Below are 72,089 nucleotides of genomic sequence, written 5' to 3' on the forward strand. Positions count from 1 at the left end.
AGCAACCCCAGATTTTGGGGATTGGTTGGTATATTACTTTTTAAAATTAAACAGATAAACCCGATTCTGTCCCCCTATTTCATCTGATTAATTCCATGTAGGTCTAGCTTGGGGTTGCAGGTGTATGTGCGTTGAATATTTAATCTTCCTAAAATCTCAAAATCAACAGTCTAGTGAAAAATGTAAATGCTCTGATTCCTGGACTTGGTCTCTTTGGCAAGAGAGAAAGAATTAAATTTGTACTTGCAAGATGATTACATATTGTAACGTAAGAGAGAGATCAAAGTTTGATTAAACTTCCAATAAAAAAATTCCTAGAGAACGGAGGAAAATACCATACAAGCTGTGAGCGTCACAATGCAATCTTTTCCGTAATTGTTAAGAATATATTCAAGAGGGTTTACTGTCAAGGAAGTCTATTTAGCATCAGAGCACTTCTAAGTTCGGAAATGTCACATTAAAGCTCAGAAATGTGCTACTTTTGCTCCTTATTACACATGGGAACCTCTTAAAGCACTTCACCATAGCAAAATGAATGAGAGGAAAACGGCTGCAAGAACTCTCAGTGATTTGCCATCCTCGTTTTCAGCCAGAACAATCCCAGACATATTTATTATATGTCCCTTACACCTAATTCTCCTCCTCTGTCCTTGATGCATCAGGACCAACCATTTTGTAACAAAACAAAGAGATGGCAGAGGAGACTCGGCATGTTCCATTTCCCGTTATCACGAGCACTACAAAGCAGTAGGACAGACTTAAATGCACCAAGACAGATTGGGCTCAGCTACGATAGGCTTTATTGTGAATGCAGCCATTGTGAACCCTAACTTTCCATGCTGTGTGAATCCAGGCAATTTCAGAACTTCCAGTCAACCATGGCTAAGGAGCTCATGATTCAACTCAGTATGTTAACCATGAGCCTAGTTGCTGAGAAGGGGGGAAAAAGGCTCATCTTAGGCTTTTAGATATTGATAGTTCTTGTATTGTAGAGCTATTCTGGCTCATCCTACATGGTAGAATTTCATGAAAGTCTATAAGGAGAGCCATGGAGGAGTGAGGAATATTGTTCGACAGAAAGCCCCATCTGGAAGTATGGTTCCTCTGGAATGCTCATTTGCACAGCAAACCAATTTTGATTTGGGTCACAGATGCAATAAAGAAGAATAAGAATGCTGAATCGAGCTATGCAGAACATCCTTCTTTCCAGTCTCTTGCTTGGCACATCATGAACTGCTGACTTCTCATATCTATGCATTTGACCTTGTTTGAAGACCCAGGTTGGCACCAGCTGCCAGAATTTTGAGGGATGTGCGCAGCATTTTTGAGCTATTCCCAGAAGTCAACATGGTCTAAGTAGAACAGTTATTAAGATGATTACAGCAGAGAGCAAAGCCATAAATAGGACTTGATAAGGCAAAATGGAATGACTCCAACATTATGGAACGGTGGAATGATAGGACATTCAGACAACTTAGCGTATCATAGGTCACTTGTTCTCCTATCTCAAGAGAACAGAATCCATTTCACTCCGGAAGGAGATAATTTCTTCCTCATGAATGTAGACAAGGACATCTCAACTCCTTTAAGTAAAATAATGAGAGAATGATGTGTATCAGGATAAAGAGTATCTTTTCAGTTTTGAATGGGGCAATTAAGTGAGGAGGATTAAGACCAAACCTATTGTAATACTCTTATTGCAGGGCTTTCACATGTGTTTCATACTATACTATCCATCACAACCTATCCCATTCCATCCCAACTTAACTAGACTTTGGTTAGATCAAAGATTGGAAAATAATAGGATTGTAACAGATATTGGCTAGAAATACTTGCTTACCTAGACTCTAGTTAGATCTCGGGCCAGAAACCTTCAGGCATGAGTTCCAATACCAGACAAATAATTATGGGTCAGCAGTTGGCTCCCTCCTCATGCACAACTCCATACAAAATACAATTCGCAAAACAGAATTCTACCTTTCTCATAAGTGATGGGAGAAACACCTGACTAATCTGCTCTCTCTTTTTGAACAGAAGACTCTTCTCGGTTATAACAAGTTGCAGAACTGTCCCTCGATTCTTCTAATGGTGACAGCCCAGGTTTTAAAAGATTAAATTGGGAAGCTAGAGAAATGTGGCAATGCCACCCAGAGTGAGTCTGGAATATTTGGCCCTTTGGGGGAGGACGAAGACTTTGATTTGAGGAAGGGCCAGAAGGAAAAATAAAACTTAACTCTGGCATTATGTGCATTATTTTTTAAATATTACACACGCAAATAGATAAAATTGGAATCACTTTCTCTTGAGATTTTGATGCTAATGGAATGGGCCACTGCACATATGAAGCCCTTCATGGCACGGGTCTTGGCTACGTGAAGGACTGCTTATCCCCCCACCCAATGAGGTCCAACCAGATGGGTGTGCTAAGGCTTCTATTGATTAAACCAGAAGTGTCAAACTGGCAGCCTGCGGGGCGGATGTGTCACATACAGGCCACACCCACCTCAGCTCTGCAAATGGGAAAAACATTGTGAAATGTCATGTGACAGCAACGTGATGCTATGAGTTTGACACTTGTGGATTAGATGATGTCTAATCCACAGAAAAAGTATCATCTTGGTGGTAGCCCCCTGCCCTCTGGAATGATATTTCTGAAAGATTTGTACTGCTACTGCTGTAATGACCTTTCAAAAACTACTAAAAACCTGCTTCTTCTCCCATGCCTTGGGATAGGATGATGTGAAGCCCCTTGGTTTTATTTTGTCTGGGGTTTTGTGTGTGTGTGTGTGTAAGTAATATTGAGCCAAACTACTAGATATATGGATGGATCGATGGATGAAAGAAAGAAAGAAAGAAAGAAAGAAAGAAAGAAAGAAAGAAAGAAAGAAAGAAAGAAAGAAAGAAAGAAAGAAAGAAAGAGGAGCCAGCTGTGAATAATATCTTGCCTAGCCCTACCCTAGTATAGAAGACTGACAGTTGTGGTAGTGCAGATGAATAACAGTCATAGATGTGACAATGGAGCAAACTACACCTGTGACTGTCACACATCTTTTACATAAGAGTCTTGTCCTCTAAGTAGACACACATACACACACAATCTGCAGTTTCTGCACTTTGTAGAATTTTGTAAAGGCTATGAATATTTCCACTGAGGCTTCTGGGGTGAGAGAACCAATTATGACATGACTTACTTAGCTTCAAAGATTGTGTGCCACCAAGCTTTTAAGCTGATGATTAATATGTGCTGGGTGATAGAATGAAACATATTTTGCTGCCATCTAAGTAAAATTTACTTGTATTCAGAATTAGACATGTAATTAATGCTAAGACATGGCACTGGCTTTCATATTGGTGTAAATTCTTGCTTGGGTCTTAAGCATTTAAAAATATTATTATGATTATTGCCAGCAGATTATGCATGATTTTCATATAGGTTAAACCTTTGAGGAGACTATTAAGTAAGAACCATAACAGCTGAATACAAATGACAAAGAATTGGAAAGATACCTTCTCCTCTAAATACTGCTATACCACTGCTATAAAAGTAAACTGCACTATAACTTCATGTTTCAAGGGCTAACGTTAACCCTAGCCCATTGTCCAAACCAGTATAACATTTTTCCTCCTTCCTTCCTTCCTTCCCTCCTTCCCTCCCTTCCTCCCACCCATCAGAGAACACGAGGTAGCAGAATTTGAGTGACACATTAAACAAACTTGCTGTCCTAAGTTTTAACTGATACTCCATCCATTATTCTGTGCATGAAGAACCTATTTTGACATTTACCATATGTCAAGCAAAATGTCTTGATGTGGCTTTGAACCTGATATATGATATTCAGTGTATTATCTGTGTATTATCAGTGTATTACATTTATTTAAAGAACCATTTTTGAACCCAGTTGATTAATTATGTGCCATCCAGTTATCATATCAAAAATATATGTGTCATCAACCACCTAGATGAATTTTCTCCAGGAGAATCTGTCCCCAACCTTTAGGCCTTCCTATGGTGCACTGAAACTGAGTCCATCCTCCATGATGCTGATCCTCTTCTTCTTTGTCCTTCCATCTTTCCCACCATTACAGATTACTTAGGAGAGCTCTATCTTCACATAATATTTTTGAAATATGATAATTGGAAGTGGTTTGTGCCATAAATGATAACTCTGGATTTAACCTCTTTGTTTTCTTGGCTCTACATGATATTCTAAGGAATTTTCTCCAACACCAATGTTCAAAGTGTTACTACACTTTCTACCCTAATTTTTAAAGTCTAACTTTGGTTTTCATGGAATGTGACAGGGAAAACCATTTCTTCTACAGTTCTAAATTTTGTTGGTATGGACACAGTTGACATCTAGAATCTTTTCCAAGACCTTCATTGCTACTCTACCAAGTGCTAGTCTGCAGCCTACTTCTCTTCAGTTGCTGTTAGATGTTCTCTCTGAATTGCGAGGGAATGTTGCCTTTTCCTGCATACCAACAACTCCAGGCTTCACTGTTTCTGTGCTCTCTGGGAAAGAGCCTCTCGCTCCTAAGACTGCTGAGATTCCATCACATTTAGACAACATTTGGATATTGAAGTTACAGTGCTCACTTTGTAAAGCCAATAAACTAAAGTTGGATAGGTTCATGGAAGCAACAGAGTGGTAAATGTCTGGAATACGCTACCTGACTCTGTGGTTTCTTCCCCAAACCTCAAAAACTTTAATCTTAGACTGTCTACTATTGACCTCGCCCCTTTCCTAAGTGGTCTGTAGGGGGCGTGCATAAGCACACCAACGTGCATACCATCCCTGTCCTATTGTTTTTTATTTTTCTTATATGTATCAATTTCATGTATCCATAACTATGTTTATACTTATACCTGTTATAATTGCTTGACAAAATAAATAAATAAAAATAAATAAATAAATAAGATTGTTGAAAAGACTTGTGTGGGACATTTTTTTTTCACTATAGAAAATTCTTGGTGAAGCCAAAAGAAGACCCCCCTCAAAAAAAGATTAATAGAGAAAACCAGTGGTGGGATTCAAATTTTTTTACTACCGGTTATATGGGTGTGGCTTGGTGGGTGTGGTGTGGCTTGGTGGGTGTGGTGTGGCTTGGTGGGCGTGGCAGGGGAAGGATACTGTAAAATCTCTATTCCTACCCCACTCCTGGGGGAAGGTTACTGCAAAATCTCCATTCCCTCCCCACCCCACTAACCTGCTTTCCAGCTCCATTCTCCTGTGTAGAGCAACAAAAGAAGACCCAGCCGATCAGCTGGGACTCAGGAGGCAGAGAATAGATGGGGGTGGCGCCAGTCAGAGGTAGTATTTGCCGGTTCTCTGAACTACTCAAAATTTCCACTACTGGTTCTCCAGAACTGGTCAGAACCTGCTGAATACCACCTCTAGAGAAAACCCAGCAGAGTTGTGGGTTTAACTGATGAATTAATGCAAACCTGTGTCACTTTAAGCCCTTTCTCAACTTTCTTAGATAGTATTACCGGATAGTTGTTATATTTGGAAACATCGAAGTAGATAGGCTCAGCGTGCATATATAAGGTAGTCTCCGTCTTACAACCACAATTGAACCCCAAATTTCCATTGCTAAGCAAGACAACTGCAAAGTGAGTTTTGCCCCATTCTGTGACTTTTCATGCCACAGTTATTCAGTGAATCACTGCAATTGTTAAATTAGTAGCACAGTTGTTAAGTGAAACTGACTTCCCCATTGGCTTTGCTTGTCAGAAGGTTGCAAAAGGTGATCACATGATCCCAGGATACTGCAACCGTCATAAAGACATGCTAGGTGCCAAGCATGTGAATTTGATCACATGACCATGGGGATGCTGTAATGACCACAAGTGTGAAAAACAGTCATAGGCAGAGGTGGTATTCAGCAGGTTCTGACCAGTAGTGGAAATTTTGAGTAGTTTGGAGAACCAACAAAAACCGCCTCTGACTGGAGATTTTACAGTATCCTTCCCCTGCAACGCCCACCAAGCCACACCCACAGAACCAGTAGTAAAAACAGTTGAATCCCACCACTAGTCATAGGTCACTTTTTTCAATGCTAGTGTAACTTCAAATGGTCTACAAAAATGAGTGGTTGTAAGTCTAGGACTTCCTGTATATTAACACTTGCTTATTTAGGACTGTCCTGAAGATCCAAGTTAGCAGAGATTTTTTTTAAAAAATTTTTTGTTACTTTTGAGTCAGGCTGTATCTGAAAAAGAATGCAAAACAATTAAGGAGAGTTGCTGGGAAAGTGAAGTTATTTAACTGTTCTGAAAAAGGATGCCTGCAATTGTTTCTTACTCTCTTTTAAGTGAATGAATAAGGGGGGAAAACCCTGGAAAGCTATGCGATGCTGCTTTTTTCAGTTAGATTGCTTATAAATATGAATAAATGAATATGAATAAATGAATAAAAGTATGAGTAAATCAAACAAACACATGTATGTACCTTATTGCAAAGCTGTTGATTTGCTATGGTGAATTCCAGCTACAGATGGCCCTCACAAAGCCACTAGTGTTTGATCACTAGTCTCTTGTTTGATTACCCAGACTCATTCAAACAAACTTTTGTTCAGCTTCCCCTTAATTTCTTTATAATTGTTTAGAGTGAAGATCAGTGAGAGTGCACCCTGAATTTGCACTCCAATTAACACCAAACTCAGACATAAATTAAAATTTAAGTGGCCAAATCTTCTGAGATTTCTAAGTGGTATTTGATGATCTCCAAAGATTTTATCCATGTTAATCCTTATTTCTTTTTAAAAAATGGTGTCCATATTGCCTGCTATCTGGGAAAGTGATCTCTTGGTGGTGTAAAGGGCCTTCCAGTGCAGGGGTGTCTAACTTTGGCAACTTCAGGAACTGTGGACTTCAACTCCCAGAATTCCTCAACCTGCATGGCTAGCTGGGGAATTCTGGGAGTTAAAGTCCACAGGTCTTAAAGTTGCGAAGGTTGGACACACTTACTCTATGACAGGGCTGTCAAACTCCTGGTGCGCGGGCTGGTTTATGCCCGGTTTAGCGAAGGGGGAGAAAAGTCCCGATACATCATGTGCCACCGCCGTGACAACATGAGTTTGACAGCTCTACTCCATGATATCCTGTTTGAGTCTGAAATAATACCTTACTACATTATGACTTTATTTAGTCATAAATCAATGAATACATTCATTTATTTATTACATTTATCATAGGCATCTCTTTTTAAACAGACCACTTGTCTTTCCAAAGAGTAATATAATGTATCTAGTTATTGGTACATAATACTTATTGCTACATAAGAAAATACTGAATCTTTGGCTTTAATGATGATTTGAGCCTCTTTCCTATTAATAGTTTTGTTGTAATTTGTTCCCTTTCCTCCTCTTCTGTGCTTCGATTTATTAGATTCTCAGTTCAGATTCATTTTCTGTTAAATGTTGAGGTTTGTTAGCATCTTGCTGCAAAACTGTCTGTAGAGGTTACTTTGCAGCTTGTGATCTGCTCCCAGTATAATTTTATATACCATACATATATTAATAAAATTGTTCACACACAGCCAAAAAAGCAAATGTCCCTTGTTGTGTTTTATTAAATAGTTGGCATGGAATTGGTATAATTTCCTCCATGACGCAGATGCTTGCAATTCTGTTTTCTGCAGACGGTTTACCAGGCCCTGCAGATACAGTAACTTGATCTTCCTATGCTGTACAGATCTGAAACAGAACGATCCATTGTTTTTCAGATCATTTCTTCACTTCTTGATCTGCAAAGGTTAATTCCAAGTGTTCCTCCCACTGGATTTAATTTTCAGGCCATTCCCTGAGCCAAGGCTTTACAGAACTTCGCTTTCAAGCAGTGCCTATTCAGTTGGAAGATGGAAAGGACTATAGGCTACAGGCACTGTTGATGCATTTGTAATAACATACACAGGGAAGATCTGACCCATTATTTATTATATTAAATGTTGTAAGCTGCAGAGGTGGGTATTCAGCAGGTTCTGACCAGTTCTGGAGAACTGGTAGTGGAAATTTTGAATAGTTTGGAGAACTGGCAAATACAACCTCTGACTGCCCCTGCCCCCATCTATTCTCTGCCTCCTGAGTCCCAGCTGATTGGCCGGGTCTTCTCTGGTTGCCTTGCACAGGAAAATGGAGCTGGAAAGCAGGTTAATGGGGTGGGGAAGGAAATAAGGATTTTGCAGTAACCTTCCCCCTGGAGTGGGGTGGGAATGGAGATTTTACAATATCCCTCCCCTCCCATGCCCACCAAGCCACACCCACAGAACCGGTAGTAAAATTTTTGAATCCCACCACTAGTAAGCTGCCTGGAGTCACCTATATATAATATGATCAGGCAACCAATTGATTCACAATGCTCACAGGAACAATTTCTCTAACTATACAAGAACATTACTTATATCAACCTGATATAAATTGATAACCTGATACACAAAATAAAAGATTATGGATTTAACTCTATTAGGTATAGATTGTATCGAAAATAATATGGCTTGATGCCTGGCCAGATATTTACTTCAACTTAACGATAATTGAACTACTTACTGGGAATCCTCTTCATAATTTCAAATGGGATCAGTACTTTTCCATAGGCTAGCATAGTAAGTCCTTCCTTCCTTCCTTCCTTCCTTCCTTCCTTCCTTCCTTCCTTCCTTCCTTCCTTCCTTCCTTTTTCCAGGCAAAGAATAAAAAATAGCAGAAAATATGCCTATCTGTATATGTGGAGATTGAACTGAGCTAACAAACTGACATAGCTGTTAGGATTCTTCCTTTAATACTCACTTTAGTATTAATGAAGACACAGAATAGTTACTACAAGCCTAACACGTTATCCCTAGCCAGTCCTAGTCAACATAATGCTACTCTAGTGCTAGTTGGCATGATCTTTGGCCAAATTCCAGTCCCAGCATCCATCCCACACACACACACACACACACACACACACACACACAGAGAGAGAGACACACACAGACATACAAACACAGACACACACAGACACACATCATCTTTCCTTTTATCTTCTTCAAGGCAAACCTGTTTCAAAATCTGAGGATGAAAATCAGGTGCTGGAGGGATGTACACTTTCCAGCATTTCACAAATTACAATGCTAATACTCCTGTACATTTGCAGATAACCCAAACTTAGAGATGCCTGAAATAGAAAGAACGGGAAGAGTTGGGAGATACATCAATCAAACTCAAAAGCCAAGTCAGTATATTTAAAATAGACACACACATCATTTATTGCAAGAATTTAGAGGACATTTGTCCCAGGTTTAGACTATCTAGACTCTGCAAAGGCGAGAAAATCATGTGGCATGCTTTTATAAAAAGGTATGGGAGGAGAGGAATATTTTTTTGCTTTCATCTGATAAAACATATGATTCATTTCTCAGAGAAATATATTTCTGCTTGGTTTTCTGGCCTGGCTATTGTCATCAGCATTTAAATTAGATCTATTAACTAGGATGTGTATGCTAAGGCAAAATATGTTTTCAAGTGTGATTGCATCTACTGTAATATAACATAGCTGAAGTAAAATTGAAACTTTGAAAGAAAGATAGAAATCAACTAGGTACAAGTTCCTAATATTCACTGCCTTTTCCACAGCATTATGTATCATTGAATATATATGCATTTCTACTTTTCCTGCAATTTTTCTTGGAGGCTTTTTTCTTATTAATATTATACTGTATTTTATTTGGTTGTTTTGAGCTTCCCAGAGCCATTCTGGAATTGGGCAATGCCTTGCCTGCAGTACAAGAGTGGTGGATACAGAAGAACAAGGTATCAAAAAATAGAAAAACAAAAACATATTCGATCCCAAAGTAGAAGATCAGACTGGAGGCCAAAATAAAGAACTTAATATCAGATGCAAGTAATTTCAAGAACATAAAAGCAAAAAGTGAAGAATGGAAGGATCAAGACAAGCCTAATTAAAAAAAAAAAAAGATTGGTTTAGCACCAGAAAAATTGAAGAAGCTTTGGAAAACAACAAATAACAGCAATAGTTGGAAAATTGCTGTGAAATTCATGCCGTGAGGTATGAATCATCCAATTTAAGCAAAATAGCAAATTCAATCAGACCAGAGGTGATTTTACTGAAGTATAAAATGTTCTGTATGGACATTTGCATTCTTGGAAACCTGTACTCCTGATTGGCCAAACGCACAGCAACTGGATTGGTCGAGTGCGCGGCACTGATTGGCCGTTACGAAGCAACCGCGATTGGCCGAGCCGATCGCAGGTGATTCGAACGGCTGTCATTGGCCGCGGTGCCCGGCACCAGTTCAATATAAGCCGCCGCACACTCAGCCGGCGGCAGATTCAACTTGAAATAAAAAGAGCTTAAACTAGTCACTGCCTCGCGTCTCTTTGTGGTCAATTGACCGATACAACATAAAAAGTAATAGAAATTCTGAAAATGGAAAACCAAACAAAAAGGAAACAATTCAGATTTGGAAAGATCTTTGGGAAATACAACTACAACAAAACCAATAAAAATGCTGAATGGATAAAGAATTTGAAGACAAATTTTTAAAAATCACATGGGAGAACTAATAATAACATCAGAAATGGTTAAAAATTGAATGAAAAGGATTACAAACTGGACATCTGGAAATGATCAGTTACATGGCTTTTGGCTCGAATGTCTGACTAGCTTACATCTAACTATAGCTAAACAATAAAGTATTAGGGAGACATTGACTGATTAATAAATGGATTTACTTATTTTTATTAGCTTCTGAAATTCTAATAAGGGTTTAGGAGAATCTGGTTTTAGTTCAGTCTGCTCTAAAAGACATCTATGGTGAGTTGAATCATCTCTCCAAGTAATTGATTTAGATCTCCCCTACATTTTCTTTAGACTCTTAAGGGAAAGTGTTGTAAAAATATTGTTATACACAGATGTGTAGAGTGATTTCTCCAATTTACTGATAATCTCTATCCACTCAAGGATATCCTCATAAAAATGGATGTTCAATACGATCTTGTTAAAGTTTATGTGGAAATAAGGCTTACCATCTATAAATGTATTAAGAATCTGGAGGGATAATAAGGATGGAAAGAGAATGATGTACTTCAGTGTGGTATATAAAATAACATGGATCACTTATGATTTCTCTATTTACATCCCTCCAATACTGAGATACAAAAGTGCATTAATGCAGTGGCAAAAAGCATGATTTTAGGTACAGCATTTCAACTGTATCTTAGTTAACAAGTTGCTGAAGAAGTTTATTTTTTGAGGAAGTTCTTGGTGCTCTCTAAGCTTGTTTTCTTGCAGAAGTTTCATTATCCTAACTAGGTAACGTCATCAGTGCTGGTAAGGACTACAAGCCTTTGCAGATTATTTAGTTTTTATTTTAGAAGATCCACAAAATTCAGGACCAAAACTTATAGAAAATTTAGAGGAATTTGGAGAAGTTGCGGGGCTAAAAATTAATAGGGAAAAAACAAAAATAATTGCAAAAAATATGACGAATAAACAAAAAAGAAGCACTGACTAAGATAATGGACATTCAGATAACAAATAAAGTAAAATACCTGGGAATTACAATTTCTGTGAGATGTATAACAATTAAAGATGACAACTACACTCCATTAATTAAACATATAACAGAAGATTTGGAAAAATGGGGTAAATTAAGATTATCCTTCATGGGCAGAATAGCAATCATAAAAATGAACATACTACCAAAATTATTGTTTCTCTTCCAAAACAGCCCCATAAAACTAGAAAAAAAACCCCATCAATGATTTGGATAAATTAAGACTGAAATTTATATGGCAAAAGAAAAAACCTAGAATTAAATTACATTTGCTGCAAGATGCCAAAGAAAGGGGTGGATTTGGCTTGCCTGATTGGGAAATTTATTATAGGGCTGCAACTCTCACATGGGTAAAAGATTGGATAAACCTTAAGAACAGAAGAACGGTAGCTTTAGAAAGTCACAACCTACAGGCAGGATGGCACGCTTTTTTATGGCAGGACAGACAAGAGGTCCACAGATACTTCCAAAGACACAAAATTAGGCAGACTTTGTTATTGGCATAGAATATAACTAGATGACAAATATATGTAGAAACACCAGTATGGTTATCAACACTCTGATGTATCCACACTTGCTTCATCAAGGGAAAATTATTACCTATGAGAATATCTTAAATGAGACAAAAGAATTTAAATCAAGGGAAGAACTGGAAGAACAAGGAGTGGCTATAGAATGGTGGACTTACATACAAGTCCGGTCAAGTTATAGGAAAGACATGGAAGATTGGGGACTTAGTAGACAAAAAACACGATTAGATGAAATATTAGTGGGAACAGATGACAAATTGATAAGGAAGATTTATAGAGTACTATTGGAATGTAAATTAGAGGAAGAAAAAGAAAGAAATGATGGCATGGATTGAAGATTTTGGGCATAGTATAAATTTGGACAAATGGCAAATTCTATGGGAACGAAATAAAAGAATAACATTGGCCACATCATATAAAGAACATTTGTATAAAATGTTTTATAGATGGCATATTCCTCCAACAAAATTGGCTAAAATGTACCCAAATTTATCCCCTATATGTTGGAAATGTGCTAAGGAAAATGGATCATATTATCACGTATGGGTGGACTTGTAGGAAAGCCCAAAATTTTTGGCATAAAATCCAGAGCTGGTTAGAAGAGATGTGTGAAACTAAAGTAGAATATGAACCAGAATTTTTCTTATTGGGAATCAATTTAGAGAGATATAACAAAAATATCATATCTCTAATAATACTTGTAATTATAGCTGCAAGATTAGTTTATGCTCAAAAATGGAAATGTAAGGAAATTCCAGATGAAATAGAGATAATTAGAAATAAATGGACATGTGCAGAAATGGACAAATTGATGCAAGAATTAAAAAATAAAGAGGAATCTGAATACTGTAAAATATGGGAAAATTTTTTACCACTGGTTGGAAAAAAGGAAGGATCAGGATTATTAAAAATGACTAATATTAATGTATATATTATATATTATGTATATAGTATGTAAATATGTATTCTTCATATGAATTAGCGATGTAAGACAACTAGGTATGTCAGGATGATTACACCATGTTCATTGTTTTTAAATGTTTTTTTTTCTTGTTTGTTTAATAACAATTTTTAAAAAAAGGAGTAGTGCTCCCTGTCTGTGTGGGTGGAAACTGTCTTAGAGATTCTTTGATTGGGCTGTTTACTGATGGCTCTTTGCCAGTTCCTTGATTGGGGTATTGTTTATTTGATTGTTGGTCTGAAGTTGACCTTGGAGTTAACCTATGCTGATCTGGTTGCTGATTACTGGTGGAGAGGTGCTGAGTCTCTTTGTTCTTTTGGGGGCTTTTTTGCATAGTCTATAGATGTTGTTAATGTCTATGTGTCTATTGATGGCTGATTTGTCAGAGTGCCAGGCTTCTAGAAGTTCCCTGGCATTTTTTGGACTTGGCCTTTCAATTTCCCAGTTGAAACTATGGTCAAATCTGTCTACATGTTGTGAAATTAAAGAATTTTCATCACGCCTGCTGACAGCCAGTTCATGTTCATGGATGCGTTCTGCCAGACTTCTGCCTGTTCGTCATACAGAGCGGTTGCTGCAATTCTTACACTGTATGTTGCAGATGACTCCCTTTTCCCCCCCTGGGGTTTCTGGCTCTTTTGGTTTGCTTAGGAGCTTCATTTACTTTTTAGATACTTTTGGGATAGTGTTAAGTTTGAGCAATGAGAGGCTGAACCAGAGCATGAGTGCAACAGTACTTTATTTTACAAATAAAGGGCTGACCGTGCTTGCCAAGCCTGGAACTGGCTCGCAGCAATCAGCAGCCAGTTGGACCTCGCAGCCTGCTTTTATAGCTGGCTGCTGGGGAGAACTGACCAATGGGAATGGGGGAATAACGCCCACACAAAGTGAGTGGACCTGAGTGAGAACTCCTTGAGTCCTCAGGACATAACACCCCTTCCCCCCCAGATGCGAACACGCATAGTCCTTGAGGTAGATGGGGGGTTTGTGTTGGCGCCCGGAGCGGCGCAACTCGGGAACATTGTCTGACTGTTCGGTATCAGTCTGTGACGGTTGAGCTGGCATAGTGTCGCCAACACTCTCTCTGGACTGGGCATCCTCGGAAACCACCGGGTTGGTTTCTGGAGTCAAACTCTCGTGGGTTGGATCCGGTTGATCAACTCTCTGGGCGCTGTTGTCCGAGTTTGGGCTGACCGGAACGACCGCTGGCGCAGACTGGTCACTGGGTGCGGTGTGGCTGTGTGGCGGATGGGACGGTTCCCCTTCGACTGGAGACTCTGGATTCTTGTTTGCGAGGTTGCTGAGGCGCCTTCTGAGTTGGTCTATGTGTCTCCTCCAGACGCGACCATCCTCCAGCCTGACTCTATATGATCTCGGCCCGGTGACGGCGATGACCTCGCCCGGAATCCAAAGTGGGTCCCCAGCGAAATTCCTTGCGAATATCGGCTCCTGTAACATAAAATGTCTAACCCCCGAAGTGGAAGCGAGGGGAGAGTCAGGGCAGTATTGTGGGTGCAGTCTATCTAATACAGTCCTCAGGCGCCGGCCCATCAGAAGTTCCGCTGGGGACTTATTGGTGACTGCACAGGGGTTGAGTGCTGGCTCATCAGGAACCGTGAGAGTTTGTGGTGCCAGTCATCTCTGCCAAACCTAGCGAGGGCCTCTTTGGTGGTCCTGACGGCCCTTTCAGCCAACCCATTACTCGCAGGGTGAAATGGGGCTGTGAAAATGTGGCGAATGCCTAGGTTGGCTGCAAAACGGCTGAATTCTACTGATGCGAACTGTGGGCCATTATCGGAGACCAAGGAGTCGGGTAGTCCATGGGTAACGAACAGGCGCGTTAACACGTTGGTGATTGCTAGTGTGGTGGTCGTGGATAGCTGCGCCACGTCTATCCACTTGGAATAAGCGTCCACGACCACTAGGAACATCTTTCCATGCACGGGCCGGCCAGATCGATATGGATTCTAGACCAAGGGCGCTGGCGCTCTCCCATCTGGTAGGGGTGGCGATGGGGGAGCAGGACGGATTCCTGGCAAATGCTGCAGGAACTTACCCAATTGACAATGTCCTCGTCTAGACCCGGCCACCACACGTAGCTGCGTGCCAACGCCTTCATTCTCACAATGCCGGGTGTCCCTCGTGCAACGCCTCCAGGACTCGGGCACGCAGCGAGGTCGGAATGATCACTCGAGTGCCCCACAGTAGACAACCCTGCAAACTGGACAGCTCCTGCATGCGAGTCTTAAAGGGTGCGAATTTGTTATCAACATTGCCTCCCGGCCACCCCCTCCTCACCCAGTCGAGCACCTGGGCGAGCGTTTGGTCTGCCTTGGTTTTGGCGGCGATGTCAAGGGCGGTGATGGGCAGGTCCAACTGGGTGATTTCAAAAATGGCATTGACAGGAGCTGGGTCTTCAGCCGGAGCGGGTAAGGGGCAGCGACTGAGTGCGTCAGCGTGGGATAGAGTTTTGCCCGGGCGGTGGATAAGTTTGTATGAGTAGGCCGCTAGGAAAAGCGTCCACCTTGTCATCCGAGGGGAGAGGACTTGAGGTGTCTGTTTGTCGCCGCCAGTAGGCCCAGGAGGGGCTTATGGTCGGTGACCAGTTCGAAGAAGTGGCCAAAAAGGAATTCGTGAAACTTTTTCACGGCTGCAACAGCTGCTAGGGCTTCCTTGTCTATTTGGCTGTAATTTCGCTCCGTGGCCGAGAGCGTCCTGGAGAAAAAGGCGATGGGGGCCTCGGCACCATTGGCGAGTCGGTGACTAAGGACCGCCCCAATTCCAAAGGGGATGCGTCTGCTGCCAGTACTAAAGGAAGGTTGGGGTCGAATTGGATGAGCACTGCCTCTGGCGTAAGTAGTGATTTGACGGCGTTAAACGCCTGGTCTTCTTTGTGCCCCCAGTGCCACGGTGACTTTTTGTCTAGTAATCTGTGTAGGGGTTCGGCTACTGAGGCTTTTTGGGGCAAAAAGGATGCATAAAAGTTTAGGAGTCCCAAGAAAGCTTGTAGCTCCGTTTGGAGGTCGGTGTGGGAGCTTCGTGGATCGCCCTGACCTTGGACTCCAGGGGTGAATGCCAGAGGCGTCAATTTTATAACCCAGAAAGTCCACCTGTCTAGTGGCAATGGCGCATTTTTCTTTTTTTAACTTGAGGCCATGCTGTCTGAACCTCTCTAACACTGCTCGCACTCTCTGGAAGAGTTGGGGTCTGTCCCTGGCCGAGACCAAGATGTCGTCGAAGTAGGGTACTACACCAGGGAGGCCCTGTAAAATCCGCTCCATGAGGGATTGAAAAATACCCGGGGCAACACTTACGCCAAATTGGAGACGCTTGCATCGGAAGGCACCCCTGTGAGTGACGATGGTCTGAAGTTCCGCTGTTTGGTTATCAACAGGGAACTGTTGATATGCTTGAGACATGTCCAATTTAGCAAAAATACTGCCCGGTTCGAATGTGTGCAATAAGTGCTGAATGACGGGCACGGGGTAGGCGCTAACTTGTAAATATTTATTGATTGTTGTCTTGTAGTCCGAGCAAATTCTCAGGCTACCATCTTTTTTGAGGGGTGTGACAATGGGCGTCTCCCACTTGGCGAAATCTGTTGGCTCAATGACTCCTTGTTTTAGTAGTTTATCCAATTCAGCGTCTAGTTTTGGTGAATAGCAAATGGAACTCTACGTGGTTTTAATCTGATTGGGACTGCCTGGGGGTCAACGGTGAACGAGATGGGGGTTCCATTATAACACCCCAGCTCCTCGCTGAACACATCTGCGTAGTCAGCGAATAAGGAGTCAGTGTCTGAGGTTGAGACAGCATAGACTCCTGTTAACCCTAGGCCGAGGTGGGGAAACCAATCGAGCCCCAATAAGGTGGGTAGATTGCCGTTAACTACCACTAGAGGTAGGTGGCCTTTAAAAGCTCTAAAACTGACAAAGAACTTGCCTCTGCCGATCACGGGAATGGCCTTCCCTGGTAGTCCTTCAGACCGAACTGGCATCTCTGAAGCCGGGTAGTAGATAGGCTGGGGTGGAGTCTCTTGAGGGTGTTCCACGAGATTATTGAGAGCGCTGACCCTGTGTCAACCTCCATGTGGCACGGTTTACCTTCTAGGGAAACGGAGAGAGAAATTTTACTAACAGAGTGGCAAGTACGCCTGGCAAGGCGGTGCGTGCGACAGTTTAATACTTGCCTCTGTGGTCCCGAGTGCGAGGACGGGGGTCTTTGTGCAGCGCTTTGGGGGCTTGGCAGACTCTCGCAATGTGCCCCCTCTTATGGCAGTTGTTGCAAACGGCTCCTTTAAACTTGCAGGTGGCCCTTTGATGTGATCCCCACAGGCTAGGCACAGGGTGATGTGCTTGGGTGGACCGGTGTATTCTTGTTTGGCCCCTACCTGCGACCGTCTGTCATTGGTGAGGCGATGGACCTCGTTCTCATCGTTGTGGCCTTCCTCCGCTTCCACCTCTTCGGAATGGACTGGGAACGCTGCTAGCTTGGCGCTTGGGCCCTGAATTTCGGTGGCTGAGTTTGTTGCTAGCTCGGCTGCTAGGGCCTCCTCTACCGCTTGCGCGAGGTTGAGGTCTTTTTTAGCTAGCAGTCGCCTCTGTAGGTTGAGATCCTTGACCCCACAAACCAATTGATCGAGGAGCATGTCCTCCAGGTATGTTCCAAACCCGCAGTGCAGGGCTGCTGTTCTGAGGGTGGCCATGTATTGGTTGATGGTCTCCTTACTTGATTGCTTCCTCATTCGGAACGTGAACCTCCTGGCGATTTGTGAAGGCCTGGGAGCGTAGTGGTTTGTGAGGATCTCAAGCAACTCGGACCACGGCACGTTTTTTAATTCTCTCGGCGCCACGAGTGCTGCAGCGGTATCGTAAACGGTGGCTCCGCAGTAAATTAGGAAATAGGATTTTTTCCGATGCTCTCCCGCATCCGACAGGCCGACCGCATCGATGTAATGATTGAAACGGTTCTTATACGATTCCCACTTCTCTTCGTCTGGTTTAAACGCCGGGAATACTGGATTGGACCCCATGGTGCTGGAACGGCTGGGCTACCTGCGGGAGAAATCTCTGGGACTACGAACGCTCGTGAGTTACTAGTGATATCAGCTCTGGAGAGGTTTTTGCTACCCTCTCTTTCTCTCTCTCTGGGTTACCACGTTGGCTGCTAGCCGTTGGAGGTGTCTTGATTCGCGCCAAAAAAGTGGGCGTTAGTGACTCTCTACAGCGCTGTGCTGTGATTCCTACTGGCTCGAAATTCAAATGACACCCGTTTGAATTTCGCGCCAAATGCAGAGCGGCTGCGGCTCGCAGCGCTTCACTTTCCCGTAGCGAGGCTAACAAGCGGCTACAGACGCTTCTAACTATTTGACTCAGACCGCTTTCTCTGGCTGCGGATCTGCGTTTGCTCTTTTGATCGCTCGTTTCGTTAGCTGACCGCTCTCTCTGGCTGCGGATCAGCGTTTCCCTTGTTGCCAGCCGATCGCTCTCTCTGGGCTGTAGATCGGTGGCTAGTGACTCAGCGGTTGCAAGGTGCTTCTGGTAGCCATCCCATCCTCGTCGCCAGTGTTAAGTTTGAGCAATGAGAGGCTGAACCAGAGCATGAGTGCAACAGTACTTTATTTTACAAATAAAGGGCTGACCGTGCTTGCCAAGCCTGGAACTGGCTCGCAGCAATCAGCAGCCAGTTGGACCCCGCAGCCTGCTTTTATAGCTGGCTGCTGGGGAGAACTGACCAATGGGAATGGGGGAATAACGCCCACACAAAGTGAGTGGACCTGAGTGAGAACTCCTTGAGTCCTCAGGACATAACAGATAGTATAAAGAAAATAGAAGAAAATCAGCCAACTAATTTCCATTCTTTTCCGCCCTTGCATTTTTATAAAGTTGAAATCAGTTTTACTTTAGATTAAATATAAAGGACAGACAATGTGGGGCTTCCATATATTTTGAATTACAGTTTCTACAAATCCATGCCATTGGCCATGTTGGCTTGGACTGTGAGAGTTAAATTGAAAAACATCTGGGAAACATCAGGTTGTTTATACTGCCATCTGCTATGCCAAAGGACTTCTTTTTCCATTTTACTCTTCAGTGCCTCATTTTATTCTATCGTTAGAATTCATATCCCAGTCTCATGAAAACAGATGTTCTCAGCATGATGAAAAGTAACAGAGAATACAGTAACATCTATCAATAGAAAAACCAAAAATAATAATTAAAAAATACTTAATATTATAGGGACACTTGGCAATGCTGATAGTATGAAGGTTGCCTGGACAAGCAAATGTGTTGTCAGTTAGAGGAAACATTCCATTTTTCACTTGGACAATTTAAAGTAGATAATAATTTTAAAAATGCCTAAAACTAAATATAAAGCATCAATATTTAAAATAGAGTATAAACTGAAAATTATTAGGTTGAATAAACCTGTAATACTGCCAAACAAGAATACTTCATGATTGTCAATGCAGAATATTTTTGTGTCTTAGACACCATACCTGGAAATAATATTTTGTAATTAAATAGAATAATCTGGATATGTGCTACACCAACCAATATTTTTTTTTCCAAAACAATTTGTGAATTTTCCCCCTCCCACCTATGATAATTCAGTTTTAAAATAATTTTTGTTTTACTTAGGGACAAACATGTGCCTTTTAAAAACAACTTTTCTTGAGAGAATTTCTTAAAGATTTGGGCCAAAAGTGTATTGCAGCTGCCAAAAAAGCTAACACAATCCTAGGCTGCATTAACAAACAGATAGAATCAAGAACTGTTAGTACTGGTTCTTAAGTGAGGATCTCACATAACCATGACTCCTTCCCTTCCCTTCCCTTCCCTTCTTTGGGGGATGGGGGTGGGGAATAGGCTTGTCTTGCTGAAACTTCAGGTATCCATTTTCCCCCTTAAGATTCTCCATGCTTGCTAATAAATTGGGCTCATTTGGAGTCTAGCTCTTCCAACTTTTAAAATATGAACATGGCATTCAAAGTTCAGTGCAACCTTTTTGCCAAGTGATATTATACTGTAGATAAACTAGCTGTTGTAAATGAAGGAACACCATCCAGTCCTCTCTCAGGAATTTAAACAAAGTTTTTCTAGGGCAAGAGCCAATTCACTGTCTGATTACGATTCCGGTTCATCTCTTTTTCTTTAATTTATCATTTATCAACTTACCGTTGATGCAAAATGCAAAAGATGATGAGCCATCAGTGAGAAAAGCATTGGAAATTTAATTGACAAAATTAGTCTGAAGGCAATAACCATTCAGAATAATTTCAATAAGCTGATTACAAACTAACATGAAGAATAAATTGTCATTCTACTTAAAAAGTGTCTGTGATATTATGTAAAATCTAACGTTTGGAGATAAGCTTTTCTATTTCTACAATGTGCTGTATTATTTCTCATTAATTGTATGATTCACCATCTAAAATAGGAATTACCTACAATTGTAGTGAAAGGTCATATGATCTAAATGGCAAAAAAAGTGATCATGAAAAGACACACATTAAAGGAGTTGCAGTGTCTGGAGCCATATTTAAGAGAAGTGGTCATAATTGCTATGCAGATAATGCTTGACTTATAAACACAATCGAGCCCAAAATTTCCTTTGCTAAGCAAGACAAATGTTAAGTGGATTAAGCTCTATTTTATGAAATTTCTTGCCACAGTTGTTAAGTGAATTACTGCAGGTGTTAAGTTAGTAACACAGTTGTTAAAGGGGCCTGGCTTCCTCATTGACTTTGTACATTAGAAGGTCACAAAAGGTGATCACATGACCCTGGGACTCTACAACCATCATAAATATGAACCAGTTACCACACCTCTGAATTCTGATCACATGACTGTAGGGAAGCTGCAATGGTTGTAAGTGTGAAAAATGGTCATCAGTCAATTTTTCTATGCCGTTGTAACTAGGAATGATCACTAAACAAATAGTTATAAATCAAGCATAACCAGTATTACTGATATAGGATTCTGTGGCCGCAGCTATTTTGATTTTGTTTTCCTTTTTTGTAAATCCCCCAATATCACTTTGTGGTTCAAAATAGAAAAACAAACAAACCCTACTTTAATGATTAATATGGCTCCATGATTTCAGCTACAAAAGCAAAAGGCCAGAATATAGATGATCTTCAAACTCCCTTCCAACCCTTACTTTCTATGGGTGTAGTAACACATTCTCTATTATTCTAATGATGTAATAATGTAAGACTAAAAAAGCAAGGCTCTTTACATAATTGTTGAAAAGGGTAATAATTTCTGGTGCTCTGAATGTTACATTTAGTTGGGTGAATGATATGCGGGTGTGACCTTGGGAGACTGGGCAAAGAGATGCTGAGAATAGAATTAGAATTAGAATTGAATTGGATAGAATAGAATAGAATAGAATAGAATAGAATAGAATAGAATAGAATAGAATAGAATAGAATATTCTTTATTGGCCAAGTGTGATTGGATACACAAGGAATTTGTCTTCATCGAATTATAGTCAAATAAGTCAAATTATAGTTAGATTCTTGTCAGATAAGAGACAGCATAGCCTGCAACTGGATAATGGAAGAGGCAAGAGGCTCAGAAGAGACCCTCCCTGGTATCTCAGGCTACAAAGGAGATGGGGGGGGGGGGACACAATTATATTTTTAGACTTGCAAGATTGTGTCAATGTAGCTTTACAATCAATAGTATTGGCTCATATGGCTGTGATTCCTGTCTAGTCTACCCCACGAGGTTGACAAGCAGGTGCTTAAAACCACAAACAACTCTTTTATCGAGCAATTGAAGCAATATGTTTCATGCCTTGCTACAACTTTCTTTGACACTCATTTTGATATCACTTAAATATGAAAATTGGCTATTTCTAAGAAACAAAAAGGCAGTAATGTGACATTTCTTGCACTTTCTAAATGGGCCGAGAGGGAACTTTCATAACAGAGGCTGAAGGATACATTTATTCTGCTTAGTCATGTGTTACTTGTCTTGAAAATTACCACAATAATACAAATGTACAGTTACTCACTAGATTGAGGAGTAAATGTTGTTCAGTGATGTGTATAAGAAAATTGATGGCCTTCAGAATAAGTCATGAAAGGGGTTATTTGGGAGGCTGTGGTGATGGAAGAATGAATGGTTTATAAGCTAAGCACAAGGTTGTCTGCAAAATGGTTTCATGTTGGCAAGTACTTTAAGATACTCACATTGACTTCAGCCACATTTTAGGTGAACAAAATGAACCAGTGACTAATGGAATTGAGAACATTTATCAGAAGTACTGGAAAACCAACATTGTTTTAGGGACTGAAATCTGATTCCTTGCAATTTAAATCCTCTTCCTTCCTTCCTTCCTTCCTTCCTTCCTTCCTTTTGACTTCTGAACAACTCTGACTTACAAAAGTTCATTTAGTGACTGTTCAAAGTTACAACAGCACTAAAAAAGGGACTTATGACAGATTTTCACAGTTACAACCTTTACAGCATCCCCATGATCATGTGATCAAAATTCAGATGATTGGTGACTGATTCATACTTATGACCATTGTAGTGTCCTGAGGTCACTTTTTGCAACCTTCTGACAAGTCTATCTAGCATTTAGGGAATCTAGCATTAGGGAAACTAGATTCACTTAACAATCAGGTTACTAACTTAGTGATTTACTTAACAACTGTAGTAGGAAATGTATAATGGGGCAAAACTCATTTAACACATTCTCACTTAATAACATAAATTTTGGGTTCAATTGTGATTGTAAGTTGAGGACTAGCTTTCTAAGTGATAATCTTCAGATACTCAAAGATAGTTGTCTCTCTATAGTTACAGATGCGTGAAAGCTACTGATTTCAACCTACATGTAATTAACTCAAATTAATTAAACTAATTATTCTAAGTAAAAATATATCAGATTGCACTCTATTTTTTTTTTCCTGGACAATTCTGTCTAAACCCAGATTAGAGAAAGAGACAGAGAGAGGGAAACAGAGAATTGTGATTTCACAGTTTGTAGAGGTTTACAGCATTAGTTTTGGAGATTTTGATGGCTGCAGCTTTTCCCAATAATGGTCAATGTTGTAAATATTTATGAGAATGCATTCTAACTTAAAGAATTAATTCCAGTTTTGGTTTTTACAGAATTGGAACATGAGCTAGAACTTCAATCATCTGTAAGTAGGATATTCTCATATTCTCTAATGGCATCCAAAAAGTTAAAATCTCTGAATCCTACATAAGAAAGAACAGATGTGAGAGCACAGCAAGTTTTGTCTGCATGTTTTTAGTGTAAAGAAACCCGGGGTGAAAGCATACATATTATAGGTTGTTTTTCTATTTGTTTATTTACAGTTCTGACTTTTATGGCTTCCCACTTGTATATGAATTTATACAACTAAAAAGGGGTTAAAACATTTAAAACTATTGATAGTAGTTTCCTCAGTAGCTTTTGCTTTACATTTTTAGTGCAACCACCATATCCTTATTTGTAGAAAGAGATAAATAAATGCACATCTACTAAGCCAAATTTAGTCAAAATGGAAAGCTTTGTTGGTGATGTCCTTCAGAAATTGGTCAAAATAGATTTCCTTGAGAGGATACTAAGAGACTTATGTGATCATCATCTGGGTTTATTTTGTTAGGTTCTTTTTTCTAGGTTCTATCATATCACATGACCTAAAATGGACACCTAACATCAAAAATGTCATAAAAAGCACAACAAAGAATATTCTTTCTGCGCCAACTCAGAAAGCTCAAACTGCCCAAGGAGCTGCTGATACAGTTCTACAGAGGAATTATTGAGTCTGTCATCTGCACCTCTATAACTGTCTGGTTTGGTTCTGCAACCCAACAAGACAGACACAGACTTCTGAGAGTAATTAGAACTGCAGAAAAAACAATTACTACCAACCTGCCTTCAATCGAGGACATGTATACTGCATGAGTCAAAAAGTGGGCTGTGAAAATATTTACAGATCCCTCACACCCTGGACATCAACTCCTTCCCTCAAAACAATGCTATGGAGCACTGCACACCAGAACAACTAGACACAAGGACAGTTTTTTCCCAAAAGCCATCACTCTGCTAAACAAATAATTCCCTCAACACTGTCCAACTATTTACAAAGTCTGCACTACTATTACTATTAATCTTCTCATCACTCCTTATCACCCATCCCCTCCCACTTGTGACTGTATGACTGTAACTTTGTTGCTTGTATCCTTACGGTTTATATGGACTGTTTCCTAGTATGATTTGATTGCTTATTGTATCCTATGACTATTATTAAGTGTTGTACCTTATGATTCTTGACTCTTGACAAATGTATCTTTTCTTTTATGTACACTGAGAGCATTTGCACCAAGACAAATTCCTTGTGTGTGCAATCACACTTGGCCAATAAAGAATTCTATTCAGTTTTATTTATTTTGTTATGGTATAATAGTTCTGTATCATTTACTTTCTACCCTGGATATTTTTCTATTGTATTGTCTTTTGATTGTTTTATAAATCATGAAGGATCTAAGGAAATTTTTTCCGGTCTAATAAATACAGTAACATGTGAAAAATAACTCCTCAATTAAATTTATACCACTGCTATAGTAAATGGTCTACGTTCAACACAATTTCCAGTACAATATTGAAGTCTGATTACGTACCTCAATAAGGAAGTACAATAGGTGTTTTACACAATGACAGAATAAGCATACATATAGGACTTAGTAACCATTCCAAAATAGCTACAATTATGAAATAAATAATGACTTTTGAGTAGGTATAAGTCTGTAGGAATGAGTAGGAATGTCTCCCTTCATTGGAGACATTCAAATGTTAAAATAAAGGTTGTCTATTACTGTTCTTGCTTCTATTCACAACAATAACACATTTTTGGAATTGTCAGGGATTTATGTTCTCACTTATTATTGATAATGCAATGGTGAAACCTCTTTTGCAAGTTTGAATGTAATTCCAGAATTCTGAGCCAAGTAACATTCATGATGTAAATTGAAAGAAATCTCATTCCGTTAATCGCTTGTTAAAAGGGAAAATGATGACATCTCTTGAAGATCTCTAGGGGAAACGAAAAGACAGACAGAAATCTAATAACTTTAGCTTTTGCAGCTTTAAACATCAAATTCAAGTCTTCAAGGTTTTCTACAAATGCTGCATATTATTAAACCAAATGGGCAACCTTAATCAATCCAGTATATCTTTAGTGGAAGTAGAAAGGTGAAGGCTGAAAAAATATATCAGAGAACCCGAAGTGTGTATAGGAAAAGAGCAATTTCAAAATCCTGGGGTCAAATGCTTAGATCCAAATATAATTGCCTTCAAGATACATTTTAGACGTAGAAAACTAGGCAGGATGAAAGGAAATGAAAAAGAATTATGCACTGCTTGAAACCTTGTGACATGGCAAGCTAAGGTCTCTGATGCAAAAAAAGGAGAACTAAAAAATGATATCAAAACATGTATTCTTATAATTGGAAATAGATGAGTCAAATTTTAGATTGAATAGACCATTTCCATATATAAATGACAGACAGTATTTATTCTGCTCCTATAACATTTCAAAGAGTAAATCTTGAAAGGAGCAAAAGAAAAAAAGGAGCAGGGGATTAGGATATTAATGGGAGACTGAAGTAAATTATTATTTTTTAATCTTATTTTATATTCAAAATAGAATCAGGCTTCAGGACTAAAACACATTATCTTTATTAAACTATCTTCCTCATGTTAAGTTACTCTTCAAAACACAATTCTTTTTTAAGCAGCAGAGTTGCCAGACCTGTCTCTACCGCTAATGGGTGAAATCTAGGACTATCCCACCGTACTCGGTACAATTGACCCTAATGGCATGGACTTTAAACATCGTTAGAATCTGGTAGCTTATGAAGAGTTGAATCCAATTCTCACATTGAGATTCTGTGTCCATTTGCCTACTAAAAAGAACATCAAGCGTCTCCTCACATTAACTTTTCATGTACCTTGGGGAAAAGATGTTGGAGTTATAAACAAGGCTGTTGCTGAAGAACGCATATGTTTTGGCCACAAAATGCCTTTTGCCACACTTTATTCCTTTCGCTACAAACATTTTACCATGTAGGGATTTAGAAGTTATCCATCGAACCAAGGAAACAAAGATTGTTTCTGTGACCACAGATAGAAATAGAAACATCATTTTGATTGTGCTCTTGACTCCTGTGATCACAGCTGGCTCAACGGCTAGCAAAAGGCAAGCAAACGAGACAATGTAATGCCCCATGGTACTGACATCTATCAACTTTTGCTTTCACTTCTTATTAAAAACTAAGCAAGTGCCACAGAAAATGATCTTATTAAAAGCTACCAAAAATAAGCTTTCTTCTGCTGTCTAGTCAAACAAGGGCTACACTGAAGTTTTATATATGTGCACACAAGTCTGTGCATAAGAATAAATTCAAAGCTAGCATATCTAAGTTTAAGGCGTATCTGTATTATAAGCACTGGAATGTTAAATATCAGGATTCTCTATATTTTCCATTCCATAAAATTAAAATATGGACACTCGTGCCGGCATGGCTATAGGCTTTACAAATTACTGTGGAAATTACCTTGGTGAAGGCTGGTATAGGGATGTACTCATATTTTTATTTTGGAGCAATCTGTCAGTCACATACTTGACTGTTAGCTGTCTATAGTTTAGTTGCAGAAATGCTGGCTCTCTTGCAAGATAATTCTTCTTTTCCAATTCTGATTCACTTTGGCTTTCAGCCATCCATTGTGTCAAGTTGTTAATCGTCTCTCATGCCATAAGGCATCCCTTATCTTCCAGCTCTCCATCACTCCTTTGAATTCCTGGCTGCTCATCTGGGTCTTGAAAAGAAAGTTTTACCTTTTTATTTCAGTTCAAGAACAGAATATTGTGCAAATCATTCTACATAATACCATTTCTCCTTTTTTCATTAGTTTTTTTTTTTTTTTTCATAAACTGGAAAACCAACTTACTGGATCATCCAAAACTTATCTTCCATCTTCCTCCTCTCTTTAACACAACATCTAAAGGGGCATCATTTTGCATGCCATGGCGACTAGAGATTTTGTTGGCAAGTACCAAATGGATGGAGCTTGTTTGCCATTAGCTACAGAAGTTTTGCCTCAGAAAAGTCCCATCTGGTTCTCTCTTGATTAAAGTCTCAGCATGCTTTTGATATGTTTCTTCCCTCGAGGAATATAGCTCATTTTAATTTTGGTTTCATTTATTTTTTAAAGAATGATACTTTAAATTACCTCAACCCAGTGAAAATTCTAAAGACATGAGAGATATACTTAAATGCTTTACAAGCAGTACTGCAGTACTACCGGTAGTTCTGGGTACATTGTTTTGGAAATGATTACAGGAAAAAGACTAAAGTGATATCTAGAGGTTCCAGAAACTTTCTCATTACTTCTGCTACTATCATATATAAGGATTTCAATAGATGTTCATCTGGGGATTTAGATGTAAAGATCCCCCTCCAACTCCAGAATGGATCAAGGAACTGTATTCTCAATTGACCATATCAAATCTTTACTATGGTAGATAGAGTAGATAGATAGATAGACAGACAGACATTATTTTTAGTTACATCAGCTAAAAGTTAAGACTTCTTGGCCAAGACTATGTAATTTTCTTAGAAAAAAATCAGAAAAGGTTTCCCAGGATAATTTTTCAGACATTCCACTCTGGCTTACATTCAGTCTCTCCCTGTGTCATCCAAGAACTAATTAAGTCTAATTCTCTTTAGGTTTTGGGGATTAGCCAAGATTGACTACATGATACCACTTGCATGGGCAAAAGTTTTCTTCAAATCAAGTTTGAATCATGATGACTTCTGAAAGAGGTCCACATTTTTCTTAGCATTGAGAAGGACTTGTGTCTTTTTTTGAGATTTTAAAAAAACTTTCCAATGTAGCTTATAGCCCTGGTAATCCTTGTGATTTCACATCCAGGTATTAACCAGGTTTGCCATTTGTGGATGAACTATAGTTGACTAGCTACTACGACCAATTGTAGGCTAAACACTGATATAGTTAGGACAGGGATAAAAGTAGATTATGGAAAGAGATATATATGGAAGTATGTGTACAATGAAAATAGGGAGAAAAAAAACAGAAAAAATGATAGCAATAACATTTCAGGATTAATCATGACCTAATTCACAAAGAACTCTGAACTGAGAGCACAATCAACATACAAACCAAAAACTGCAACAATTCTTGGCCTTGTACCTATAATCTACAATACATTTTCCCCTAGCAGAGGAAAGGTGAGGAGAACTAAAAGCAAAGAAGAAAATGTATCATGAAAATAATGAGACTGGTCATTTAGACAAAGATAATTTAAATTGGTATCTACCAATGTCTATTGGCCATCATTAATTTCCCTTGGTCACCTGAAGGATCACAAGGTGTAATGGTCCTTGAAACATTATCAGAAAAGAGAAAGCTCAAAAGGAAAACGCCACATCGTCTTCCCTCCTCACATTCCCTGAAAGACATTTTCTAAGATGTCAGACAGGATAAGTGCTTTCTCTAAGGCCCCAAATGACAGAAAGACAAAATGAAGGTTGTAAATGGCTATCGGTAACTATTCAATCAATAATCCACTTCAGAATAAGCCTGTTAAAGAAAGAGCTTCTGGCTGCTGAGGTGTACATATTATGCATAACTTCTGCTTGAGCTGGGAGTTCTGTGAATTCAATTTAATGTAAGAGGATGCATTTTCTAAACAGAAAGTATATAACGGAACTCTGGAAGCAATCTATAAGTCATTGTCCTTCACAAAAAGAACTTTCAAAGTCATCCCCCCACCCATAACTATACCTAATGTAGGGAGGCACTCGAATAATGAATGCCTACCTTCATAAAAGCATTTTTGACAAAGATGTGATGTAATTGGCATCTTTGTTCAGATTAATCTTTTAAATGGATCAGTTTCTGTGTGCACCAGGTAGCCAGCAACACAGCCAGTAGATGTTTCATTGAACATGAAAAATTTCCTCTTTCCTTTCAAATAGGAGTTTGGCTCTCTACAAATGGCAGGGCTCAAACCGTTGTTTCAAGGAAGGACTGACAAGCTGAAGATAACTTCACAGATGATTGATATTGCCAGCGAAGGCCCTATTATTTGGCACTTTGCGTGACTTGTCATATGTGACAAGCAACTCCTTTATGAAGATGGCATTATAGCTGGCCCATTCCTGAAGATGATTTTTCTCACTGAGGAAATAAGGTCAAATAGTTGTGGGCAAATCTTAAGCGTTTTTAAAATTCAATGCCATCTTTTCTCTGTCTGTTAGAAATTATAGTGCATTTATGTAAGTGCAAACAATCCAGAACTGACGGAGATCTTCCACCCTGGCTTCCTTATTGTCTGTTATTGATGCAGCATGTAAAGTTAAGTAGAGACTACTCCAACTAGCAGTCGGAGAGGATGATCCTTTGATGTTTGCCTAGTTTTTGTAAAATAAAAAACCAACAACAAACTCCATATAACATTTAAAAAATGTGAGATGTGAGAGAAAAGACTATAGATTGTTTAGCTGTGGTTTGTTGAAGAACCTGACTTGAGCATTGCTACAGGGAGTGGCAGCAAGGTTAGGGTTAATACTTTAGTTCAACACTAGATATCTTCCAGTCAAAATAATTGCATCTGGCTATCCCCAAGGACCAGAAATGGTAAAAACATACTAAAAGCTCTAAATTCTGCTGCTTGTGGAGTCCTTATTACAACTACACATGCTTGTGGTAGGAATCTGCTCAGCAATTCCTGTTAGATACAGAGTGCCATATATCCCTAGCATTTCTATCATAGCAAGCAGGGCTGCAGAACACAGACTTCAGATTCATCGTCTCGGGAAGTAAGAAGGAAATGCTGAGAATTTGAAATGTTGGCTGTGTTTCTTTTTAATTTACTTGTAGCTGAACAATATGAAATTATTTTTGTTGCTCTAAATGTTGGAGTGGGGATGAAATAGAAAAAGAAATTGCTACCCAGGCAAACTACAAACCACAGGCCCAAGATTACATATGTCTACAGCAGAAATATTTGAGTGGAAAGTTTACATGGGCACATTTTCTTACGAAGTAATTTTATTGTGTATTATCCCATTTCAAAGGTAACCAGGGCTAGCCCAGGTAGAATCCAAAGCTGTCCCCATGACTGAAGTGGAAGAAGGGATTGAAACCAAGGAAGGGATTTCTTAAACTGATTTCATTTCCACCCTGTTTATACTCAGGCTCTGAAGGCTGATGAGTGAAAAAGGCCACAGTTTAATACTGCAATTGTGTTCTTATATTTTTAAACAAACACAAAAGTCTTCTCCGTGTCATATTAGTAAAAACACAATTATTAAATCAAATTTGTCCTAACCATGGCTTAAAAAACAAATCTGGTCACGTTGCCAACTTCAAAAGCTGATACAAAAATTTATGCCACCAGATAAAGACTGAATGCACCAATTATCACATTAAACAAGAGGAAAATCTTCTATGTACCAATTCTACCCGCGCTTTGTACAATTTTGTAAAAAACAAAGTAAAAGACTCAAGGTCCATCCCACCCCTGATAGGACCTAACAGTAAAGACTGCAACGACGACACGATTAAAGCCAACCTCTTTAACACATTCTTTGGCTCAGTATTTGTAAACAGCAATGGATCATGCCCAGTATTTCCTAGTCGAACCACAGACAACTATAATGATCCCCTTATTTCTTAATTTGCACATCAGTTCACTAATTCAGGCCCCCTCTCCCTTCCTAATCATCACTCTACTATTTTAGCAGATCATACAATTCCTGCCTTGATATCTGCAGCTAATGTAGACTGTCTCCCAGGTGGAAATGAAAAATTCATTTTGTGGATATTGTCTTCCTTTAGTTTAAATTTAAAAAAAAACAGTAAATTTACAGTAAATTATAAAAAAACCCTAAAGTACTAGTGTTTGCATAACACAATAGTAGGTTACATAAATGGCAAATTAATGAGACCCCAATAGAGCAGGTATGTACTGACAAATATATTGAGGTGCAGTTCCAATTTCCTTATCTTAGGGTGTGCATTTCTGTTATCAGGCAAGCATGACCCAAGATAGCTCCATAGCTATCTTAAGTTTCTTCTGTTCAACAGTAGCACATTTTATTCCTGCAGATTGCAAAGTTCTTCTTGTTAAGGTCATTTCTCAGCTTCTTTATGGTGTTCCAATTTGCATTTTTGCAAAACTTAATATCCTGAAAACAATCCAATTGAAATTTATAAGAGCAATACCAAGATGCATCATAAATGCTGTTTTATAGTTAGGGCAGGTTTGGTTTCTGAGGGTGCCAGAGACCGATTGTCTCTCCTTAATTTCTGCCTGAAATTGTTTTTTTTTTCTCCTGTGGGGCCTGGTTCCATTGGTTCTAGGACACTGTTTTAAAGTTACCTAACAAAAAACTAATAGCAAATTCCAGTCCTTGGGACTTCCTTTGGAGTCATCTTAAACATTGAATTTTAAACTAGTTTAAGCCTAGTATCCAACCTTACAGTTTATGATGTCTTCTCAAATGGACATATATGCCATCATGTTGTGTATTCTAACTTTGAAATTTTGGGCTTTCACCTTGGCCAAGTTGGATATTCTACCTTTTGCAGTCTTTTGGGACCGGTATAAAGATATCCCTTTTCAGGCATGGCTCTGTGGAATCCCTAAGCTAGATATGTTCCTTTGTTTCTCTCTCTCTATAGCAAATTGAAGAAGATAATTATTTATTTCATTTTTTAGAACTATCCTGAACAATGTCTCTCTGTCACTGTTTCTAACTCTCCAGAATCTTGGCATACCTTTCCAGATTGCTCAATTTTGTACTATCATTTGTTGTATTTATCCTACATATGGTTAAAATTTAGTACAAATTTTGCTGAATGCCTCTGCTATTTGTACTATAGTTACAATCAGGTATTTGGGGTAATTTTATTGCATTTTTAAAATAATAATTTTATAATAATTTATAATAATAAGTTTTATAATAATTAAGGTCTGTGTATTTTATTGTTGTGCTTTCTAGCCCATAGGCTGTAATAAAGTTTTGATTTGATTTGCATATTAAAAAGGGATCATTTGAAAAAAAATATAAATAATCTAAAAGAGCAGCAAAACATCAAAGGAAGAAGAATACTGTATCAACATAGCAGATAAGAAACCCTCCATTAAGGATTTACAAAATATAAAAAAACATTACCTAAGAATTTACGAAATGTTTAAAGAAGAGAAAACATCCCACTATTATTTTTACAAGTAACATTAACTTGGGACAGATAAGAACTTTAAGAAGCTTTAAGAATTAATCTTAAAATCAAATTGGGAATAGTCTAACACAGCCAAAATTTTAAGTATTATCAACTTGATGTTTATAATTAACAATTTTAGCTAATTTGAAGCAGTCTGTCCTTTTATGACCAAACAGATGGAATTCAAATAAGAACCATAGCTTGTTTTTAATTACTTTTATTCTATATGCAAAAGCGAGTTTGATATTAGATCCTAAAATTGCTAGCTGAGGATAACTAAGATCTAAATCTCCAAATAAATAAAGGTAAGATCTGTAGTTATAGCTCCCAGATATCTGCATATGATTATTTTATATACTGCACATCCAAGAGAGTTGAAGCTTTAATGGACATGGAATCCTTATCATATAGAAGGAATAACCACAAAAATGCAGACTGAGAAGCCTATCTAGACTTACCAGGATTTTTCAGGGTTGATTAAATAAGACATTTAATCATTTTTCCACAAGTGATTTAGTGTTTGCTAGTATCATCCAGCCAACATAAAGCTTCATACATGTCATATCAACACAGTGATGAAATTGGTTGCAAACTTGAGGACTTCCGGCTGGGCGCTGCGCCGATGCGGAGCTGAGAAGCAGATTGCTGCTCTGAAAGGATCTGATTTTCGCTGTTTGGTGGCTTCCAGGAATGTGTTGGACCTTGGAAGGCTAGACAGTCGAAAGGGGAAGACCTGGAGATCTCAGGGAGGTGCTGTGATCCCGGAGACTACAAGAGAATCCCCTGAAAACCAACAGCAGAAGAAGGAGATCTCACAGATTGGAACCAAAGACGTGGCAGCCCAGCAGCTTAAAGAAGAAGGAAGGAAGCAAAGAGTAGAGAACAGCAAATTGAGTAGTGGAAAGGCAAAATTAAAGAAGATTTCCAGAATACTGATTTATACTACAAAGGGAAATTGAAAATTGAAACTCCAAACTGAACAGTGTAGCGAAGCGGCAGAAACATCGGAAGGAGTACTAACTAAAGAAATGGCAGTAATTTGTGCTGATTAATGGAGTGCTGAAAACGGAGGAGCTGAAGGGTGAGGCAACAGCATTTACTTTTATCTTGGGAGTTGAAAAGTGGGTTGTATAATTATATTTTTTGGTGTTTGACGTTTGAGAACTGTAGAACACACCATATGCCAGAAGAAAACACACACCAACCGCTACCTCAATGCCCAATCCCACCACCACCCAGCACAGATAAACTCAGTGGCCAAAACACTAATTGCCAGAACCAAACGCCTGGCAGACAAGACACACATTAAGACTGAACTATGCACCCTGACTAAAATACTGACAGCTAACGGCTTCCACAAAAGCAAAATCACTGGCTTAATCCACAAAAACACACTGAGACATAATGGAGACCTAGAAGATTAACAGACCTATGGAACAGCTGTCCTGCCCTACATAAGAGGTACTACAGACAAAATCAGTAAGATACTACACAGGCATCACATCAAGACTGTCTTCAAAACAGACAGAAAAATAGCAGCCATCCTAAGAAACCCCAAAGATAAAATTGACCTGGAAAACCAAGGCATATATGAAGTCCCCTGTGCATCATGCCTGGCCACGTACATTGGACAGTCCAATACAAGAATAAGTTCCCGCCTAGATGAACACAAAAATGCAGTAAAAAAGCTGGAACACACTTCCTCACTAGTCCACACATGAAAGCCACAGGTCATAGCATCGACTTCAATGGCACAAAAACCCTAGCCACTATAGAAAACCCCAGCTACAGAATTATCAGAGAAGCCATAGAGATTGAAAAAAGACCTGAAAGCATGAATAGAAGAGATGACTCCACCAGACTGTCAATTATCTGGAAGCCTGCACTCTCAAACAAAAAAATCTCCACACCACAAGCCAGGCAAACACGTGGGCACAAACAGACTCCCCCTGATACCTCCAGCTCAAACACACCCTAACCAGGCACCCAGATGAAACCTAGCTTCCTAATAAATGATAGCTGTCCATTTACTTGGAGCCAAGCCGCACTAAAAGCCTCCAATACAGGAACACAATGTTGCCAGCCAATCAAGACAAAAAAAGCCACAAAACAGACAGAAGATATTAGAAACACCAATCAAGCAGAACACAGCAAACTCCAAGACCAATACACACAGACCAAGACTCCCAACCAATCAGGATGAAGAAAAAACCATTCTGGCACAGCAGTAGGCTAGCCCCAAATTTAAAACTGAAATGCCTGTGAAAGTCTGACTCACAGACGAACCCAATACAGAAGCCTGATGATGGCAGATGAGATTCTGCCGAAACGTTGCTACAACTTTAAAAGCACAACTATAATGACGTGGGAAAATACCCGAACAAAGCTGAATACCATACATGTAAGTACCCGTGAAAACTTAAGAAAACACACACACACACACACACACACACACACACACATATATAGCAAAGAGAATACTTGTCCCTCTCTGGTGCTTTAATGCCATTGCAGCCTGGCAGAATTCCCACCATTTGTTAATGTATTTACTCAGCCTTGTATGGCACATTAATCTATGGACCTTAAGGAACTTACAGTGCAACACAGTGTCTGCCAAAGTCTATGCAACAACTGCCTCACTTCCTGAGTTGTGATCCACACTACTTAAATTTGCCAGGGTTGAGAAACCCTCCTCTTGATTACACAAGGCCACCCTCTTATAAAGACTTCTGTTTGTTGTCATTGGCTTCCTGAACATACATAAAGCAAATGCAATTTTGAAAGTGTGTGGCTGCTTAAGAGTCTTCCTACTTTAGGCTAGACCTCTGAACTTTTCTTCAGGCAGTTTTTTGATGTTTTTGGAAAATCCCACTATAACTTCACATAAGGATTTGGTAAGATTTTAGTAGCCTACTTCCAGTTTAAGCCCCAAATTGTCCCCTTTCCAAGGAACATCTTATAATTAAAGTGGAGGCTGGAGCATGCCAGAGTGCTCCATAATATCATGCCCATTCTGTCTATTTTTCCTGCTTCACTTTCCTTCGCTCTCTTTCTCTTTACAGCATAATGTTCTGCTGATAATGCCAAGGACATTCCCCTTCCTCTCCCTTCCCGCTACATCAGCTGCAGCCTATCTTTCATCCCAGTGTTTGAACACCTGAAGTTTTAGGTGAATTGGAACGTGATTATCTCATTATAGAAGTAGTCCTCAAATTATGAACATAACAGACCCTGCACATCCTGGTTATAACTCGTGATGGTCGTAAAAGTGATTTAAAAAAAGATGTTTTGCAATGAACATTGAGCAATTCCATAGTCATTGAGTGAATGCCATGGTCGTTAAGTGAACCAATGGTTTGCAATGGGCACAGTTTTGCTGAAAACCAGAAGTTTTTGGCAAACATGTAAAACGCAACCAAGGGATGCTGCAAATGGCTATAGAAAAGATAAAAGTAGCACTTTAAGAAAAAAAAAATCCCCGAAGAAAGCTGTAGACAACAATTTCCATTTTGTTGTTAGAAAACTACATGATTTTCTCCTTGTAGTTGTCACTGAGTCCCCAAGAATTGAATTCAGCATGTGTGACCTTATCTTTGTTTAGAAAGATCACCTGGATTTTTATCTTTGGTTAAAAGATCTTCAGCCAAGTAAGGCAGCAGTTTTTAACAGATATTCTCAAGGCAACTCTGATAACTGATAAGCTATTAATAGGGGCAAGGTTCCATCAAGAAGAAGCAGGGAGCTTATTGAGTGTTTTAAAGCAAGTTGTTGACTCTGCCCCATTTGTCTGAAGAAGGATGCCGAATGATCTCTTAAGAGTTCAGTCTTGCTTGCATTGAGATATGGGAAATTTTATGTATGTATGTATGTATGTATATATGTATGTATGTATGTATGTATGTATGTATGTATGTATTTGATTTGTCAATTACAAGATATGAGCAATTCTGTTGCTGAACTCATACTTTCTGCAATCAAGCTTGAAGCGCTTTACATTGAGTTTGTATCGGTTGTGTGCTCTTGTATTGTTGTGGTTGAAGCTGAAGTAGTCCTTGACTGGTAGGACATTGTAGCAGATAATTTTGTGTGCTATGCTTAAATCTAACCGTAGGTGGCATAGTTCAAGGTTGTCCAAGCCCAAAATCTCAAGCCTGGTGATATAGGGTATTCTGTTGCGAGCAGGGAAGTGTAGTACTCTTCTCGTGAAATATTTCTGGACTCGCTCTATTATATTAATGTCTGATATGCAGTGCGGATTCCAGACTGATGAGCTGTATACGAGTATTGGTCTGGCAAAAGTTTTGTATGTTCTAGTTAGCAATTCGATATTTCTGGAGGAGAAGCTTTGTAAGATTAGATTTACAACTCTTAATGCCTTTTTGGCAATGCTGTTACAGTGAGCTCTGGCACTTAGGTCATTTGAGATGAGTACTCCAAGGTCCTTGACAGAGTGGTCCTCGGCGTACGCCCCAATTGAGCCCAACATTCCTGTTGTTTAGCAAGACAATTGTTAAGTGAGTTTTGCCACAGTTTACAACTTGTCCTGCCACAGTTGTGAAGTGAATCACTGCAGTTTTTTCAGGTAGTAACACTATTTTAAGTGAATCTGGCTTCCTCCAATGACTTTGCTTATCAGAAGGTTGAAAAAGGTGATCACATGACCCCAGGACACTGCAACCATCATAAGTACGAGTCAGTTGCCAAGCATTTGAATTTTGATCATGTGACCAAGGGGACGCTGCAACGGCTGTGTAAAGAACAGTCATAAGTCACTTTTTTTTCAGTACCATTGTAACTTTGAATGGTCACTAAATGAGCAGTTGTAAGTTGAGGACTATCTGTCATGTTTTAAAATAGCGAATCCAATGTAGTTGGGGAAAAAAAGACTCAATTTATCATTTCTTATCAAATTTATCTTATCTTTCCTGTTGGGGTAGATTTAAATATTTCTCATCCATGAAGTCATAGTGTTTAAGTATAATGTTACAGCTGATATACTTATCGGAGAATTCTAAAAACAAATAAATAAGGAGTCAGTTGCAGAATCATTTTTGCACATGATTTGGCATTAATAGAGCAACATTGCAATAGTTGCTTAGGCCCAGTTGCTTGTAGAGAAGTAATTTATTTGGAATTAATGTATAATGTGACTTGCATCCAAGAAGGAAAATCCATTGTGAAAGTTACTCTTTTCATATATGAAAAAGGCTAAAAACCTGCCAAAACAGGGAACTGGAGAACATCAAAATCAGATAACTTGCCAAGAATGATTAAAGGTCTCAAAAAAAGCAAATTAGAATAGAAAAATGTAACTGTTTACATGATGTGTCCTTTCTACAAGGATAAGGTATGTGGACTGTTCCTACACAGGTCCATCATGGTGGTTCTATTCAGGAAAAGCACCATTACTTTGAGTGCAAAAACAAACAAACAAACCAAAAACAACAACTAGGAATTAAAAGAAAAAGAGAGAAAATCTGTAAATGGCATGGGGTCCAGGCTCTCTGAGGAATTGTTTCACTCCACCATGATTGGCCTACCTCACTCACTTTTTGCAGACAGAGTGTGGTGTGATCCCCATCAACTGATGGGGTCCAGGAGAATGGCCTTTTCTGCCATGGATCCTGCCCTCTGCAACTTTGTGCCCCTTGAGATTAGTTTTGTCCTCACCCTCTTGATCTTCTGAAAGAACCAGAAAATGTGGCTCTGACAAGGGGCTTCAGGCCCAATGGGATGTCCCACCTGGACGTAGGTTAGTACATTAGCAGAGGGTTCCACCTCCACGCTGTTTACATATTGGCTCCTTTTTATTCCGTTCTTGATTCATTTTAATATTTCAGTTTTTCATGCAGAATGTTTTAAAGGTTCTTGCCATTTTATATTGTGTTTTTATATTTTAAGCCATCCAGAGTTACTCAATAGTGAGACGGGCAGCATATAAATTTAATAAATAATTAATATGGAGAAGATAACAATAGACAAAGACCTGCAAATAAAAATAGAACGAGCGTGGCAAAAGAATGCAAAGGCAGTAAGTACCAATAGTAATAGACGCCTTGGGTGCAATCACAAAACAGCTGGAGCACTTCTTGACTATCATAAGCATCGATACCACCACCAGTCAATTGCAAAAGGCAGCTTTACTTGCAACAGCTTACATTTTGTTACGGTTACCTTTAAGACTATCAAATATCTACATCTGTCTTGCCAAATGCCAAATGCAGTCTGAACATCCGGCTCACTATGCAACAAACCATAATAATAAATGTAGCTTACTACCCCACCATTCATTATATCTCTTCACATCTACAGTATCTATCTTCGGAAACCATCTCTGTGTCCACCTTGTTCCTTTAAAAGATATGGATGGTACCTAGGAGCAAGCCTGTTCTTCAGCTGCACCTCCATGGGCTCCCTGTTACGATCTGGCTTTTTCCCAGGTTTAGGCCAGGAGGGAAAAACAACCCTGGCATTTTTAGTTTTCTGATGGGCCTATTATGGTCTGAGAGAGTGTTGAATTCCTGCATTGTTATTTATTTTTTGATAGCCTACCCAGTGTTATTTCATATAATATGGGCATAACTTAATAACTTAATAAATTAATTAATACTGTTCAGGCCCACACTATCTCCTCTGCAGGGACAAGGAAGAGGATTGGGACCAAAATGTACATAAAAATACAGCCACGGGTTTGAACAAGTCTGCAGCATTTTGCAGTGATTTGGCTCTTCTTTGTATCTTTCCCACTTTTTGCATAGAAAATAGCAGCCAGGTAGAATGTAATTTTCAGCAAAAGAATCCTTTGTGGGATTCTTGAATCCTGAAGAGGTCTCCAGAGAAAATTGAAACCTAGGCCAGCAGCCTTTTTCAATTTAGCTAAAGTTGGTCAGACCCTTTGGGGAACATGCTATTCAAACTGTATCAGAAATACCTGGACAAAATAAGGCTGCCTGGTGATGCCCTTATTCTACTCTGATCCATGGTCTTAATGAAACTTTAATGAATGAAGACTTAATTGGAATAGTTTTGTTAAGAGCACATACAGAAACTGCAAGAAATTGGAAAATGATTGAAAGACTTTTTATTAGGAATTGGGCTGTTGCTTTAATGAACAAATTAATGGATAAATGTTAAAAAGGACTGAGCGAACCAGGGTCTTTTATGAGCAAATGGCAGCTTTTTATTAATAGTATGCAGGAAAAAAGAACCCGCGGTCAGAATGTACTGCTGGAAGTTTAAATTGGCTATAATCTGACAAGATAAAAACCAAAATGTTTTGAGAGTCCTGGCTCGAGGAAATTAATGACCACTCAAATCAAATTTCTGGCTCCTTTTTCTTTTCTTATTTTACATCAGACCACAGACAGAAATGGCACTGTAACCTATGCTGATTTTCCATTTGCCAACCACCCAGAGAAATATTGGTCAGAAGAAAGATGGGTAAATATTTTGGATGTATTAAATAAATCCTTACAGAAAAGAATAGAAGCAACACTTGAGTGTAAAACACAGTGGTGCATGAATACGCATATATAACTGGATTTAGCTGGATTGACTTACTTTGTTACAAAGGCCTATAAAAGAAAACACAGCACATGACACATGTGGAACCTATACACATGGTCTCTAATTTCTCTGTAGCTTATAGTTTGGTGGGAAACAACTGCAGCTTAGCTGTAAAGCAGAAAGTTGTGCATTTGTCTGGACTGGGATCACCAATCCAGAATCTCCTCCATGCAGATGATATCTCAATGAGATATAACAGAGTAACAGAGTTGGAAGGGACCTTGAAGGTCTTCTAGTCCATCTCAGGAAACCCCTGCTCAGAAAACCTGCTGTCCCACTGCTCAGGAAACCCTATACCATTTCAGACAACCAATTTCATTCAGATTGGTTGTTCAGTCTCTATGTGGCTTTAGAGTCAATATAAACCATCTGACCTAGGCAAGTCAGTGACTTTGTCAAGGAGCTATGAATTCAGGTGATGCAATGACTTGAATTTCCAGTGTTTATCACTGAGGTGATGCTAGTAATTTGTGGGTGGGACAAGTGGCTGAACATCAATCAGCCCTCCTTCAATGGCAGGTTGGGAACTTTTAATATAAGCTATTTGGAGATTATTGAATTAAGTGAAGTGTAAATGATATGAATGAGTGAGTAAATAAATAGGAAGTTTATCTAAGGGAGGGTGAGTTGGTCTACCATCCTAGACTCATAGTAGGGCAATTAGTTAGAATTTCAATATTGCTTGCCCAGAACAGGAGCTGATCCCTCTTCTAGTTATTTCAGCCCACTCAAATACCATGCCATGCTATCTTCTGTGCTATAACACAAGCTAACAGCACCACCTTTCTCTTTGTTAATGTTTCAAATATGAAGTGAAGTCTATTCTGGATCTGGGCTTCTGGTTGTAATATAGATGGAGCCTCTATTGACTATCCCACCCTCTTCCCTCTGGCTATATCCAGCTTCTTCCATTTGGGCCACTTCTGCAACCAGAAGATCTCTCTGCGTGAAGCTAGAAGGTATTATCTTGATTCTTTTTTTCTTATCTGAAGGTACATCTATAGTTTTCAGCAGGAATTAGTATGGTGACATTCATGGCTTTTGCTAGAGCCACAGAATGGGAAATAAGATTCATGTAGGGAATGAAGTGCTAGCTCTAGCAAACGTGGGTGCTGAAGTATGTTTAGAAATGTCCTCACAAACTGAAACAATGTGTAACAGGGGAGAAGTTAAAGTGATTTAATATTGTCCTACTAATCCTGCCACTTGACACTGGCATTAGTAAACTCTTCCACACGTATTCATAAAAAAGGATGGCATAGATTAACAGTGTTATGGCAACTGCAAATATTTGACCAGAAATGCAAAGTTCATACCTGAAAGGTAAAACTCAAAGCTAATTCAAATATCCGAAATAACTTCCTTTTTGCAAATGTGATTTTATCATGAAATTACTACCTTTATTTCTCTATTACCTCTTCATTTTTAAGGCATACATTGGTTCCCTCCATTCCTTTCCCCTGCTTACTAACCATTCCTTTCACTATTTCACAAAAGTGCTTTCATTTTCAGTGCTTACTAGTTATAATCTTTGAGCTCTTTTTGACATTATGCCTAACTTTTATGACATGTTATAGACGGTAAGATTAATACTGAATAAAGACTTGTTTTTGTAATCGTTAATAAGAAATTTCTTTTTTTATCCTGAATATAATTGTTTCTATCATTTGTCAGATTCATGGCAGTACAGTATAGCTTTCAACATTTTCATTAAGTATTTTTCAAAGCCAGCAGAAATTATTTATTCTCCATCTCCCTAGGATCATTCGTGAGAGAGATAGTTTATTAAATGAGAATTTCATTTGCACAGCTGTTTTCCTGATGATATTTTAAAGCGGGATGCAAATAAATATCAAGTGGATCAAACTGGAATTGTGTGTCTGCAGCTAGTGGAAATTGTTTGGATGATGGCAATTTTCCTAGCAATCTAATAAGTGCAGTTATCCATCCACAGCAATAACAAAATAAACACTGCATACGATGAAATAAAACGGTGCTCTGTAAAGAGAGGGAAGCGTCTAACTTAATCTACTGTGCTCATAGGATGTTTTTTTTTTTTCAGAGTGTTAAGTAGGAATTCTTCTCAAGCCAGTTAGACATTAGTTAAAGTGAAGATACCAAACTGGATGTTGGTATCTTTTCATATTCATAAACACATGATATCTGACCAGAAGTGTCCAAATGTTCAAATTCACTATTCAAAATTCAGTTGATTTTGGTCGGCTTTGTTTATGTCAGCTGCAAATCATAACGTCTCTTTGCTTCCATAATTCAGATGGTGAATAAGTGAGTGAAAGGAGAACGTTTTTTCTGCACTTTCTTCTTATATCTCCAGTGCTGTGGGTTTTCATGGCAAGGATGGGTTATTGGCAGTGATGGGATTCAGCCAGTTTGCACCACTTTGGGAGAACCGGTTGTTAACAGTTTGGCGAACTGGTTGTTGGAAGAAATCATCAGGACAGAGAACCGGTTGTTAAACTATTTGAATCCCACCACTGGTTATCGGCTATATGAGTGCAGCCATGGTTTAAAGTTGTTACAATAGAATGGAGTACTGCCAATGCATTCATTCTTTGAGATATATATGAAGAGCAAAGAACACCTTCAAACTGCGAAGGTCTCATTTATAGCAAAAGAGGAAACCCATGGATAATTGGGTATAAGAGGAAAATTAGATCAAAAAGATTCCACAGACAGATTTCAAGGATCAAGAAGGAATGTATGGGGGACATCAGACTTAGATCAAGAAAGATTTGAATTTGCCATTACTGAATTAATTTGCTTATCATTGCCACCTTGGAATGAATTCAAGTAGCAAAGCTGTTGGGCCACTGAAGTTTTAATCAGCATTGTCTGCTCCTTATGGTTACATTCACCGAAACTAGCTTCTACACTACTAACGTATGTCCAAGTGTGACCTTAGGAAAATACATATTAGTAATCTAATTAGGATATTAATTGTTTATTTAGAAAATTTATATAAATGCCCAACTCAGAAAAAGTGACTCTGAGAGGCTTATTAGCAAAATAACAAAACTACCACAGTATCAAAACTTGCAGATATAAATAGCAAAACATAAAACATAAAAAAACTAAAGGAACATGACTCTATCCAAATTGTTAGCAATGAAGAAGCTTCATTATTGGCTTCATGAGCATCAGTGTGTAGAGGTGTGCATGTGATTTCACAAACATGTTGACATCATCATGCATACAACATAAATCATGCACTGTATCTCATTTGTGTTATGACTGTTGCAAATTATATAATTCAGGACTTTTGTGTGATGTCATCATGATGTGCATGATGCTCTTCACACCTCGGTTTTTATTCTTTTTAGGACTAAATGTATTAACTTTCACAGTCTATATGATCTGGCATTCTGTGAAGTAACAAAAATACCACTGTGATATTCTACTATAAACATTTTCATGGGAAATGAATGTTTCTTCCTTCCAATGTCTACGTTTTGTTCCATTCAAGGTTTCTTTAATTTTGTTGAGTTCAAAATTGCTATTCTTGTTCCTTCAGGTCATAATGTTTTCTTATTGCAATGGCACTGTGCAGGAAAAAAAAAATGACAACTGCTGAATCAAAATGCACCAGCTGCTTTCATGGTCTGCAGCTGCACCCAAGAAAAGTATACTTCTGGTTGCAGACAAAATGGACATATACTCAAAGTTTCAAGGCAGTTTCCACTCCAACTGCCTCCCCTGCACACTGCTCCTCAGGTTTAAATATAAAGGGGAAAGTGGGCAGCTACTCAGCTGAGGATGGGAACCTCAAGGAAACCTTCAGATTTTTCTAGGAACTCTATCTTAACTTCCTTGTGATGTACCAAAGATCTCTGGCTCTTCAGAGGTTCTCAGCTAGTCAATGAACAATTCAAATTTACATGAGGATCCAGATCAACCTAATTATATACTGTTAGTCATAGACTTTATTTTTACCTCTTTTATTTTTATATTTTTACACCAGAGTTTGTAATAGACAAGAAGCCCTTAAAATGGGTGTACAAAAATAAACCACGCGTCACTTCTTCTGTTAAAAAGATCGTGTAGCCAGTGATAAGAAGGACATCTGCCTGAGATCTATGGATCCATTATGATGGATAAAGAGTTTGTTCTGATATAAAGCGGTGTTCTGATGCCTCACATCTTTTTGTTTAGCTACATTGCTTAGGGTCTTTTAAACTTATGCAGAAATAAGCACCCTTTTCTTAATTTTATACTGACTTGGGCCAGATGTAAAAAGCCAGCTGCAATACAGGCAGCCCTCGACTTACAACTACAATTGAGCCCAATATTTCTGTTGCTAAATGAGAGAGTTGTTAAGTGCGTTTTGTCCCATTTCCACAACCTTTCTTGCCGTAGTTGTTAAGTGAATCACTGCAGTTGTTCAGGTGGTAACACGGTTCTTAAGTGAGTCTGGCTTCCCCATTGACTTTGTGAGGATGTTGTAAAAGGTGATCACATGACCGCAGGACACTGCCTCCTTCATAAATATGAGTCAGTTGTCAAGTGTCTGAATTTTGATCATGTGACCATGAAGTTGCTGCAATGAAAAATAGTCATAAATCATTTTTTAAAATGCCATTCTAAGTTAGAATGATGAACTAACGATGAAAAATAGTCATAAGTCACTTCTTTTTAGTGCCGTTCTAACTTAGAACTAAATGAACTGTTGTAAGTGAAGGACTACCTGTATAATGGACATTTCTGTCCAAAGAGCCAGAGCCAGAAGAAAGGAGGTGTCAAAGAAAAAGGATAGAAAAATGGATCTCCAGGGAATGACATTAAAAGAGAATGGGTAATATTGGCATTATGGCTGTCCATTTCTAATTTACAGCACCAAAGCAGTAGCTGTCAGATTGTAAAGATGATGATCTACACCTTGAAAACAAGTCCATGAGGTGTGGCATTTGGCATAAACCAAATAGCTACGTTTATATCCATCATACTTGGTGTGAATGGTGCAGATGGAATTGATACAATAGGAAAGCTGCTATAAGCCTCAGAAGACAATAAACATTGTGGGTGGTTCAGGAAAGAATAATTCTCCAACTGGTTTACCATTGACCACTGCAGAAATAACAGGAGGTTGATATAATTGAGCCAGTTTTGGCATTGCCAACAGGTGACAGGTGATATGACAACACTAAACTGGAAAATAAGTGTCTTTCTTCTCTTTGCTGCTATAAGCAAATTCTTTTCATTCATAGTTATCTGCAAGCCTCTTTTGAATTGAGATCTAGGACTGTGAATTGTGCAAAGTTCAGAGAAATGGGTTTGGATTCCATGGTGATTTAAGGAAGTCTTCCTCTGAAGCTAATATGCAGATCAAGGCAGATGCTTTTTATGTATATTAGACATGATGCATTGAGGCTGAGTGAGGATGGGAAACTCCTTGCTGAGATGATTCACTTGGCCTCTCTGCCTTAGCAGGACAAACCATGGTGCTGTGTGATGCCAAGCATGACTCTGAGGCACAACACAGCTGTGTAAGACAAGTATGTTTCCTATTGCTAACTCTGTAGATATGAAATTGCTCAAGTGATTAGAATTTATAGCATAAGAACTAGTATTTCTTTAACAGGGTGCTGGAAGATAGGAAATGAAGAATTGAATATTCTGATGAATCAATCATTTGAAGTAAGCCTTTCAATAAACAGGATGGAAGAATAACCGAACTCTAATAACCAGACAAGCCAACCAGACAAGAACCCCCACTTCTTTGAACTATTTAGTTCAGGAGTGTCAAACTTGCAGCCCATGGGCCAGATGCATTACACGCTGGCCACCCCCACTCCCATTTTAGCAAAGAAAAAAGTTGTGATACGTCACATGACAATGTGTCATCAAGAGTTTGACACTCCTGATTTAGTTGAAGGCATTCTTACATGATCATAGGCCTCAAATCTGTTCTTGGTTTTGCAATCGCATCAGAGAGCTCAAGACAGCAATGGCTGCTGCTCTTAATGGTTTCACTTTCTTGGCTTCACTCTTCTTGTTAGTCTCCTAAAGATTGCTCTTATGCATTTTTTTCAATCTCTTTGATAAGATTAATAAGGGAATTTTCCATTTTATTTACTTACTTACTCTTGGAGACCAATGGTCTAGGATAAGATTTATTCCAGAAGCTAAGTTAAAGTCAGAAAACAGCAATATATATATATATATATATATATATATATATATATATATATATATATATATATATATATATATATATATATATATATATATATATATATATATATATATATATATGTTCATAATCAGCCATATTAATATATATATATTAATATGGCTGATTATGAAAACTGATCCTGACAGCAGATCTGTCTTCCAAAAGAACGAAGAAACTGCTGGTTCTCTTTCTGTAATTCCAGTCACACCAACATTGGCAGTGCTTCTAGAGGTTTCTATTGATAAGCCAGCTAATAGAAAAGTTGCATTTTCCTCATCCAATCCACCAAATGCTTGGCTGGCTGAGGGATTAGTAAGTTGAGGTGCCAGACTTGATAAAATGGGCTCTACTGTAAAACATGGGACACTAACTTGATCAGCCCTCTGAAGGACAAAGAGCATTTTGTGAAAAAAAAAGTGATTACATATTGCTTTTAAAACTATAAAAGGGAAAATATTGAGTCAAATAAAGGAGAAAGCTCCAATGTTTGTGAGGCAATTGGCAAAGATAAGAGGTCTTTTGAACAAACCACCTACTTAATGACAGAGAAACTCTTTGATCTTCCTGGAGGTCAAGATTAAGGATGTTATTTTAATTGAAATTGGATATCTTTCTTATAAACTGCCTTATTAATCTTATTCAACTCGCACTTATTTCTCTAATAATTCTTGTCTTCTCAGGACTTCCCTCCCCATAGATCTACTTAATGGCAGCTCCTTTAGGGGGAATGTGGGGTTGTTTTATCATTATAATATTTCATTTGAATGTAAGTATATCATGTCTTGGAGAAGATGAATTATATTTGGAGTGTATGCAGTACCAGCTGCTTCTGTCTGGTAAAAGCATCTAGTTTTAAAATTTGTAAGTAACTGGAAAAGTTATCTGACCATGAACAATTATACTAAACTAGTACCTGCTTTTAAATTACTGAGGGATGAGTATGTGAAGTAAAGGGTCTGATTGCTCTCTGACTTCTTTGCAGCTCTAGATTCCATCCATTATTTATATATTAAATTTATATATGTTTATATACATTTACGAAATTTCCTAACTTAACTGGGGCCAAAGGTACCCTGGCAATATCTTCTATTTGTAACAATTCCTTCCTGTGTCCATGAATGAGGTAGCTTTAAGTCATTTTTCAGTGTACCGATATTAATATAGTATTTACTCCTTATTACCAATCAGTCCAAGAAATGCCACAAGGTATGTTGAATCTGTTAGGCTTTGTCGTACATTACCTTGGAATGAAGTCAAGTATCTTAATACTAAGCTAGCACATCTTGATGGGGAAAAATTCAGATGACCACTAGATAGCAATGCAATCTTTTGCCATGGTGAACAGTAATTCTAAAGGAGTTCAAAGATTAATTTTTCTAACCCTATTTTTTAAACTATGGAGATGTTGGAGATTGAACCTGAGATTTTTCTCATGTAGGTCCTCAGCTCTGTCTACTGATTAGAGCTAGAGCAATTCCAAGGGGATGCTTTATATCTATCAATGAAACCATCAGCCCAGTTGTCTTCCATTCCCATTCATTTTTCAAATTATGGCAGAAAGTAAAAAGAAGATTTTTTAATATAAAAGATGCAGTTTTGATTGGATAAATCCTTTGGTAGGTGTTTGTTCATGCCTTAAAAATATTTAAGAGAACATAATAAAGGTGACAAAGTAAGGCAATTTGTAGTTAAAGTAACAGGTTAGAAAACCTGAATGAGGAAAAATAATGCAAAGCTGATGTCCAGCTATGATGTTGACCTGCACAAGGGATCATGGGTAACTTCAGAAATATGGAAGACACATGCATCTATTGGAGTCCTTTAAAACAAGAATTATCAGCCCCTTCAGGAAAATTGCTTCCACTCTGCAATCCAAACACCTTCCCACTTCTATTTCTACCCCACATGTTCTGTGCAAGCAAGGTTCCTGCTGAAGATCTTCTGTAGGCAGCAACATTCCTTTATACAGAGCCAGATGGTTCTCCCATGAGCTGTTCAGAGCATCCAGTGATGGGAAGGTGCTTCAGTCCCTTCTAGGAAGGCTGGGCTGAAACTTGAGGACACTCCTCCTCCTCCACGAGACTCCTCCTTAGCGTCCCCAGTTTTAGCTCAGCCTTTCTTCAGACAGGTTGTGTTATTGTTTTCCTGGTCGGAACAGAACACTGGCGATTTAGCTGATTTAGTTGATATATCTCTCAGGTGAGGTAAAACCATAGTTTCTGTCACCAACCACCCCCCTGGGAACCTCAAAAAATCATTTCGTTTGGTTTTTTGCTTTGTTTTTACATTCCAGCCTCCCGAGGCTAAAGCCTCATAAACGGGGAGGCTTATCCTTCCAATCTGCCCTGAGGATAAAAGCCTCTTATTTCAGAGACACGCTGCCTTAAACTTCTAAACAAGGAGGCTTATCTCTCCGATCTCCCATCTAGCTGAGTAAACGCTCTGTCCCTTTGAGGTTTGAAACTTCCATTTAAAAGTGCAGCCTTTTTTCCTTTTTATTACGAGGCTTTCCCCGCAGAACACCTCAGGGAAGGGAAATAGACTCTGCGCCTTCCCGCTGAGCGGTTTTGCTTTCAGCAGACCGGGCAGTGATAGCTGCCTCCGTTTTCATTCTGCCACGAGGCACCCACCATTTTAAAGGCTGCCTGGTTAAATTTGCTGAGTAATTGTTACTGTCTGTGAGGCAAGTTACCCAAGAAGGGTACCCTGGGAAGGGGAGGTCCCTACCACCAGTCCACTGGATGAGAGAGGACTTGAACTTCTGGATCCCACAGGCAATAAGTGCAGCTAAACTGATCTAATTATCAGTTACAGACCTCTGTGCCCTCATATAGGTGCTGGGTCTGGAGGGGGGTGTTCTGGTCTCCATATTTGATATTACAAGTGCTTTATTCAAAAATTGACTTGATTGACTTAAATTCTACAAATCTTTAAGTTATTAAAATATAAAGACAGACAGACAGACAGACAGACAGACAGACAGATAACAAAGCAAAACAGAACACGGAGACAACATTTGCTAAAGGCATTGGGGAACTATTTATTCCAGGATCCCCTGCCCCTTAAGGGAGCAGGCCCCTTATTTCATAGCCTCTTTCCATTGCTAATTTATCAAAGGCATTGCCATGGCCAGCAACTACAACTCCAGATCTAGACTAACTGCTAAAAATAGAGATAAGTCCACGGAGCCCCAAAAGACCTCTAAGGCAGCAGAGAAAGATGCACGCAGACACCATCAGGCATTAGCAAGGCAGGTGGAAAATCATACACGAGCAGCTGCACAGCCCACCTCTTCACCACTCATCATAACCTCTACCTCACAGGCCCAGAACCCTCCAACCGCCCCTCTGGATTTATCCAGAAGGAGCAGCATATCGATACAACCTCCCCAGAAGGCTCTTTCTAACATTCTCTCCCCAAGGAGGGCCCCAGAGGCAACATTCACTCCAACTGCAGCTGGCCTCAGACAAGAGGAGGAACTTCCGGAGGAAATCTCTGCCAACATGAGGGCATGGATGGAGCTAGCCATCCAGAAGGGCATATCAGCAGGCATCCAACAGGCTATTCAGGCAGACAAACACCCTCAGCTTTGATTTGTGGATCTCTTTCTGAATGATCTCTGGGCATCACGGATCCACATCTTCATCAGGTACCCCCCACCGCAGAACTATCACTGCCCACTGTCAGAGACCCTCAGTACACACAGGATCTGGGAGATCAAGGGGATCCAATGGATCAAATGGAGGAGGGGTCGGTACACACCATTGACCAGGTATTGTCAGAGGTGGATCCACTAGAAAGGGGAATGTGCCTTCACCTGACCTCCCCGTATTTACAGGATTATTCCACCCACAATTATTTAAATTCCTCCTGTTTAAGGCCAAGAATACCACACGGCTGGATAATACAGGTACCCCTCTCCCACCGAATACTCCAGGGGAAGCAGAGGATCTCATATTCTCTCAACCAGTCACTGAGGCAGAGGTTATCCCTGTATCACCATGGAGGATCCCATCATCGGTCATATTGTCGTCTCAAGGCCCAGTGCTATACCCAGACCCGCAATGGCTAAACTTAGCCGTATGGAAGTTGAACGGCAACGTCTCAGAGATGAACACTTTTCTACTCAAGTTATTCACACTATTCAGTCGGCTCAACATCCGAACTGAATCTATGAGGCCACCTGGTCTAGCTTCTGCCGTTGGTGTCAGAGAATTCAGATCGATCCCACTTTCCCATCAGTAGCGCAGTTATTGGAATTTTTACAGGAGGGCCTAAACAATACTCTGCGGAGACAGGTGGCGGCCCTGGCTTTGGTCATATCTTGGGATGATCTTACCTCCATATCTCATCACTGTCACATTCGCAGTTTTCTGTGCGGTGCCAAGAACTTGAGGCCCCCCGTAGTGCACTGATATCCAACTTGGGGCTTAAATGAGATACTATTGGCCCTTACTACAGGTCCCTTCGAGCCACTAAGGACCACAACGCTTCGATTTCTAACATACAAAGTAGTTTTCCTGGTAGCAATTACATCTGCCTGAAGAATCTCCGAACTAGCTGCATTATCAGTGCGCAAAGATCTCTGCATTTTCCATTTAGATAGAGTGGTTCTCAGACCAGATCCCTCCTTCATTCCAAAAGTTAATTCGGCATTCCATAGAGCTCAAGAACTGGTGCTCCCAAATTTTTGCTCATGTCCATCACACGGGCTCGAACACCAATGGCACCGCTTGGACGTAAGAAGAGCCTTTCTCATCTACATAGAGCACACGGCACCCTTCAAAAAGACAGAAGCCCTCTTCATGTCCTTTCAGTCTAATACCCTGGGGTGCAAGGTTTTACCCTCTACCATAGGTAGACGGCTAAGGGCCACCATCACTAAGTCGTATGGCTCTCACTCGATTCCAGTGCCCCAAGGCATTACTGCTCACTCCACCAGGAGTGCAGCCACCACAGCAGCACGGGCAACCCAAGCTACAATAGAGGAGATTTGCTGAGCTGAAACCTGGGCTTCTCCATCTCCATTTATTAGAAATTATAAAATTGATGTATTTGCTTCTGCTGAGGCTTCATTTGGTAGGCGAGTTTTGCAGCAAGTTATTTCAGAGACAGGTCTGCGACCCAGATGGAGTCCCTCCCTTAGGACAATGCCAAGCTTTGGTATGTCCCATCACTGGATGCTCTGAAGAACTCATGGGAGAAAGGGCGTTGGTACTTACCTGATATGCCTGTTATCTGTGAGCTGTGAAGAGCATCCAGCCCCTCCCTTTTATTCCATCTGGTAGGGGGTCTGTTCCGGCCAGGGTTATTACATAGGCTTAAGCATATAGGGTATCAATACCTTGGCTTCACAAAACTGGGGACGCTAAGGAGGAGTCTCGTGGAGGAGGAGGAGTGTCCTCAAGTTTAAGCCCAGCCTTCCTAGAAGGGACTGAAGCACCTTCCCATCACTGGATGCTCTGAACAGCTCACAGAGAACGGGCGTATCAGGTAAGTACCACCCTTTTTGCTTATTGGAGCAAAAATAATCAGATAGATTTCATTGAAAGAGAAGTGGTACATGCCAGGAGAGCCTCATTCCAAACCCAACTTTGCAGATTTTTACTTTTAGAGGAGCCTCATCCAAATTATTCAGAACGTATGTATACTATGAGGCATGGTGCTTATTATTCAAATGGGTATTGTCACAATCTCTTCTTATCACCCTCAGGCAGAAGTATCATCAACACATGTAGTCTTTACAGATGTTCAGTTAAAGATAAAAAAATAATATGCTTAGGACAAGGGAACATGACTCTGCATTAGCAGGCTTCTAAGTGGTTCTACAAGAGTTTGTTCTTGTTTAAAGAGAGATCCATACGAATATACAAGGAGGGAATGTTTGTATATAATATGAAGGAATAAATTTTTGAGAACCTGCTGCTCCTGAGTTATTGCTCTCCCAACTCATTCTTGCATTTGTCATAATTTAGCAAACATCTCTTAGGAATGTGGAAATAAGGTCTTTGCATCTTAATAATAAAGTAAAAGACAGCAGGATGTGTTTTTTTAAGGGAACAGTTGATAGGTGAACCTGTAAGTGCTTAAATTTTGCATCTTGGTTTAGGCCATAATATAGTAGCAATTACTTTTTTTTTCTTTCTCCTTCAGACAGACAAGGGAAGCACAGGCTTGGCAACCCACTCCTTCTGCAGTATGTTGCTGCATTCATTTAATTGCTTTCGTTCAGCAAACTGGCCAGGTACAGGCATTTTCCATTCCCCCATCCACAAATCCAATCCTACAGTTGTGAAGATGGGGAAGTAAACACAATTCATAAGGTTAATTTTTATTTTCTATAAAAGAACAGGTTAACATTTTTTTCTAATTAAAGCCACCACATCACATTATTATGTTAATATTCAGGGATTAGGCTAAGGCTCTAAGGCACTAAGGCACAGTGGTGATGGGATAACATAACCATGATGGATGAGGGTGGAATTTTCAGCCTTGTTTCTCCACATTTGGGGAGTGGTTATGGGATGAGTATTTACAGAGAGTTAATTTTCTGCTAAAAATTAAAGAGAAATTGCGTTGCTCTAATTTGGTGATTGCTGCTACATTATGTTGGCACAATATAGTGGTTTTCTATGGAGAAGAATTACTCAGAGGCTGCACTTAACTATTGATTGAATGTTTTTGTTTTAAAACAAAAACCACACTGCAGATGCCCATGAGACAAAACATGTGATCATGGTTTGAAAATGTGTCTTTCGGAATCTGGAAGCTTATCTACTTTACTATGTATTTTAAGTCAGCTTCTTACTTTCAGGTAAATTCCCAGTTTTGAAAAAAAAAATGAAGTAGATATTTTTCCCTCTCCCAGAGAATGAGCACCTGGCTCCTCTCATGATACTGACAGGCAATAAATTAAGACAGAGAAAAATATTTCACAGAATGAATGTTAAGACTTAACAGAACTCATAGCTGCATGATATAATGATGGCCACATCATTTAAAAAGAGGACTGAGAAAAACAGATTTATGGTTATATTTATGTGTACTGAACTAAACAACAGAGGATCTAATTTATATTGTTGGATGACTTCGTCCTGATTAACAGCTCTTGATGAATTATGAACATCCATTGGGGTAGTTTTGGGAGCCTTTCTTAATTCACGGGTCAGAATGCTTCTCTGTGTTCAGAAGAGCCAGTAAATTATCCAGTGATGGAAAAAACATGGGATATTCTGTTTCCTTTTGGCTGGCTCATTCTCTTTCTTTTCTCTTTACTTTATTCAGACTGAAAGTGAACCATCTCTCTCTCTCTCTCTGAAGGTTTCATCTTTGAAGAATAAGAGAAACCTGAGAGAGGCGTGCTCTCAACTTGGCCCTTAGTTGGCAAGTGGAAAGGAAGAGCTTTCTAATCAACAAGCTGTAAATTCTCATCCTTGAATTTGGAGAGTGGAACCAATCTTTCAAAATCTACTGAATTCATACACTTTTGCTTCTTCTAGAAGCAGGTGGGGCAAGTATCTCATGAAGACAAAATAAATATCAGAAGTCTGCCTTGAAGACAACTAGGCTTTGCTTAGGCATAGAATATATTGTATCTTTATTTACATCCTAGGTATAAAAGCATAAGTTTTGATTAAAAATGCTAAAAGCAAAGGAAGTTTAGATCACTGTTGCTGTTAATATGCTATTTATAAGCAAGATGCCAGCAAGATACTCGCATAATAATACGATTCAATTCTCTCATTTAATGCAAGACTATTCACATTAAAAAAAAAAAACAAGCTCTTTTGGAAATGCAAGATTCTGAAGAAATATCTGTTTTCTTGTCATCCTGTACTAGAAACCTGAATTTCTCAAGGAGTTTGGATTTTATTTATTTTTCATGTGAACACAGCTAAGTGATCGGTTTTCGTTTGTCTGCTTGGTTGGGTGGTTGGTCTTTGCAGCCTTGGATCCCTCTGAACTTTGTACAGTAGAATGGTTATTTTGTTGTTGCTGACCACTTTGGGACATTTGAACTGCTTACTGCCAAATGGAATTAATGTGTTCTGCATGGTGTCTTTTGCTTTGTGCCTTGTGAAGTTTGTATTGAGTAGAGTTTTTTTTAGGCATTTAAAAACGACTCACCTCATTCCTTAAAAACTGTTTTCTTAAACATAGTCTAAATTTGTCTTCCAATTGCCTGAAAGGATTTCTCCCCTGCAAAGAAGACATGATTTAAAAAAAATAATGCCACGGAGCTTTAATTTTTTCTTGTGTGACTTTTGAGCTTGCTCATTTGTTGAGAAATAACTTGACAGCAATGTTGTTTTCTATTATATTTCTCTCTCCGTCTCTATGCCTCCTTGGTGGTCCTAACTCCAAAACCAAACAAGCGTGAGGCGAGTTCCTTCATGATGTTTTTCCTTTTCCGTTACATGAATAAAGGAAGATAGAGCAGGGTTTTTTTTTGGTACTTCCCTTGTAACTGAGATAAATGCAAGAAATTTACCTATTTCTTCGTCTTCTTTGCCAAAACAGGAGAAAACTGCTATTCCATCAAAATTACAATGAATAGCTGAAAAAAAAATACACGAGAACATTTAAGCAGAGAACTGTTTTTCAGGTAATTGGTAATTTCTGGGTTGAAAAAGACTTTGGTCTTCTCTGTGGACTGCGTGGGTAGTTAATGTTCTGCTACATGGTGGTGACTGGTATGTCTTGTTAAGGCGATTCTCATAGTGACATGATCTCTTAATCTCCATGAGCATGGACACAACAGAGCTAGTTTTTTTAAACCTCTTAAAAAGTTTTGGCCAGTAAGGTTTACCTTTCTGTAGGCTTCAGAGAACCTGTGTATAGTTTAGTAGTATTGGATCTAGTGAACTTTTTTTTATTTTTTATTTATTTCTCAATTACTTACAAGATAATAGGTATAAGTAAAAAACATAGTTATGAATACATGGATACATATAAGAAAAAAAATATAAAAGAAACAATAGGACAGGGACGGTAGGCATGTTGGTGTGCTTATGCACACCCCCCACAGACCTCTTAGGAAAGGGGTGAGGTCAATAGTAGACAGTCTAAGGTTAAAGTTTTGGGGGTTTGGGGAAGAAACCACAGAGTCAGGTAGAGTATTCCAGACATTGACCACTCTGTTGCTGAAGTCGTATTTCCTGCAATCAAGTTTGGTGCGATTAACCTTGAGTTTGTATCTATTGTGTACTCTTGTGTTGTTATGGTTGAAGCTGAAGAATTCATTGACAGGTAGGACATTGCAATGTATGATTTTATATACTATACTTAGATCGGACCGAAGGTGGCATAGTTCTAGGTTTTCTAGGTCTAGAAATTTGAGTCTGGTGGCATAAGGTATTCTATAACAAGTAGAGGAGTAGAGAACTCTTCTTGTGAAATATTTCTGGACTTTCTTAATTGTGTTAATATCAGATACGCAATGTGGGTTCCAGACTGATGAGCTGGATTTGAGTATTGGTCTAGCAAATGTTTTGTATGCTCTAGTTATTAGTGTAATATTACCAGAGAAAAAGCAACGTAAGATTAGGTTAACAACTCTTAATGCCTTTTTGGCTATGTAGTTACAGTGGGCTCTAGCACTTAGGTCATTTGAGATGAGTACTCCAAGATCCTTGACAAAGTTTGGATCATCAACAAGGTCTTCACTATTCAGCCTGTATTTTATTTTCTGATTTTTTTTTGCCAATATGTAGGACAGAGCATTTATTTGTTGAGATTTGAAGTTGCCATTTGATTGACCATTCTGATACATAGTCAAGGTCTTTTTGAAGGGTAGCAGTATTGTCTGTGGTGTTGAATAGCTTTACATCATCAGCAAAGAGAACGCAGTTGCTCTTGATACGATCACAGAGGTCATTTATGTAGAGTATGAAAAGAGTTGGTCCTAGAACACTGCCTTGGGGGACACCACTGTTGACAGGAACAGAATTTAATAGGACGCTCCCAATTTTGACCATTTGTTGTCTGTTTGACAGGAATGCTTCTATCCAGTAATGCAGGTGTCCAGAGATACCATAAGATTTTAGTTTTAGGAGTAGTTTGTCATGTACCACTGAATCAAAGGCTTTACAGAAGGCTATGTAGATTGCATCTATTACTTTTTCCTGATTGAGTTGTGTAGTCCATATATTTTTGCAGTGTAAGAGTTGCAGATTACATGATAGTTTTTTTCTAAAACCAAATTGTTTGTTAGAGAGTAGGTTGTTTGTTTCTAAGTGGAGGATGATGGATTGGTTAACAATTGATTCCATGACTTTACAGGTGACACAGCATAAAGAGATTGGTCTGTAATTTTCAACTAGGCTGGGGTCTCCCTTTTTGAAGATGGGGATGACTGTGTCTTGTAACCATTGTTTTGGCAAGGAGCTGATCCTGAAAGATTTTTCAAAGATTATGCTTAGAGGTTCGGCTCTGGCGGTGGGTAGCTTTTTAAAGAAATAGGCACATCTTCCATCCGGTCCAATAGATAGAGATGGTTTTTGATTGCATAGTGCTTTTTCAACATTGTCTTCTGTAAAATCGATATGTATTAGATCACTGTAGTTGTCTGTGGTTCGACTAGGAAATACTAGGCATGATCCATTGCTGTTTACAAATATTGAGCCAAAGAAAGTGTTAAAGAGGTTGGCTTTAATCGTGTCATCGTTGCAGTCTTTAACGTTAGGTCCTTTCAGGGGTGGGATGGACTTTGAGTCTTTTAGTTTGTTGTTTACAAAATTGTAGAAAGTGCGGGTGGAATTGGTGTGTAGAAGGTTTTCCTCTTGTTTAATGTGATAATTGGTGCATCCGGCCTTTATCTGGTGGCATAAATTTTTGAATCGGCTTTTGAAGTTGGCAATGTGACCAGATTTGTTTTTCCGCCAAAGTGATTTCTTTTTGGATTGTAGCTTCCTTATCATTTTGGATAATTTGTTTTTTTCTGGTTTTGGGGGTTGTTAATGGTACATATAATTTGATGACTCTTTTGACTTCAAGTAAAAATATGTTGTTATGGTCTTCTACAGTTTTGCATCCAGAGAATAGAAATTGCCAATCGAGGGATGAGAGATCATTGTTTATAAGATCATAGTTGCCTTTTTTGAAGTTATAATTGGGGATTCCATTGTTTTGATTATTTTTGTGTGGACAAATGTTGAGACAAAAGTCAATCATGTTGTGGTCACTGTTGGAAAAGGGTTCTTTAATTTGTATTCTGTAAATTGAATTCAAACTATTGCAGAAGATGAGATCGAGGCAGTTGTTAAATCTAGTGTTGTTGGTTACTAGTTGTTCTAATCCCAGATTGGTTACTGCATTGTAGAAGTTTGCATGTGTGGGTTCAGTTGTACATTCGTGAAGGGTCCAGTTAATATGAGGGAGATTGAAGTCACCAAGAAAGATAAAAGCATGTGGGCAGGATGCTGCCCATGTTAGCAGTGTATTTAGCTTGTTTGCATGTTCTCTGTCATAATCAGGGGCTTTGTAACATAGTAAGAACTGACATGTGATATTTAAGGACAGTTCACAGACGATGGTCTCAGGAAGAGCAAGCTCTTGGGTAACTTGGATGTTTTTTTAGATGTAGAGACTTTTTATAGAAGATAGCAACACCACCGCCTCTATGGATTTCACAATCTGATCGGTAAACATGATAGTCTCTTAATGTGGTAATGGAGTCAGGGAGAGATGTGTTGAGCCACGTTTCACAGACAAATATGCCGAATTTAGCCGTATTTAGTAAGAGGAGAAATTCAGATATGTTATTTACAAGGCTTCTTGCATTGAGTAGCTTGCATTTAAGGCCAGTTGCACTTGGAATAGAGGGGTGTGCATGCCTAGTTTTGAGTGATGTTGGATTGGATGGGGTGGGATTGGATGCAGAGTTGTGGGTTGTGTGACTTTCTTTTGATGCAATCAGCTCTGTAGTCTATGTATAGATCATTTCCTCCATTGTCTAGATGGTTTTTGAGTTCTGCGTGGAGTTCACGGGAGTGGATTCTTTGCAGTATGGATAAGTCTGGTCTTGGGTGAAGTTTTTTGTGGTTGGGATTGGTTTTTGCAATGGCATTTATTGTATGAATGAATATGCGTTTGCTGGACTCATTTTTGCATACAACGCTACAAAATCTTGGGGCCACAGAGCCGTCATTGTATTTGTACTCAGGGCCATCTCTGGTTATTTCAATGATATCTTCAGGAGAGTTGTTTGTTGTATTTGAGTTGCTTATGATATCACAAACTTTGGTGATGTCATCTGATTCGTTGGTGTCTTCGAGACCAAATAAGATGGCATTTGGACATTTCTGTTCACGTTCCATGTTTCTGTTCAATTTCTCAAGCTTTCTTGAGGGTGCAGTATATAGGGTGCACCATAAGGCTGAGAGTTGTACAGAATGTCAGTTCTGATTGCTAGAAGTCTTCAGGAGCATGTTGGAATGCAGATACATTACCTCTTTGCAATATTTTAAAGCAACTTTGCCTTTGTTTGAGAGCCCACAATCAGAGGTAGTATTCAGCAGGTTCTGACTAGTTCTAGAGAACTGGTAGCTGAAATTTTGAGTAGTTTGGAGAACTGGCAAATGCCACCTCTGGTTAGCCCCGCCCCCATTCATTCTCTGCCTCCTGATTCCCAGCTGATTGGCTGGGTCTTCTTTTGTTGCCCTGCACAGGAGAATGGAGCTGGTAAGCAGGTTAGCGGGGTGGGGAGGGAATAGGGATTTTGCAGTATCCTTCCTCTGCCATGCCCACCAAGCCAGGCCCACAGAACCAGTAATAAAAATTTTTGAATCCCACCACTGCCCACAATAATTGTGAAGCTAGTCTACAGTTCAAAAAAAAAGAAGTGGCTGCCTGAAGATGTTTCAAATAGAAGCCACATTTATGCCGTAAGGTTCTGGACCAGCCCTGGAGTGGTTCATTCTCATGGCACCAGTTGATTGTGGGTATGTTACTCAATATTTTTCTGGAGCCATATTTTTACAACATTTGGTGACAATTTTCAGTTAACTTTGCTTTTGCTCCTGAAGACAAACAAAGTCCTTTCTGTGTATCCACTGCAACCCATCACCTCTTTAGAGTTATTGTGAAAAGTGCTTGGTTGCAAAAATGCCTCTATGTTATCCTTCCATCATCGCTGTGAGTAGAAACTTTTGAAGAGACATAGAAGAAATACAGCTTTCACGGGGCTTATTCTCATAACTATTCTTTTTGGTTTTCTGCAAACAGCTTCATAAATAAACACAATATCTCATAAAATGGAATTTGGAATGGATTGGAAAGAAGGAAAGTTTGCTTGAAAGTGATTTCCTCTTTCTTCTATAAAGGTTTTTTTTTTAAAAGTTTTTCCTCAGAGGGGTAGGATAGTGTTTTAAGTGTCAGTTTTCTAAAAAAAGAACCTCATTTGTTGTTGATTTGAAAGAAAGCCGATTGGCTTGTGATATACTCTGTTCTCCTCTGAGGCTGACAGCATTGAAAGTGATAGCAGAGTGACATAAAACTGGTTTGGGAGGAAGAGAAATGAAGTGAAAATGTCTGAATGGAAGTGCCCACCCCCAAAAAGTGTTTGCAAGTGCTTTTCACTTGGGAAAAGGATAATAATAGAGCAGAATTCTCATTGGGAATAGCTACAAAAGTGAAAGTCTTATTTCAATACAGTTGTGTGAACAATCTTCCTAACAGACTTTCCTATCATGGAAGATATAGATGAGGTTGCTTCACATTTTGGGCTCGACTATCTATCAGGTGAGCCCTGTGTCATTTCTTTAAACAATCACATCTGGCAGTTGTGGTTATTGTAAAGAACTTTGTGACTAAAAAGAAAATCCTGTGTAATTTTGGTGCTATATAGACAGATGCATTGTTTTGAGATGCTTCTTTGGAGAGGGAAGTTTTCTTGAGCTGGGCAAATCTAGAGATAGATTTTTGCAGTCTTATCTTTATCGAGTAGTTCACTATTCTTTGCAGGGCCTTTTTCTCCCCTGCAATTTGTATTTTCTTCCAGTGGATAGTTATATTTCTTATTGGGAAGAAAATAGAAATAAGAATAGCCCATATAAATGAAAATGTAAGTTTGAGGTAAAAGAACTCAGCTAGCAAAACTCTTCTTTCTGTGAATCATAGTCTATAGATTGCTTCCTGCATGCCCACAAAATTAACTGTAATTTTGAATTAGTTCCCCCTGAAAACTTTGCCTAAGATTCATATCGTGTTCCATCTAATACTATATTATAACTTCTCCAAAGTTTTCTTTCACTGCAAATTTTTTTTCCTCTCTCATCCTCAATATAATTGATGATTGCTTTATGTTCCATCAAGCTGGTGTCATTTCTTAGTGACCACATAGATTTTCTCAGAATGATCCATCCATAATCTGATCCTTCAGGTTTCCAACAATGCACCCAACACTGCTGTTAATTGAATCCATTCACCTTGCTGTTAGTCATCGTCTTCTTCTTCTCATTCCTTCCAATTTTCTCAGAATTAGGGTTTTTTTTTTCATGAGAACTCCAAATAGTATGGTTTATCATGCCTTTAGAACAGGGGTCTTCAAACTCGACAGGTTTAAGACTTGTAGACTTCAATTCCCAGAATTCCTCCTCCAGTCATGTTAGCTCAGGAATTCTGGGAGTTGAAGTCCACAAGTCTTAAACTTGCCAAGTTTGAAGACCCTTGATCTAGAAGCTGTTTTATAATGATTTGAACTTACTCCATTGTTTCAAACTGGCACAGGCCATAAATAGAATAGAATTCTTTTATTGGCCAAGTGTGATTGGAACACAAAGAATTTGTGTCTGGTGCATAACCTCTCAGTGTACATACAAACAACAAAATAATATAATCATAACATATTAGGAGAAGTCGGTAGAAAGATGAGAAAGATAATGGAATACAGCCATACTATGTGGGTAAATATACTTAAACATTAGACAGTACTGTGAGGATTAGGTGTTTAGTAGAGTGATGGCAGAAGGGGAAAAACTGTCTTTGTGTCTAGTTGTTTTGGCATACAGTGCCCTAAAGCAGCATCCTAAGGGGAGTAATTGAAACCATTATTATGTCCAGTTTATTTTATCAGCCCTCTTTCTAACCTGTGCAGTATACAGGTCCTCAATGGAAGGCAGGCTGATAGCTATCTCTTTTTTTCTGCAGCCCTAACATCCGTTGAACTCTGTACCTGGCCTGTTTGGTTGCTGTCTATTTCCACCCTGTAACTTATCACCCTGATTCCTGTTCTGAAAACAACAACAACACTCACTGGGATTTAATTTAAATATGAGAAACTAGGGCTGCTAAAGAGAGGGTTGCAAAGAGGAAATTCATATAGCTATGCTCATAAGTTTACATACCCTGGCAGAATTTATGATTTCTTGGCCATTTTTCAGAGAACATGAATGATAACACAAAAACTTTTCTTTCACTCATGGTTAGTAGTTGGCTGAAGCCATTTATTATCAGTCAACTGTGTTTACTCTTTTAAAATCATAATGACAATAGAAACTACCCAAATGACCCTGATCAAAAGTTTACATACCCTGGTGATTTTGGCCTGATAACATGCACACAGGTTGGCACAAAGGGGTTTGAATGGCTATTAAAGGTAACCTTCCTCACCTGTGATCTGTTTGCTTGTAATTATGTGTGTGTAAAAGGTCAATGAGTTCCTGGACTCCTGACAGATCCTTGCAGCTTTCATCCAGTGCTGCACTGACGTTTCTGGGTTCTGAGTCATGGGGAAAGCAAAAGAACTGTCAAAGGATCTACGGGAAAAGTTAGTTGAACTGTATAAAACAGGAAGGGATATAAAAAAATATCCAAGGAATTGAGAATGCCAACAAGCAGTGTTCAAACACTAATCAAGAAGTGGAAAATGAGGGGTTCTCTTGAAACCAAACCACAGTAAGGTAGACCAACTAAAACTTCAGCCACAACTGCCAGGAAAATTGTTCAGGATGCAAAGAAAAATGCACAAATAACTTCAGATGACTCTCTGAAAACATGTGGTGTGGCTGTTTCATGATGCACAATAAGGAGGCACTGGAAGAAAGATGGGCTGCATGGTCGAGTCACCAGAAGAAAGCCATTGCTACATGAATGCCACAAAGTATCCCGCTTATGCCAAACAGTGCAGCGACAAACCTCAAACCTTCTGCACAAAGTCATTTGGAGTGATGAGACCAAAACTGAGCTTTTTGGCCACAACCATAAATGCTACATTTGGAGAGGAGTCAACAAGGTCTATGATGAAAAGTACACCATTCTTACTGTGAAACACGGAGGTGGATCGCTGATGTTTGGGGGATGTGTGAACTACAAAGGCATAGGAAATTTGGTCAGAATTGATGGCAAGATGACTGTAGTATGTTATCAAGATATACTGGAGGAAAATTTGTATTCTTAGCCTGGAAGCTATACATGGGACGTAGTTGGACATTCCAACATGACAATGATCCTAAACACAAGACCAAGACAACCTGTCATTGGCTACAGCAGACTAAAGTGAAGGTTCTGGAGTGGCCATCTCAGTCTCCTGACCTCAATATCATTGAGCCACTCTGGGGAGATCTCAAATGTGCAGTTCATGCAAGACAGCCCAAGAATTTACAGGAACTGGAGGCTTTTTGCCAAGAAGAATGGGCAGCTTTACCATCTGAGAAGATAAAGAGCCTCATCCACACATACCACAAAAGACTTCAAGCTGTCATTGATGTTAAAGGGGGCAATACATCGTATTAAGAACTGGAGTATATAAACTTTTGATCAGGGCCATCCAGCAGTACTGGATGAAAGCTGCAAGGATCTGTCAGGAGTCCAGGAACTCATTGACCTTTTACACACACACACACACTAATTACAAGCAAACAGATCACAGGTGAGGAAGGTTACCTTTAATAGCCATTCAAACCCCTTTGTGCCAACCTGTGTGCATGTTATCGGGCCAAAATCACCAGGGTATGTAAACTTTTGATCAGGGTCATTTGGGCAGTTTCTATTGTCATTATGATTTAAAAAGAGTAAACACAGTTGATTGATAATAAATGGCTTCAGCCAACCACTAACCATGAGTGAAAGAAAAGTTTCTGTGTTATCATTCATGTTCTCTGAAAAATGGCCAAGAAATCATAAATTCTGCCAGGGTATGTAAACTTATGAGCACAACTGTACATATTCCCTTGGACATTGAGTAATTAGATTAGATGAAAAAAAAAAACCCACAACCCTTTCTCTCACTTTTAGTAATTTCAGCAGAATTTTGGTGGTGTTAGTTTCAAAAGAGGAAAGTAATTCATTGGTTTTCCACCCATTAAATGAGAATATTAGAATGTTTGTAATATTCAGCACAGCAGTAGCCTCAGCTGTATGTAGGAACTAAAGTCAGGGAAGGTTACAATTCTAGTACAGCAAGGGAAGACATTTTTACCTGAGTGTCTGGACACATCTTAGCACACAAGTGAATCATCGTCTGACAAAAGACATGAAAAAAAAATATGGATAAGAGAAGCGTGTAGGAGGATTTGTGACATTTGTGCAGCTCTTGAAATTGTTTTTTTTTCTAAAGTAAAAATAGTGCCTTACACAAAGTTGGCACAGCATGATTGTTAACAGCTTTCTCATTGAATCATTTACTTGAGCTGCCAAACCTAATTGTCTGTTCTATATTTCCTATACCTTAACACTACACTCAAATCTGTTTTTCTAAGAGAAAATGTCAACACTTCTTTCTTAAAGGTTGACTTGGTTAATGTAGATATTGTTGGAAGAAATATCCCTCTGGTTCAGTTCCAAGCTGGGAGAAAGACACTGGAAACATGGAGGCTGATTGGAAGGATAGTTTATTGATGAAGCAGAACATGTAATTCTGGGTAGGTGACCAAATGGAGTTGAGGGGGAGAGGTTATACCTTCTTTGAGCTTTGTATTTGAGCTTCCTGTTCCTATGTAAGAACATGTTCTCTAGTATTCTATTGGCTGTTGTCAGATTTCTTTGGGGTCACATAGGGGTTATGTAGGGGTCATAGCTGTTAAACCAAACAAAAGTACATTTCCATTGCCTTCAAATAGCCCTTTGCAGGATACTAGAATTTGTAGTCCTTGGGGATAGGGAAAATAGCCTATAAGTTACACAAAAGGACAGTCATAACTGAAGAGCGGTGGGTTGAAGTTATTAATAATTATGCCATTATGATGCAGATAATTTCACATAAAAGATGGCAAAGAAATAAAGTGGTGTTACACCATCGACATCAATAAATAGAAATATCAATATGCGACCTGGATCCTAAACCTCACTTATATACTCTGAAAACAAAGAAATAGAATCAGGATCATATGAAGTGTTAGTACCACTTTGTAAAGCCTTGGTACGACTACATTTGGAATATTGTACCCTGTTTTGGACACTGGAATATAAACAAAATGTTGAGACTCTGGAAAGAGTGCATGAAAGAGCAACGAATATGGATAGAAACCTGTAGGCTAAAACACATGAAGAATCTTCCTGGTTGCAGGAATTGGGAGTGTCTAGTCTGATAAAAAGAAGGACTAAGGGTGACATGATAGCAATGTTCCATTATTTGAGGCTACCACAAGAAAAGTGGGGTGGCGTCAACCTATTCTCCAAAGCACTTGAGGACAAGACAAGAAATAACAGTTGGAAACTTATCAAGGAGAGACCCAACTTAGGAGAAATTTCCTGACAGTGAGAACAATAAACCAGTGTAATAGTGCACCTTCAGAAGTGGTGGTGGTGGTGAGGTTTAAGAAGAGAATGGACAACCATTTGTCTGAAATGGTATAGGGTAGTGGTGGCTAACCTTTTTGGGCTCCTGTGCCCAAAACTGCATGCGTGTTAGCGTGCAGGCACTTGCAGCCAGAATGCAATGTGCATGCCCCTCCCCATGCCCCCCACCACCCCCTTACCTGCACTGCACCTCACAGCTGATTTTTCAGCTGGTTTGAGGCACTTCGGCCTTCCAGAGGCTTGGAAAAAGCCTCTGCAAGGCTTTTCAAGGCGAATAATAGTCACTTCCAGTATTATAGGAAGTGATGAAACAGGCCTATAATTCGTCCTGAAAAGCCTTGCAGAGGCTTTTTCCAAGCCTCTGGAAGGCTGAAAAAGGCCTCAAACCAGCTGAAAAATCAGCTATGAGGCACAGGCATGCGCAGTGAGGTAAGTTTGCCTGCGGCTTCCTTCCCACACAAATGGCTCTGCATGCCACTTGTTATTTTCATTTGCTTGCCATTTGAGTCAATGTCTCTCGTTGCCCATTCCAGTTGCTTCTAAAACTCAAAAGTTCATGGATGGTTTTTCAAGAAGCTTCCCCATTTTGTCAAGGAATCGAAACAGAGAAACCTCTGCTTCACTTATAACTGTGTTTCTGCAGATACTAAAGAGTCTGTTTGAGCATTCCAGGTTAAGCCATTGTTGAAAGTGGAAGGTTTTAAAAGAGTAAAGATAGCTACTCTGGTGTTATCCATATATTTTAGACAATATTTCTCATTCTTGGTCATGATATCAAGGACTTATGGGCCTGATACAGATAATCAGAGTTGGGAGGGACCTTGTAGGTCATCTAGTCCAACCCTCCGTTTAAGCAGGAGACCCTATACCATTTCTGACAAATGCCAGTCCTATCTCTTCTTGAAATGATGATGATTGAAATGATGATGATGATCTAAGAAAGGTTGGCACTACTGCACAAGAGTATTTCACAAGGATAGCAAGCTATTGGATCAGTGGCAAGCATTACAGATTGCAGATCAAGCATTGCTTCAAGTTGAAGTCTTACAGCAAATATATTTTGACACTCATCAGGTTGTAGTATAAACAAATGTGGCTGGCCATTTTGTATTCCCAAACAGCCTAAACATTCATAAAACTTACTAAAACCCCCGAGTTTGAATTTGTCAGTGAATTGAATCTGTCACAAAAAATAAATAAAAGGCCACAAAGGGGTAGGTAGAAAACTATAATTTTGCTGTTTGTTTAGTTAAGAAGGCCCTTGTTGTAGGGAAGGGAGGGATTTTTGTGTTTGTGCTCATTTATCATTTTGTGCCAGCTAACTTTATGGCCTTAAATATTTATTACTTAATCCCAAAAAGTAATAATACTAATGCGCTAACTTTTCTCTGGCTTCGCTCCTTTTGCAGGGTAATTATTTGCAATGAATACTATCAGAGAGAGTATTCCCAAGCTGAATTTCTTCGTTTCTTAAAGGGAAAAAAATATTAAGATAGTTCGTACCTTTCTGCTTTCTACTATTCCCAGAGCTTTGGGCAAATATTACACTGTAAGCAGAGAATAATGGAATTTTCCAAATCTTAAAGCCTTGAATAATTACAAGATAAGTTGGGGGAAGAAATGGATGGTCTGTTGCTTATGTTTTCTGTTTCTTTTTAACTTTGCTAACCAAATGTGGGGAAATAAAGAAAAGCCAATAAAGCCAATAATTTTAATTCTGTCTTATTTTAACACCCCCCCCTTTTTTTAAAAAAAAAAACATAGATTGGGGAAGAATTTTGCCACTTAAGAATTTTTACAGAAATTATCTGCAGAAACACAAAGCACATTGTAAAACCAGAAATATGGAACGTTGCCAGTTGGAATGTTTCAGATTTCAGATCACAGGGTTTTTTTTTTTTCCTTAGTCCTGGTAATTAGTAAAAATAGTTGAGACAAATGTTCACCATCTCAGCCTTGTCATGTCCATACAGACACAGAATTCACCCTAGCTGGGAATTTTGTAAATTACTCAATACATTTGGGAGGCAAAAAAGTCATATTGGAATGGAAAGAAAAATAGAGAAAAAACTCCCCCCCACCCAACCTCTGATATTAGCTGATGTAATGATCCGTGAGGATTTGACATGCAAAATCAAAATCACAACAAATTTCCTTCTTTTTTCCTTCTGTTGTGTGAATTGCGATAGGATAAAATAGATCCACATTCATACTTCTGACCAGTATGTGATGGCAGCTGAGCAATTCCAGGGTTGTTGTTGTTTTTAGAACCATATATTTTTGACTAGTAGTAAGAAGAATTCTTTCTAAAATAGACCATTGTAAATGCTTTGAATATCAGTAAATTCTAATCTAGAGAATTAACACATCTAATCAATTCTAGACAGGTGATTTTTTTTTTTTTACAATCTGTTGTTACAGAAAGGAAAAGAGGCTGAAAAGGAAGACTTAGTAGAATGATCTGAATTGCTGTTTGCAATACGCAACGGAAAGAAGATACTGAATAGAGAATGAAAGGCTCAGAACACAAAGGAAATACATAATCTTACATGAAAGCAAAGCCTGCAATAAATTGCAATATTAGTTGAGGTTCTGTCAAATAAATTAATTTGATTTTAGGTTTCCATATAAAGTTTTTTTAAAAAAATGGTTTTCATCTTAAACATTGATAGTTTGTATGATGGCATAATCTTTAATGAAACACAATCCCTTTACATAAAATGTATTACAGTTCTCAGATGTGAGCATACATAATCACAATTCAAAGGAAGGGGAATTCTTACACAATGAAGTCAAAGAAAAAAGGAATGCAGAAAAAATAGATCAACTGCTTTATTACTTGGGGCCATTCACAAAACTATTAATGGATGTTAGCACAAACATGCCTGCATTACAGAGCTAGTTAAAAAAAGGTGGAGTGTTAAAAATTCCATATTGAAATCACAGGATCTGTTGTGGAATTTCAGTTCATGTATAACTAGAATTACAGAAATCTGGTTGTGAGTTTCTTTTGTTCAAGGTCAGTGGCAAACTGAAAAATGTTCCCCATGCTCACCCCCTCTGGTTTCTGAATATTGTAATTTTTGATGCAAATTTCATATCCACTTATATTTGCTGTATATCATTTGCCAGCATTACCCAACAGTATTCTACAAAGGACAAAACAGGAAGTTTTCATGGGGAAAAAAGGCTCCCTAACGCTTTTTTCTAAATGTGAATAGCTTTGCGACTGCTTGATTTATTTCACTCTAAATTATCGCAAGCCTCCATTAAAATTTCTGATGAAGTCTGGTATTAAAAATATTATAAATAAATATTGTGAGGATAAGATGGAGATCAGAAAACTATGCACAGCTTCCCCCAACCCCTTTGAAGGAAAATAGTATCAACATAATAATTTTCTTACTGCAATTGCAATGATTGTTAGTAGTCTTCTGGGTGAGATGTTCTGTAATATGCTGGTTTTGTTGTAACCTAAAGAAATATTCATTATAGGGGTTGGAATGCTCATTATTGAACCAATTATCATTTGAATAGGATGTCAATGAGTCGTATGGATTCATTTTTAATTAGCCACATTCAAGAATGCCCATCTCTCCCCAGTGTACTTACATTTAAGTGCAAAGGTTTGGAATTAGGGCTGCTGTTGATCTAAATTTCTTATTATGTAGATGCTTTTGTAAAACAAAATTTTTATTAAACAGAAAGAAAACATTTAAAAACAGTGAACGTGGTGTAATCATCCTGACACACCTAATTGTCATACATAGCTATTTCGGATGACAAATAATACATATTACATATTATATACATCTATATCAACAATTCTTTACATTCCTAATCTGTTATCTTAATATCCTTATCTCATTTTAGTTTAAGTTTTAAGTCCTTCCTTTTTCCCAACCAGTGGTAAAATTTATCCCATACTTTGTAATATTCAGACTGGCCTTTATTTTTTAATTCCAATGTTAGTTTATCCATTTCTGCGCATGTCCATATCTTTTTAATTATCTCCGCTACATCTAGAATTTCCTTAAGTTTCCATTTTTGAGCATAGACTAGTCTAGCAGCTATAATCACATGTATTATTTGATATGTCATTTCTTTATTGTACCTCTCTATGTTAATTCCCAATAGAAAGAGTTCCAGTTTATATTCAAGTTTGATTTGACCCATTTCCTCTAACAAACTCTGAATTTTATGCCAAAAATCCTGGACTTTCCTACAAGTCCACCAAATATGATAGTACGATCCATTTTCCTGGGAGTATTTTCAGCAAATAGGAGATCGGTTTGGGTACATTTTAGCTAATTTTGTTGGAGGGATGTGCCACCTATAAAACGTTTTGTATAGGTTTTCTTTGTATGATGTGGCCAATGCTATTTTTTATTTCTTTCCCATAGAATTTGCCATTTATCCAAATTAATACCACGTCCAATATCCCTCGCCCATGCCGACATTGTTTCTTTTACTTGTTCCTCCTCTAATTTATGTTCCAATTAGAGTATATAAATTTTCCTTATCAATTTATCATCTGCTCCCAGTAGTATTTCATCTAATCTCATTTTTTGTCTACTAATTCCCTGATCTTTCATATCTTTCCTATATCGTGATTGAACTTGCCCATCATTCCAAATCCACTCCTTGTTCTTTCAATTCTTGCCTTGATTTCAATTCTCCTGTCTCATTTAGAATATGTAGATGCTTTCAATATCCCTTCTTCCTCTGTGTGAACAATAATATATCATTATAAATTCTTGAACAGCAAAAGATTTCAAGAATTGTGCAAGGAAGATTTTGGATGTAGCATAATAAGCTCTGTTATTTAGACAAACTCCCATTGAGTTTGCCAACTGAATTCACTAATGTTTCAGGTTTCAATTTTAATGCCTATGAAATCATCATAATCTGCAAGCTTATGTGTTTGTCACTTTTTCAATTTATGTCCAAAATTACATTAAAAATAGTAAACAAACATGTCCAATGAAAATACAGAGAATCACCTATATATCTTACATTCTGTTCTATATCCATATTAGCTAACAAAGACATTAAAGTGTCGATAAATATACAAAAATATATTTATATACTGTAAACAGCATTTGTTACAAAAACATCAATGTTTCAAATCTCAAATCCTTCACTGCCTCTCATTGAGGCAACAGGAGGAAAAAGCAACAATAGCAAAAATCAATATCAAAAGGTTACAATTATATCAGCCTGATTCAAAATAGCCATGGTACAAAAAAGGCAGAAGAAACAAAAGATGGAGCAATCTTAATAACAAATAGCAGAAAACATGTCCAGATTTTCAATCCTTCAAGCACATATTATGCTCAAAGAACTAGACAAATCATGTCTTCCCTTTACCATCTTTCTTCTAATTCTCACTTGGGTATTGACCATTACAGACTTTTTCCGCACTCAAAAGTATACACCATCACAATCCTTATATTTAAAAAAGTGTGTTCTCCAATTCAAGGCCAGATTCTGATGACTTATTGGACACATTTATGTCAATTTTTTATGACAATAAAAGAATGCTTTGTGATTGTCTTCAGAATATTTTCAATATCTCAGTGTATACTGTAGCCTTAGGATTTTTTAGTAGTCTCCCACCAAATTCTAGTTTTTAGAGATCAGCCATGCTCAACTGTGTAATTCAAAATACTTGTGCCTCAAATTAAATAATATTCAAGTCCATCAGCAGGTGAAACAGCATTTATAACAGTAATCTCTTGGAGCATTACCCTTGTGAAAAAGACAGAAATGAGCCAGATTGAGAACAGCTGTTTTATAGAAGTCATAGTTGGAATATATCTAATACAGTACTTGGCTTATTGCTTTCAATTGAGTATTCTATATCCATACAATTCTGTAAAGTTGACTGGTGTTCCATAAGAATCTTCGTGGCACAGTGGTTAGAATGCTGTACTGCAGGCTACTTCTGCTGACTATCGGCTGCCTGCAATTTGGCAGTTCAAATGTCACCAGGCTCAAGGTTGACTCAGCCTTCCATCCTTCCAAGGTGGGTAAAATGAGGACCCAGATTGTTTTGGGGCAATATGCTGACTGTAAAACTTCTTAGGAAAGGGCTGTAAAGCACTATTAAGCGATATATAAGTCTAAGTGTTATTGCTATATTAAGTTAGATATATCAATATTTATGACAGACACCTCATTAAAAACACTTTTTAAAAAACAGTTATTGCAAAACAAATAAGAAATAAATAAATAAATCTCTTGTATTCCTAAAAACAATCTATCTCTATGCTTCCTGAAAAATGCAAAAACTAAGAAGTCTGTGTTAGGAATAACAAGATTACCTAACGTAGTTTGGGTAAAATAATATATATAAACTATGATAGTAAGTTTAAGTGTGTGTCACTTTAAACTGCAAAGCATGTAATTTTGGGTGCGGTGTGAAACCGCCATAAGAGGAAGCAAGAGAACCTGTTGGATTGCTGACGATTGCTGGTTTGATGGATTGATGGTTTGCTAACTGTGTGTTCCCTGCTGCTGAAGGAAGAAAGGAGGTTTGACTTTTTCATATCTCTACTGCGAGGAGATATATTACTGGACTGGTATTTGTAAGTTTACTGACCTCTTTTTCGACACTGGAATTTGCAACTGAATAATCCCCGGACGGACTGAACTAGTGAATGATATATGGACTGTTTTTGACTATGCTAAAACTATTACTGGAATAAACTATTTAACTAGCACAGTGTATCTGTTTTACTGAGTGTAAGCTACAAAAACGTTTATCTCACATATTTTGCCTGCCTACCTGACTGCCGTGCAGATTCTGCTAGGGTGTATCCCTAACAGTCTGTATTTTGGTGTCAGAATTAGTGAATCTAGGCCAACCAATGCTGGACCTTTCATAACATGCTAGGATTTGCTAAAAACTCTCCCATTGAGTTGACTGTTGATTCCTTGAGTAATAATGAAAGTCAATCTCAGCTCCCATTTTCTCAGGTATTCAGTTTCTAATTGCTCTGTTGATTTTACTTTTAGTTACTCAGCTCGTAAATGTCATACAGATTTAGAAAGTTAAACTCTGGTAATTTACAGACCCAGCTGTCTCTCTCAGATTTTTTTTTATTTCCATAATTAATGGAGCTATTCCCAAAGTTCATTAATGTCTGAAACTAACTGCTGATGTCTTAACATTGATGAATTTATGTTTTCAGTTTCCTTCCTATTTTGTGGATACACACACAGAGTAATGTTTAGTTCAAGAAGTAGGCAATTTAAATTAAATCAAC

The sequence above is a fragment of the Pseudonaja textilis genome, chromosome 1, assembly GCF_049901715.1.
Source record: "Pseudonaja textilis isolate UNSWEBS1 chromosome 1, rPseTex1.2, whole genome shotgun sequence".
Taxonomy (NCBI): Eukaryota; Metazoa; Chordata; class Lepidosauria; order Squamata; family Elapidae; genus Pseudonaja; species Pseudonaja textilis.